This window comes from Pinus tabuliformis, chromosome 3_1 (assembly GCF_031772625.1).
Source record: "Pinus tabuliformis cultivar Carrire ecotype Pingquan chromosome 3_1, CPIR1, whole genome shotgun sequence".
Lineage (NCBI taxonomy): Eukaryota > Viridiplantae > Streptophyta > Pinopsida > Pinales > Pinaceae > Pinus > Pinus tabuliformis.
The window spans coordinates 666,057,229-666,129,317 of record NC_142301.1 but is presented as its reverse complement, the minus strand read 5'-3'; the positions used below and the strand labels follow the sequence as shown (position 1 = coordinate 666,129,317).

At 34.4% G+C, this 72,089-nt stretch overlaps 1 protein-coding gene across 1 annotated transcript; it reads left to right on the top strand.

Annotated features, from left to right (window-relative positions):
• Nucleotides 1-14,936: 14,936 nt before the first annotated feature.
• LOC149188861 (uncharacterized) lies at nucleotides 14,937-18,118 on the top strand. Its single transcript, XM_089413106.1, has 3 exons — nucleotides 14,937-15,322; nucleotides 15,866-15,954; nucleotides 17,582-18,118. The coding sequence occupies exons 1-3, from the start codon at nucleotides 15,220-15,222 to the stop codon at nucleotides 17,804-17,806; spliced, it is 417 nt and encodes a 138-aa protein (XP_089269232.1). The 5' UTR covers nucleotides 14,937-15,219; the 3' UTR covers nucleotides 17,807-18,118.
• Nucleotides 18,119-72,089: the final 53,971 nt, after the last annotated feature.

Sequence of the window (72,089 nt, the reverse complement as noted above, 5' to 3'; positions counted from 1 at the left end):
GTAGGGTTGCTTTGTCTTGTGTTTTCAATGTAGAATTTGCCTCTTCGATTTTTCTTTCCATTCACTAAATCCTCTGGTCAATTCACTTCTGAATCTTGTCGATGGGAGTGGGGTAGGTTGTTCAGCTATTCACTGAGTTTATGTTCCACCCACAAAATGGAAATGACATGAAGAGAACGCTTCAACTGAACTACTAGTAGTAGCGATCTTCCTACCATATTCTCGTATAGAATGACCAGGGTAGATCAGTATCACCCTACCTACATACCTATTTATTTGTTGTAGCAATATTACTTATGTAACGTGTAAGGCTGGCCTATTTTTTGCAGTTGCGGAAGGGCTCGTGGTAACTTGATGCCCTTAGGGATGCTTGTGAGAGCCAGCCTATGGATAATTGTTGATGGATGTAACATCCCTGTGTAGGTCAGTCTGCACGCTGATGGAGGTGGGAGATGTATTCTATGGAGGGAGGCAAGGAGATTCATAAGCTTCAACCAGAGGGAGGTAAATTCATAGAGACAACTACTCCTCATCCCCCTTTTCGTTGTTGATTCACCAACTAGCCCGAGGTTGTATTACTATCAATGTACTTATGTCTATGTATATAGTTGTTTATGAAGGGAACTTGAAACTGGTAACAAACATAGAATGAACTCACCTTCTAACCACCCTCTTGGGATGGGGTCCCTCATGCTAGCTTTGAGTTGGTTACTTGCCTCTTTTGTTACTTGTTGGATAGTTCGATAAACTGGCTGCCTGCTTGAATCACCTCAGCTTGCCACTTGCTACCTCCTTCTTCGCCACACCAACAACGTGAACAACATAGGCCCTCCTCATTTGTGCAAAAAATGGCTCACATCCATTCACAGGTCGCAGCAACTCTAGCAGCATCTGAGGCACCTTATAAATCACTTCAGGGTTTCCATCGCATCCTAGAGCTTCAAAGGCCAGCAAGATCATAAGCTCAAGCCAATTCATGAGAATCCTAACTAGTAAAGTCTATGCGGTAGCTTCTTTCTTGGGAAATGATCATTCCTGGGGAAATTAGGAGCATTCAATAAGAAAAAAGAAGACATCAAAACTGGAATGGATGCACACTCATAAAACTAGATTTCGATTACCACATGAGCTTCTAAGAGCTGCTGGCTATGAAAGAATATTCGAGAGAGATAAGGGATTGCCCCGTTAGGTAGGTTTTTTGTTTCTGGGGTTTATTGTAATAAGGTAGGTTGGAATTTATCATAATAAGGCATTTGGCATGCATGTAGGTTGGCATTCAACATGAGAGATATGTGTCTATGTTTCTCATGAAAAAACAATCATGTGGGTGCCACTACGCTTCTCGGCATATTCCTTCTTACTTTTACACTATTTCTTGCTTTCATACTAGCACAAGATGTTGGGACACTCATTTGTGACTTGCAGTCTCCGGCCTTGCATGATGGGGTAGGATTCAGGAAGTGACATGAACTTTGCACAAATTTCTATATCTCATGTGCAATGCTACTTAACAATTTGGGCCATATCAGTGCTTGTTTAGTTCTGAATTTTGGTTTTTAACTTAATGTCCTATATCTAAAACCTTAGTAGTTGAATTATAATTTTTTCCTGTTTTGATGAATGTGGGTTAAACATGGGGGCCAATGAAAAAAGATGTCTACTCCAGTGTCGGAAGAGGATGGTGATGACTGGTAAGAGCTAGGGTTTACAAAAATTATTCAAGCGTTGAATGCCATGAAGGGGTGCAATGGTGGGAGCTCCACTCCATCCTACAGTTAGGCAGTCTCCAGCAGAGGCAAGAAACTGTTGGAGGTTGCAAGAGGTTTTTTAGGAGGAAAAGGGAACATTGATGATGAAAAGGAGGAGACCAATAAAAGGGAGGAAGAGAGATTAAAAGAAAAAGAGGAAGAGGACAAGAAACTGGAAGCAGAAAAAAAAAAACAAAAGGGTCCATGTAAGCCTAAGACCACGATCACACCGAGAGTGGTTTTATGTGATCCAGCATTGCAGGCGCATAGAGATCACATGAGGACTTATGCTATCATTTGTAAATTCATGGGGTTATGGCCCACAGAGAAGGCGCTAAAGGCGTGGATTAACTATCACTGGAAACCTAAAGGGGATACAGACTTACATCTTGGGTCAAAGGGTTCCTTCATTGTAGTCTTTACTAATATCGACGATAAAGACAGGGTGTTTGAAGGAGGGCCCTACTTCTATTTAGTTGCAGGCCTCTACATGCGGCCTTGGATGATGAATTTTGTCCTGGAGCATGAGACTTTCAATTCGGTCCCGGTTTGGGTATGACTTTACTCCTCACCTATAGATTACTGGCAACAAGAATATTTATCAGCAATAGGAAATAAATTAGGGCGTTTTGTTAAAATATCTAAGGCAACCAAAAGGGGAAAGTACACCTCCTTTGGCCCTATATGTGTGGAGATGGATCTCTCTGGAGCTCTACTAGATGATTTAATCCGGGATGTTTTTGATGAAGAATGGGTGGAAACAGTGGATTATGAACATATTCCGTTTAGATGTTATAAATTCCATGAACATGGGCATCTCTTTAGAGAATGCCCTCTAAAAAAAACAGAGAGTAGAAGTAAAGTTACAGCAGTGAAAGACATTGAGAGCTTTCATAAAGTGGGAAATAGAGGAAAGGGGGGTAAAAGGTTGCAAAAGAAAAACCACACAGAGGGACAATAGGCAAGTCCGAATAGGTACCAAGTACTAGAAGAAGAGGAAGAGGTAACAAAGTTAGATCAGGTCACGAAGTTCAACCCAGAGGAGAAGGAAAAGGAAGTAAATAGTTAGAAAACGCACGACATTAAATAGAAAAATGGGACTAGGTTGAGCAACATGGAAATGGAAATGGACCAAGAAATTACCCCGAGTGAGGTGGAAATGGAAGATCATGAACTATAAGATATTCTCAAAAGACAACACCTAGATCTGGAAAGATTCTTGAAACAGGGGACCATGGGAGGGGTGGATTCACTACGTGAAGAGGAGTTTAATAGAGTGCAGCAGCTGTTTCTATGGAGAACTCAAGCTAAAGGGCTCGGAGGTAAAAGAAACCTCAAAAGATAGGACAATGAAGGAGTGAAAGCATGAAAGCCACATCATAACTTGCTCCCAGAAACCTAGGAAGGAAAAGGGGTAGGAAAAAACAAAATGAGCTATTGATGGAATGTGGAAAACCGATGATAGATTCAAGTAGGATGAAAGATCTAACCAGCTACTGCTTTACAAATATTTCATAATGAATTTCACATCTTGGAATATTAGAGGTTTAGGAAGTAAAAGGAAACAAAGGATTCTTAACAACAGAATGAAACAAGAAACTCCCGATATGATTTTTATCCAGGAAACTAAATGTTCCATTCAAAACATAAGAGAAATACATAGTAAATGGCTCAATAGATATGATTTTCTAGAAGTCATGGTAGACAAAACAATAGGAGGCATTCTTACACTTTGGAACCCCAAAAAGATTACCATAGTGGATGCAGAGGCATCTAGGAATAATTTATCACTGGTTATTTAGCCTGTGGGAGATAGGGAGATTTATTTAATCACAAACGTTTATGGCCCTCAGAGACTTGATGATAAAATCATGCTTCTTACTTCTCTTGAGGATCTAAGAGATAGACATTTAGGAATACCATGGATTCTGGGTGGGGACTTAGTATGATCAAATCCCTATCATAAAAAAAAGGATGGACCAGAACCATAAGTAGAGACTCTATAGCATTTCAGAATTTTATATACAACATGAAGCTAGTTGACATAGATACAACTAATGGCCTCTTTACCTTGAACAAAAAAAGAGGAGGAGAGTCTCAAGTAGCCTCAAAGTTAGACAGGTTCATAATCTCATAGGACCTTATGCTCATAGGCCTTGATATGACAGTGAGAATTCACCCCTTCGGTGGCTTGGACCATTAGCTTGTTCAATTTGAGGTTAAAGGCATTGGAACCCAAAAGAATAGACGTTTTAGATTTGAAAATATCTGGCTCACCCATCCATAATTTATTAGCAACATTGAAAAATGGTGGAAAGAAGATCTGTAGATCCAGGGAACGAGAATGTTTCTATTACACAAAATATTGAAATACTTCAAGCTTAGCCTCAAATATTTGAATAAGAATGAGTTTGGAAATATTTTTGAAGTGAAAAAAGATGTTGAAAAAAAATGCAGGAACTTAATCAAACCCTTATCATAGATGGATTTGATGGGAAAAGAAATGAACAAGCCAAGAAGCATCAACAGGATTGGGAGGACTTATGTAAACCAGAGGAAATATTTTAGAGACAAAATCAAGAGTTCAATGGCTAAAAGAAGTGGAGAGAAACACAGGTTTTTTCCACATATCTACAATGGAGAAGAGGTCTTAGAATAGGATCTCAACGATCAAGGGCTATAGAGGCCAACTTCTCAACACCCATAAAGATAGATAAGTTGTGTTGTTTGAACATTTTCAAAGCATAGCAGAGGAACCCATCTTAGATAGAACACAATTTATGAGGGATTTCACAAAGCACATTCCTGAGCTGGTAACAAGAGAAGATAATTACAATCTTAATAGGCCGGTGAATGAAGAGGAGGTTAGTGATGTCATCGAAGAAATGCAGAATGGAAAATTGCGAGGCCCATATGGTTTCAATATAAATTTCTTTAAAGCATGCTAGAATATTGTCAAGCAAGATATTTTGAATGTAGGGGAGGACCCCAAGAATAATATAACCATATTGAAGGTGCTCAATACATCCTTCATTTCTTTGATTCCCAAATAGCACAATATTATGACTCAAGACAGATTCAGAACTATAGCTTTGTGCAATGTGGTGTATAAGATAATATCCAAAATAATTGCTAACAGACTTAAACCCCTTCTTCCTACTCTAGTTTCTGTGGAGCAAACAAGATATTTGGAGGGTAGACAAATTCTCAATAATGTCATTCAAGCACATGAGGTGGTTCATTCATTGATGAGTAATAGGAATGTGGGAATGATTATGAAATTGGACCTAGCAAAATCTTATGATAAGTTAAACTGGACATATATTAGGAAGGTCCTCCTAGCCTTTGGATTTGACCACAATTGGGTAAGGTGGGTAATGGCCCTGGTGACTTCCTCTAGTTTTTCAATTCTGGTTAATGGTTATCTATCTAAGACTTTTAAAACTTCAAGAGGCCTCAAGAAGGTAGATCCTCTCTCCCCCTTTCTCTTTATTCTCATGATGGAAGGACTTGGACAAACCATCAAGTCCGATAAAGAAGCAGGTAAGATCGAGGGCCTCAAACATTCCAAGAATGGGTAGGCTTTGAAGCATCAACACATTGTAGATGTTACCATGCTATAGGGCATTCCCACGGTCAAATAAGAACTAGCTTATAAACAAATCCTGAGTGACTTTGCTATGGAGGCAGGTACATAGGTAAGCCTCTCCAAACCAAAGATTTTCTTTTTTAATACTAACATTGCTATTCAGTGGAATATTTCCAGAATTCTGGGCTTTCAAAGAGATATACTACCTTCCAAATATTTGGGAGTACCGCTTACAGACAAACTTTTGAACAAGATTGTTTAGGAGCCAATGATTAATAAGTTGCAGGACAAAACTCAAAAATGGACAATCAGATCTGTGAACTTGGTGGGTCGACTCGTGCTAAAAGAAGTTGTCCTTCAAACAATCCCCATATTCATGTTTTCATCCCTTCCAGCTCCTAAAGGAGTTATGGAACAATGTAGAAATATTCAAAGAGACTTTCGTGAGGGGAAAAGGGGAGGAGAGGAAGAAATGGGCCTTGGTAGCCTAGGAAACTATTTGTAAACCTAAAAACCACAGAGGTCTTAGAATGGATGATCCTGAAGTTCTGAACAAAGCTTTAGGGGCAAGATTATGGTGGAGATGGATAAAAGATTTTGATGCTTCATGGGCTCGAAATTGGAAAGAGAAATACACTAGTAATTGGCAAAACAAGGACCACATAAGGGTGTCTGGTACCATAAAAGGCTCCCACATCTGGAATAAAGCTTCAGAGAATAGAGGCATAGTTCAAAAGAATAGCTTCTAGGAAATTATGACGAGAGATATGGCATGGTTTTCGGAGGATAAATGGCAACAGGAACCTAAACTGTTAAGAGAAGACTTTGTGGATCTCAAGAATGATACTGACACCAAAGGGTTACTAAGAGTAAAAGATTTTTGGGATCAGAAAAACTGTGAAGAAAAATGGAGAACCTGGAAGAAAATGGAATACATGGATGACAGGCCCTTGAAAGCAAAGGCTGACGCTCTTATAGTAATGTTGGACCAAAGGAAAATACTGATATCAGCTGATCATGACCAACTTAGATGGGGTGATAATAGTGAAGGCACCTTTAACCTTAAAGAGGCAAAGCGCTTAGCTGTGGATCTTGATTCTACAGAACCAAATTGGGTTTGGAAGAATATTTAGAAGAACCAAGGATGGATTAAAACCAAACTATTCATGTGCTTGGTACATCATAAGAAAATTCTAACTTGGGAGAACATCTGGAAGAGGGGCGTTTTAGGCCCATCCAGATGCCAACTTTGTCAGTCACAAGAGGAGACAATGGAGCACCTCCTCAACACCTTCATATTCACATCCACGTTGTGGGATGGCATTGCTTTAATTTTCAGACAAACAGAGAGGGATAGAGGAAGTATTACCAATACCCTTAGCAACTAGAGAAGAAATTTCTCTGATTATGAAATGATAAATAGAGCTTGGGCTTTAACTCCAAGCTTCCTAATATGGAATGTCTCGAAAGAGTGCAACAATAGAAACAATAGAATCTTCAAAGATAAAAATAGTTCCTCCCAAAGCATCATGGAACAGATCTTAGCATAGCTTAAGGAGACGGTTGGGACTTTATTGCAAAGATTCCCTAAAAATCCCCCTTCAAATGTTGATATGTAGATACTTCTTCAGTTGGGTATGCAGGGGCTTCTTCCTCAGGGTAAGATTAGGATGGTAAAGCAACCAGTCACTGAGAAAGACTTTTGGCATCCTCCCCCTCAGAGATTCATGAAATGTAACATAGATGGGGCCTATAAAGGAAATCCAGGTATAGCTAGTTATGGTGGGGTGTTAAGGGATGAAAAGGGCTGCATATATTACATTTTTCATTTCAATTTGGGAAGGGCCACAAACAATATGGCGGAGCTTATGGCACTTGAGCAATGTTTAGAAATCTTGAAGCACGAAAATCTTTAGAATATCATAATTGAAGTTGATTTTGAGCTAATCATCAATTCGGTCAAGACAGTCTGTTATGGTTTGGCTTCGAAAAAGGTCTCGAGACATTGGAGGCTACTTCAGGTATATCAAAGAATTCATCTCCACCTTTAGAACATGAGAACCTTAAGTTTCACACATGTGTGAAGGACGACCAATAAATTGGCGGAAATACTTGCTACTAAAGGTGAAATCTACACTAAAAGCAGCAATAAGTATAGATGGCAAGAGGTTCCAAACGGTAGAATGAGGGATGATTGTCTCAATCAAGTGAATGAGAACCGAGAAATATATCATAACAGAGACTATCAACAGTTGCAGAGATTGGGTTTAGCAGATTCACATTTAATATGAAGTGGTTTTCTAGAGGTAATTTTTCAAATGGTACAGAGGCCTTAGCTAGCATTTTTAGCCCGGAACAGCTGAGACACAGAGTTCTTGGGGCGAAGTTGTTCAATAGCCTCGGGTTTTTTGCTAAATCTTCTCCATATACAGAACATCTCAGTTTTTCTTGGTGGAAAGAGGGGATGAAGAGCATTCAGTTAGAAGGTACAACAAAATCACACCTCAGGTACATAATTGGTGGCATTGGTTATAGTGAACCGACATGGTTGGTCTATAGGTTTTCCGGTGCTCAGACAATGGGAATCCCTCTTGGTTTTCTTCATAAGAAGACTCCTCTCTTCTATTGGATCAAGTGACTGAGGACCAAGGGTGGAGAGTCAAATTGCAGTTCGATGGGTTTAGGCCAGAGTCTTTACTTCCTCAGCAGACTCGAAATTTTCGTCATAACAACCTACTGTGTTAATACCTCCCTCAAGGTGGTTTATGAATTATCGGAAGCTCTCAACACAGGGAGTGGTTTCACTGATTTGAGCCCGATGCCACTCAACATGCAACACATGGATATACTAGGAGAGAGAATACCACCCTGATCAGGCAGGGATTCTCTGGTCTTCTTTTCCATCCGATATGTTCCTCAACCGTTGGATCTGGTGAGGTAGATCAACGACCCAGATGCATCATGCAGGTTGGTGGGTTTGGGTCTGAGGCATGTCTCTCGTTTATCGTCCGTGTGTGTCTAGCCTTGTGGTAGGCTCCAAGGAATTTTGGGTGAGCCACATATGCATGGTTTATTCCCCTTTTGCGGATCGAAAATCTGAATAGCTGGGGGTTTTATTCCTCTTCGAGTCCACTTACAGTTCCATCTTGGGTGGTTTTCTTTCGCTCTATTGTAACATATTAAAATGCATATGTTTCGTGAATGACCTTTTGTTAGGGAAGTGTACCCTTCGCTCAATGGTTTAGCCTTTGGTTGGTTGCCCGAGACCTTGGGGGGGAAGTTTTTTTCTATGTCCCCAGTTTCCTCTGGGTTAATTTTAACTTATGTAATTAATTATTTTGGTTATTTTGAATAAAAGGCATGACTCTTGAATTAGCAAAAAAGAAAGAATGTGGGTTAAACACACATTTGCAAAATTTATGTACATATTTATCTCTTGGCAGCATCTCTGTGAAGGAATATTTGCAAAGTTTATGTACATATTTATCTCTTGGCAGCATTTATGTGAAGGAACATTTGCAAAGTTTAATTTATGTACATATTTATCTCTTGGCAGCATCTCTGTGAAGGAATATTTGCAAAGTTTATGTACATATTTATCTCTTGGCAGCATTTCTGTGAAGGAACATTTGCAAATTTTATGTACGTATTTATCTCTTGGCAGCATTTCTGTGAAGGAATTTGTTTGGATTGCCCCCATTCAAGTCATGGTTGCTAACTGGTAGTTGAGTCACAATGGTCCGGATATTCAGAGTTTGCCATTCGTCGTGAGGTATAGCAACAGAGAAGCAGGTAGGTTCTCCTGGTTCGACGCTTGCTTGGGTAGGATAGGAACCGAGGAGGGCTAGTCTAAACATGATAGTTGGGAGGGGCACTCCCACAGACTATTGGAAACATCTATCGAGAGGGGTGCACATCGCACAATAAACTGAAATGCATTTTACTTGTTTTAGCACCCTACCTTTCTCTTTAACCCCATTATGCCTAGTTTCAACAATTAAACCATGTGAAGATAGCGAGTCACCTCTTGGCTACCCAATAGAAGCAACAGAGCAAGCAGCATGAACATCTATACCAGCTATAAATTCGTTCAGCATACGATAGGGACTAATTTTCGTGCAGCCCCTCTTGTTGAATATAATTTTATTTATATATTTAGCATAGCATACATCTACGTAGTTTTTTCTATATATAATGAACATCATACTTTTGTGCTTCATAATTATTTTGTATATGATCCATCACTATAGAACATCATCATAACATACAAATTTATATTGCAAAGGCCCTTTTTCCTCTTATATGTAAAGATCCACTACTAAGGGATCACAAAAATCAAATGCATGTGAGACATGTATGAGTAGAATGTAATCTTCTTTTTGTTTGAAATAATATTACATTTTTTTTTGGAAAAATAAATATATATTTATTAATTAATATATTTAAAATATGTTATAATAGTTATGAGTAAAAGTAAATTAATATTTATATATGGTATATTTTTATATTTAAATTTATATATATATGTAAAATTAATATATAAGTAAAATAGAAATTATTATTAGAAAATATTATTAATTTTTTATAAAAATATTTAATTTTTATTTTAAATACTAAAAAATATGAGTTCATATTAGCTATGCTACATTTATACATTTATTTAGAAAAATTATCCAAATTAGAACATACCATCTCTTAGGCTTAGTTGTGCATGCATCTAACCATGAAAATAATGTGCATTTTTAAAGCCAAATCATAAGCTAAGAGATATTGGCAACCAACATTTGTCAAAGGACGTTCCTAGTGTTGGGTCTTATGCACTTGAGCATTTTGGAGGCTTTTGACCACATTGGAGATGACCCTAAATATGTGCCATGCGGGCATCGAGGCTGACCAAATAAGAGCAATGGTGGCGTTAGACACTTTGGATTTCATTGAGCCATGCAATGATCTCATTGTGATCCTCATATTTCTTTTCGAACACCTATCCCAAGAGCATCTTCATTTGCTAATGAAGGATGATCGAATTAATGTATTACTGTGTCATCACTTGGTGTGGACAAGTCAAGGACCCAACCAACAACGTTAGTTTGAATTTCAAAGCTAGAATAGGCCTCGTGGTAATTGGTGATTAAAGTTTCCAATTGTTGATTTTTTGTTTGAATCTCGCATGGGACGACAAAATGAATAATAATAGCATTAGACTGCACTTACTTCTAGGCTCTAGGTGTGCCTAAAGGGCCATGTCCTCGAAACCCTTGACGAGAGTGCATATTTTTATGAGGCATGGAATTCAAGTGCATACAAGACTCATGATTGGTGGGCCCCTAAAGGAGGAAACGATCAATGAACTAGGTGGATCTAAACTAGAATAGGGTTGTGAGGAGGTTTGAATTTGTGGTGAGCATGGAACACTCGAAATAGAGGGGTGTTCTAGGAGAGATGTGTAAGAGAAAATTAAAGACCAAATAAACCAAAACACCCCAAGAGTTCTCAACCCCACTATGACACCCTGTACACCAAACGCATAATTCCACCATGTAGAGAAAACCACACTAAAGAACTTGTAGAGACTTGACATAAGATAATTTACCATATTTTTGAGTGTCCATCAAGCTCTATGTCATTGTGTTCCAATCTCACCCCTTAAGTGGACGACACAAATTGTAGAACTAACATTCCTTATAACCCCTCCCATGAACCATGTTCCAAGCTCTCTTGAAATATGGATGTTGGAGGTGTCCAAGCAAGGAGGGCCTTGTCCTTCACTTACAAAGGAACCATAAAAGCCAATACTATAGTGGAAATATCCCACCTATCGCTAGGAATAACCTCCTAAATAGCAAAATAAGTCACGATGGAAACAAAGAAGGTAAAATGCCGAGTGTAAGCAAAGTATTCCATCTTAATTCCATTTATTTTGGAATTTATTGGCACGTGTGAGTTCATGGGATGAGATGGCCATGCTAACCCCACCTCTTTAGTCCTAAGAGGAAACGAGGTATTAATCCATTTTTGACACCCCATAAAGGAAAATTATTTATATTAAACATTAAAAATAATTTTATTTTTTTAATTAATGTGAAGTATTCAATAAATAATCAAGTATCTTTAATAAAAATTTCTTCCATAATTTAATCTTATTTTTAAATGATTTATATCAAACATTAAAAACAAAGTTTTAACAATTCTTTTTATTTATTGTTTGAAAAAATGATGAAAACCTTTAATTTTTATTTTAAAAATAAATTATTCCAGCATTGGACAAAGAAACTTTAATGGAGTTTTTTTTAATAGCTAGAGTTATATTAAACATTAAAAACAAAGCTTATATCTACTATTTTTTCTTATTTCTTATAAATGAGCTTAGATCTATGGTAACTCCATAATTTACTAAGCATCAAAAGGAATCAATTTTTTTTCACTCTAAAGATGTTTGTACTTCAAGAGCTTTGATTAGACTCAACACTTGGTAAATCAAGACTTAAGATGGATCTAGGTTGATTTAATTTTTTTTATGAATGAAAATATTTGCATTAATAAAAGAAATAGAGATTTACATAGAAAATATCACAATCTTAGCCCAATAAACCCAGAAAATATAGAAAAACTTAAATCACTAATAGCCCCATTCTAGAAACACAACAAAAAATGCTCAGGTTACAAGATTAACCAAATATACAACCCATACAAAGATTGTATTCTAGACGATAAAGATTGTCTTCTAATAATATTGAAAACAAACCATAGAGCCAAAATAATCTAGATTAATAACTTTCATAATACCCCATGCAAAAGATACAGACCAAAACTTTTCTCCATAAAGCCACCAAATTATGTACAACGATGTCCAAGAACCATCAACGGCCCGAGCGATATCAAAAAGAAATAATATATATCAATAAGGTTAACAACTAAAAATCTGTAAAAAACTCAAACTCTCGGTTAGATATAACCCTGAATAGTGCGTCCATTCATGCACATCAATATATCATGTAACACATATAGTAGAATAAGTCGTCCCTAAACCATAAACCATATTTCAAGAGAGCGAGAGGCAAGATAAAACGATGTTGCAAAGTGTACCATGCTGCAAAGTGTGCCAACACGAAAAACGAAGAATGCAACGAGGCACAGAATTGGCCATAAAAATAGGAGCAAAGACGAAGAATGCAACGAGGCACACAATTGGCCATAAAACTAGGAGCAAAGACAACGCTCCACATGAAAACATATAAACCATATCAAACAGAGTCCCTCAATCATGCACGATACGAACTTCAGCATGGAGAAATCCATAAGAAAAGTAACAATGGACTAGACAATGTGCATGATGACAACAAACAGGCAATGTACATTTCATTTCAGAACCAAAACAATAGAGACTGCCATTGAAAATTCATAGCTATAAAATACATAACCCAAAAAATTGTATAACAAAAATCTATGAAGCTCAACATCATTATTTACTAATTTTATTTATTTATGTAATTTAACTAATTTAAAACATTTTAATTCATAATTATAATAAATAATTATTTTATTTTATTTTTATTTTATATAAGTCAAACAAAATATTTGCCTAACCTAAAACATTATATATCTTTTCTATACTATGTTCAAAAACAAATCTCAAAGTAATAAATAATTTTGAAATGATCAGCACACTTCAATAAAACGATACAATTTAAACTTAAACTCATCAAGAACACACTATCACGGCGAGGATGGTCAAGTCAATCTAGAGATTTCAAGTGTTCCAACGATTCAAAATATCCATGTGGCTATATCATTATCCAATGTGAGAAACCTTTAATACTTTATACCTATTTTCAACGACAATCTATTAAAAAAACCATGAATTTCAATATTTTTTTAACGCCGTTGTCTGAATCTGGTACATTTTGGGTTTTTTTAATTGAAGATAGTTTTGGTCAAATTTTTATCCATGTGGCTATATGATTATCCACTCATTAATGTCCGAAAACCTCTAATACTTTTCATCGATAATGTATTAAAAAACCATGTATTTCAATAAATATTTTGAACGCCATAGGTCGAATATGGTACATTTTAGGTTTTTAATTGAAAATAGATTTGGTCAAATTTGTCTGGTAAAGATGTGTCAAAATTATAAATTATAAATTTCAGTTGTCGGAGATTTGTTAAAATGGCTAGAGAATATAATTATAAATTCAAAAATATATTTTAGGAAACGAAAATCAAAATTTATCAAAAAAAAATTTATTAAACTTACACCGGTTCATTTTTTTTAAACTGTTTGCTCCGAGGGAAGAAAATGCCTGCCATTCTATAGTAATTAATGAAGTGCAGTTCAACGCATACTGTAATGCGGGAAAAACACGTGAGGACAAAACCACAATCTAAACGCGTCTGGTTTGTATCACGTCCACGTGTAAATTTTTCATTGGGTACTGCACATTCATCTCCATTAGGTACCTTAATTACAATGTTCTTTTTCTAACATTTTGCAGGTGGGTCAATCAGGTCATAGATTCCTTTCATATTCTGTATATGTAAGAATGATGTCGGTGGTTTAATGCTTTCGCACGCTTGTATCATATTTAATAGGAAAGAGATGTATGGTACAGCTACTGACATAGGCAAAATAATTCTTCATCTTTTATAATATTAATTTTGGAAGTTTAGTTTTAAGGGTCAGTTTAGTTGGTCCAGTCTTATTAGTTTAGTTAGTCAAGTCTAGGTAGTTAAAGCACCTCTGGAGCTTTTTATTAGCTTAGTTAGTCAAGTCTAGGTAGTTAAAGCACCTCTGGAGCTTTTTATTAGCTTAGTTGGTCAAGTCTTAAACAAGTCTTAATAGTTAAAGCAGCTATGGAGCTTCTGGGTTAAGCCTCTTCTGGTAGATCTGCCTGATACTATTATTCAGTGAGATCCCCAGAGACTGAGTAAACCATATAGGACACTTTAGCATTAGAAGTTTAGTCTCAAGGGTTAGTATAGATGGTCTCGTCTTTTTAGCTTAGTTGATCAAGTCTTGGTAATTAAAGCACCTCTAGAGCTTCCTGGTTAAGTCAGTAGAAAGTAATTTCTTCTAATAAATCTGTCTCGTATTATTATTCAGCGGGATCTCCACTTCTTATATATCTACCTGGTACTATTATTCAGTGGGATCTCCAGAAAGAGATAAACTACATAGGGAAAAAAAATATTGAAAGTTTATTCTCCAGAGTTAATTTAGTTGGTGGAATCTTCTTAACTTAATTTATCTAGTCCTAATAATTAAAGCATCTCTACAGCTTCTTGTTAATTTCGTAGAAAGTAATCTCTTCCGGTACATCTGCCTAATACTATTATTCAGTCATATTTCCATAGCCTTGGTAAACCTAATAGTAAAAAAAATTACTTTAACGTTGGATGCCATTTTACATTTCTGTTGAATAAATGATTTTTACATCCTTAGAGATTAACCGACTGGTGATTGGTAATTGCAATACTGCCCTCCAGTGGCCACCCATCCCATTCATATCAGTAGTTCTACTGTCAAGATTTGACAACAAAGCAGCTATTCAATTCTTGACCACTGTCATCAAATTGAAAAAAGAGTCTGAGCTGCAGATAGCTGGCAGAGTCTTTTTTGTATAGAAGCAAGAAAGCTGCAGCCAACCACGCTCCCATATCCGTTCTGAAACGTCATCTTCACCTTGCTGTCTTTGCGCGGGTGAGTGGTTTTTCAAGACCCACGTCGTCAATAATGTTGGATCTGCTTGCTTCTCCCTTTAAATACCCACCCGCCCACCAGGGTTTTGGAAAGCACAGGAGATTGTCTAACGTTTGACAAAGGGCTGATCATCTTCTTCTAAGTATATTATCTGGCTCAGTGTTTGGCATCTCATTTCTAAGATGAAGATTCAGATTCTGTATTGCTCGCTGGTATATTTCTTGATTCTGTTGTCCAAGGATACCTGTGCAACAGCTCGGCTTGTTCCTTTCAGGGATGAAAAAGGTTTGCTCTGATCCCATATGTTTAAGTCAATACTCTCTCTGTCAGACTCGATGTCTACTAATGCTGATCAGATCTAGAACCTTCCAGTCCTGATCAGATCCAATCTGCTTCATTAAGTCACACAAACAGTCCAGGTTCAAATCCCTGCAATAGCCTTGTAGAGTCAGTTTCCTCCATCATCAAAAGGACTTGGAACTTAGTACATTTCTACCATGTTAGATTGGTTCCAGCCTATATACTGGTTAAAACTCTCCATGTCCACAAATGCTGATCAGATTGAGTCTGTAAGCTGCTGCAGTTGTTCCTCATTAAGCCATCCAAATACCCCAAAGTTCAAATCTAAGAAGGTGCTTAACCTTTCCAGTTAGTTTCCTCAATATCAAAGAGGATTTGTATATCTTAACCAAGCTAAATTAGTGCAAGTAGACCTCAATAACATTTTTGATCTTCTATGCTTGTAGACTTTAAAAATGAAATTTTATTCATCTATGATTAGCTCATGATCGTTTTTGGATCTCATGCTCTTCTGTGTTTGCCTTACAGATTTGGCTGTGTTTGATAGTCAAATTTCACAGCAACCGCAGACTTCCCAGGTTGACTTGACAGCACCATTGCAGAATGCTCATTCCAAGGTACTTCAAGCTATAGATCATTTGATACATCTCGGTAGGCTGGTTAACATTGGTACCATCCTTTTTTACAGGGAAGGTTTAAGGAATGTAGTAATAGGTTCACTTTATGAAGCAATTATAAGTTTTCACTTTCTGAAGCAATTATAAGTTTCTCGTTGAACTCCACCAGAGATGCCTGTGTACACTACTTATTTTCTTCAGCGAGTACACAATAATGACTTTGTATTAATTACAGAAACAATCATGGTACAGAAACTTCTTTAGTTACCTACTTATTTCATTAGACTGTCTTCCATCGGTAGCTTTTTTAAATTCAGTATGAGAGCAGAACTTGACTCGTACTTGTTTCGATCAAAATATTAAGTCTTCTCATGATCCTGGTAAGTTTTTTACAGTGATCTGAATAAGTCAGATGAATAGAATATTTTTTTCTTTAACAGTCATCTGAGATCTTTAGGATCTACGAAATCATAAGAAAATTTTCAAAGACAAATTTCATTCACACATTTGGTTTCATGTATCTCAAAAATGTTTCAGTCTGTCATAGTCATTCTTCTGGTTGTCTTAAAATGTCCTTTATAGAAGATCTATTCATTCGGTTGGAAAATTCGACAAACTAGGTAAATTACTGAAATATTAATGTGTAAACCATGCAAATTATTGAAATCTTCATGTGAAAATAAGTACTTTTGTCTTACTGTGTCAGTTGTTTATATAGAAAATGTAACATCACTTAGATTTCATTATTAGTTTTTCCCTTATTTGCAAAATGCCAATAATATTTGTGAAAGGTAACATCTCTGAGAGTCTTTCCTTATTTACAAAACAGAGATAATACTGGTAAGAAAACCAAAAATTCTTTCACAATTTTGCTTTAATTTCTAGCTAAGTATATAATATGATCATTTTAGTTGTGTTTCCAATTATCTAGTATACCAGGTAAGCTATTCACACTTTCACACTTTTGCTTTAATTTGTAGCTAAAGTTTCTCAACATATAATATGATCATTTTAGTTGTGTTTCAAAATATCCTTGCTCTGAGGGTCTATGTGCTTTGCTGAATATCTATTATAACAGGTAAGATATCACATTTTCATATTGAAAATTGAAATTAGTATTTCTGTAAAGTTACTCAAATCGTCATATTTGAAATGATATTTGAGTTACATGGGAAATCATCCTTTCTCTTAATTGAGCAAGAGTGAGTTGATACAATCCTATTTATAGGCCGTAAGTCATTATAACAACATTTCAGTGTGAGAGATCAAAACCATGGGTCAGAATCACCATAGATAACTCCAATTGACAAGCACATATATTTTTTTGGATTTGCAAATATAAGAGTTTTTTCTTATTTCAGTATTTCTAATGATTTCAGATACAGTAGAAAGATAGCTACTACACCAATACTTGAATGAGAGAGATCACAACCATTCTGCCTAACCATCCTAGATAACCTTAGTTGACACATATATTTCATCCTAGATAACCTTAGTTGACACATATATTTCTTTTGATTTGCAAATAATGATAGATATTTTTCTTATTTCAGCATTTCTGATGATCTCAGATACATTGAAGTGAAAATAATGGGAATAAAGCAGTCTCTTGTTTGCACTTTTGCAGAAGCAAATTGAGAACGAAAGCATAGCAAAAAATACCAAATCCATTAATGGTGAAAAAATGGATCAAGATGAGATCTTGGAGGGGGAGGAGATGGGAACGGAAGGCAGAGAACTTATAACCCACATTGACTACGCGGGAGCAACTACTCATCCGCCCCATGAACCTCCTAAGAAAAAGAGCCCTTCCTCTCCGAAAGGCCTGCCATATGAACCACGCGGGTATTAAATTAAACACAGCAGTCATCGCCTCCCCCACCATTCCACATCACAGATGATCGATTTCTACAAGATCAGACAATGTCGGAGTCGTAGTGCCTATATTTCTGAAATTAAAAGTGTATTATAGTCGAATCCCTCCAAGGTTCGAGGATTATTTAATACGGGAATATGGTATTCTACTCGCAGAATTAATGTTTGGTGACAGTGACAGAGCCAACGCTATCATTCTGTACGCAGAGACCCGTATGCATGCATGTGCAGCGCTATTATTAGTAGCCTGTGACAGTATTTACTTATTATTATTGAATGTTTTCCCAAAGTACAGTGCATGCAAGTATGCCTTTGATGATTTTCTTTTTATATTTATATATACATATATCCAGTTGAAAAGAAAATTTTCATACCATCTCACTTTTTAAATTAGAGTAATTCATCATACCTCTATGGATTACACAACAAACATCAACCCAACATTTTTTACATACAGTGTCTTCGGATTTGCAACTTCCGATACCAAGTTAAAGAAAAATGATCTAAAGATATCTTAACTGTAAGCTGTCTTAGGAAAATAATAGATTTGTATCAAAGATGAAGATGGATTTTGACGACTAAACATGATATTGTTTCTTCCAGTTTTTAAACAATGATCTGTAGCACATTAAAACAATTAGCTTAACCATGGAAGAAATACCAGTTGTTGCACAGAGACTTGTCGACTCACTAGGAATATTTTACTAAATATATCTGGTAAATAGTCTATTCAAAAAAATCAATTCAGTAACTTCATGATCGATAGGATTGCATAGATTTGTGAAATATTTAGTTTAACCCTTAAGAATTTCTTGTTATTAAGAATAAGGAAACACATTTAAATGAAATTTATATTTTAACAAAATTAAGTAAAAATTAAATTATTTACTATCATATATATAAATTACCAAGGTAATATTATATTTATGTCTTATTAAGTTAAGTAAAAAATAAATTATTTACTATCCTATACAAATTTGTAATACAAATTTGGTGAGGAATAAATGGCTTATTTTTTGTTTTTTCATCAGAATTTGGATGTATAATTTTTAATAAGATATTCATGCTTAAGTTTTTAAATTATATTTTAAGATGTAAAAGTAAATCTATGTTTTAAAAGACAATAAGTGCAATGGGATAGTATAAATTCAACAATTCAAATATGTAATTTTAGAAAAAAAAATTGGTATTATATTTTTACTTGCAAATGTACAAAGCTAGTGATTTGACTAGACCTTGGCAAGCCACATGATGTCCTCACAAAACCACCAATCATAAGGCTCAGGGAATTGAAGGTGAATTGAAGTTACTCTCAGATTTTCAAGTTTACATGTCCATTATTCACCCCGCTACCACTAGAGGGTAGCACAAGATTAGAACGGAAGATTTGGGGTTGGGTGAGACTTCATTCTTGAGGTACTAGTGGCATACTACTCCTTATATTAAATTTAATTATTTTATAATTTACAAATTAAAAAAATAAAAATAAAAATAATATTGATAAATTGAATTAAAATAAAATTTATATTTCTAATATCGAATAATTATTCTTAAAGGTGTAGTCTAACTTATAGACTACATTATCATTTTCAAAGCTTTTTTCTTCTTAATTTTAACAAAAATCTCTTAAATCTAGTAAAGATTTGTAAAATCTTTAGTTTAAGTTGTTTAATCTATATAATTCCATTGCTATGAGGTTTTCATTATGTTGAATAGAGTTATGCATTTAAGTATGTATCTTTCCTTGAATTTGATAAAAAATATTATTTTTCTATAATTTAAACTATGTCATTTTTAAATATATATTTTAAATCGATGAATTTAACTTTTTCTTTAAATAATAATTATTTTTATCAATTCCCTATTTATTTATTGGAAAATAATATTGATAAATTGAATTAAAATAAAATTTATATTTCTAATATCGCATAATTATTCTTAAAGGTGTAGTCTAACTTATAGACTACATTATCATTTTCAAAGCTTTTTTCTTCTTAATTTTAACAAAAATCTCTTAAATCTAGTAAAGATTTGTAAAATCTTTAGTTTAAGTTGTTTAATCTATATAATTCCATTGCTATGAGGTTTTCATTATGTTGAATAGAGTTATGCATTTAAGTATGTATCTTTCCTTGAATTTGATAAAAAATATTATTTTTCTATAATTTAAACTATGTCATTTTTAAATATATATTTTAAATCGATGAATTTAACTTTTTCTTTAAATAATAATTATTTTTATCAATTACCTATTTATTTATTGGATTTATTTTGTTAACAATTTTATGGAGTATTTTAGGAAACGTGAATATATACAGATATGGAATGTAGAATAATGAGTTAAATGGATAGTCATTTAAAATTCAAAATTAGTTATCATCTTTTTCTTTGTTTAAAATAGTACTGAATAAATGTAGTATAATTATTTTTAAAGAATTATTTTGGCTGTTTTTTTTCCTTAGGTGAAAATGTCATATATTATATCAATTTCAATTATCATATAAAATATGACATAATTATTAAAAAAAATAAAATTACATTGATAGATATATTTCTTTTGGAATAGGACTTCCAAAATTTTAATTTAACTATTAATAATGATTAAGTGGATGGGAGGTGTAATATTAAATGTAACAAAGCTAGTTATAAACTAAGAATCTCAGCATTGTTGTGGGGATGACCCTCCATCATTTAAAATCTTATTACATATATTTTTTCATCTATACATATGCTTAACTTATATATCAATTCTTTTTGTCATAAATAATAATAATAATAATAATAATAATAATAATAATAATAGTAATAATAATAAAATTACAATTGAGCTAATTCTTATGAATTTTTTAATATTAACAACTTGAGTTGTACTATGAAACAAGTATTACATAGTAGCTAGTAATGGTGTTGTCTTATTGTTGTGATAATGCTTTTATTGAGAAAGTTGTTTAAGACATTTTACATTTTCTTTGTAAAGTATAGAAATATATATTTTAAGTTGTTCTTCCAAGATATATTTGTGAAATATAGATTAAATATATTTCTTAAAAAACAAATATTAAAAATGGATTTGCTATATTTACTTAGTTATTTGTTATTTGAATTGATAATTATTTTAATTTATTATTAATAATTTTTTACCCATTTACATTATATAATTTCTTTACTATAATTTAATTTATTTGTTAAAATTGATATTGTTAGAGATTTCCAGAATAGAACTCTGTAATATATGTGATCCATCAAATGGGATCTTCAGCCATCATGAGGAACCAAAGAAAGTCTTGCAAGTAATATGAAGAAATTTTGAATTATGTATTGGTTGAATAATATATTTGACTATCCATTATATGAAAAATAATAAAATAATGATTAAAATTTATTAGTTCCTAATTTTTTTTTAACAAAGCTAATGGATAAATGAAATAAGAAATAGATTTTTTTATTTTTGAAAAAATAATTAGTTGGAAAAAATTAAGATTAGTTGAAACGTAATATTATTAATAATGAATAAATATTTAAAAATTAATTAAATAATTAAAAATTACTTGAATTTTTTTTGTTTAAATTATTAATAACAAACATAGATAAAATAATAACAAATACATTAATCTATATTTGTTATTAGTATCATGAAATTAAATATGACAAATTAGTTGAATTTGATCCAACTTTTAATTGAACTAGGGATTATTAAGATGAAGGGGGCTAATAGATCAACAAGGGGGCTAATAGATCAACAAGATTTTTCTTATTTTATAATTAATTGTGAAAAATAAAGCTCCAAGAACAAAGAGGTTAAGAATTAAAACAAAAATTATAATAAATAATAAATTTTTGTATTAAAAGATTAAACTGAGTTAAGAATTAATATAAATTTCGATGATGAAGAATAAGTATAGTTATTAGTTAGATAAAGTTAAGAAATAATAATTCTTTAAGATGACTAAAATTAAATAAAAGAGATGAAATGATAAAAAAAAAAGGAAAAAGGACAAGATCATGAATCATTGGGTGAGGTCCACATGGGGTAGCTCAAGCGGCAAGGGCCGTGGAAATGAAGTCTCACCGAAGCGGAAGTCTTGGGTTCAAATCTTGGGCTACCCTTCCCCGTACAGGGGTACATAATGGATATGTAAATCGGAGAGTCCCACCCCAGTTTACAAAAAAAAAATGAATCATTGGGTGAGATGGTAGATGTCAGGGTTTAACTATCCTCCCTTAAAATTCATTTCATTTTCATTCGCTTTAAACAAATTTCATAATAAAGAATAAATACATAAATAATATAAATAAATGGTTTTTATTTTTAAAATAGTTAACTAAAACTATGCTACTTTTTGAGTGTTTATATATATATTCACTTAATTATAAGTGAGTTTATCCAATTAAATTCTTTTATGAAAAAAACTTTTGTAAATTTCTTAATGAAATTCTAAACCTGCAAGCTAATAATGCTTTAAACTCTTCAGCTAATAATATTTATTAATTTTGAAGATGATAATTAATAATACTTATTATAAAAGTAATTTAAAAATTAGAAAATAATAACATTTCATTCTAATTATATATATATTTTTAAATGCATTTAATTATTTGGGTAAAAGACTTTAAGTCTACATATTTACATTTTTACTCCTATTAATTAAAAAGTGTTAAAGAAAATTTAAATAATTGTGGGAAGTAACAACTATTTGTAAGTGTTCATCTATATCTTGTTTCTATCCATATTTTATGCAAATGCTTGTTTAAACTATGGTGGGTAATAATTGATGGTAAATATGTTATTTACTATGCTTGCTTAATTTATGGTGGGTAGTAATTGATGGTAAATATGTTATTTACTATACTTGCTTAAATTATGGTGGGTAGTAATTGATGGTAAATATGTTATAAATTATGGTGGGTGGTAATTAATTGTAAATATGTTATTTACTATTTTTAAAGATTTTTTAACAATGAAAAATATAAAAAAATCATGGCATAAATATTGCAAGTGTATCCAAAAATTATGGTAGAACATGGAGCTATATTGAGGGGAAAATGACATAATATATAGGGGTAAAGATTTTTTATATTAGCTGGTATAAAAAATGGAGCTAAAAGTAAAAAAAAAATATAGAGGGGTATAAAAAATGTTAATGAAAAAATGGATACCTATAATATCTAGTGATAGTAGGGATTTTTAAATTGGAAGATGTATTGGATTAGTATTGGTAGGGGATTAAATAATGTGATTTGTAGAGTTATTTTTTAATATGTAGTCAAATTAAAGCTATTGTTTAGTAGTCCATAAAATCAAGTGATATGGCTGAGACTCATTGAGTGAAATCCCAGTGTGACCCATATCATATTGTAGTGGGGAAAGGCTCCAAGGTTTTAAAGATATCCTTTTAATAATGAAAAATATAAAAGTATTTGAGAATCATGGCAAGTGTGACCCATATCATATTGTAGTGCGGAAAGGCTCCAAGGTTTTAAAGATATCCTTTTAATAATGAAAAATATAAAAGTATTTGAAAATCATGGCATAAATATTGCAACTGTATATGTGGGAGGTTCTTTGAGTGAAGCCCCTTGTTTGAGGAAAATGATATTGTGGTGAGCAAAGACTACAAGGTTTTTAACCATTTCTTTTTAACAATGAAAAATATAGTATAAATATTACAACTTTATCCAAAAATTATGGTAGAAAAATCTTAGAGGAGAAACATTGTGGTGTGAAATATATATATATAGAATGAAAATTTTTATAAAAAAAAATATTAACTAAAATTTAATTTTATATATATTAAGATGAATGATTAACTCAAAATAACTAATAAATAAATAAATCAAAAGCAATGGAAATCAAAGAAATTTGTTAATTCCATCACTAGACCGCCTTATCATTTATGGCGCAGAAATAACCAAACCATAAGATAAATGCTCTTAAAAACACAACAACACGCTCTTAAAAACACAACAACACAACTTCGCAGAAAATGACTAATAAATATTTAAAACTAATAAAAGAAATCTCTTGATTCCATCATTAGACTGCATAACCCAACCATAAGATAAATGCTCTAAAAAAACACAACACAATTTCAGAAAATAGGCACAAGATGTCGGATATCATAAAACCTTGAATATCTCATACCTTTATTTTTAAGTATATTTAATTATTTATATTAGCATAGATTTATTTTAGTAATCATTTATATCAATATAGATTTATTTTAAATATGGATTGAATATGATATGAGAAAGATATAATTTATTCATCTATAATTTTTTTTAAAGAGGCTACATTATTTAAATGTTTTGTATAGTTATTTAATTTTTTTATTTCAGATTGTTTATAATTTTTATTTTGAATGATATGAGCACGTCATACTGGTCTATAAAATGAACCTCTAAACTCAATAACTCAATAGATTAAAGAAGAAAAATAATTCAACAAAAATTTATATATATATATATATATATATATATAGATATGACTTCTTCTCAAAAAAAATTATTAGAATATAATTTAATTATATATATAATATTAAAACTAAACATAGATTTGAATATTACCAAAGATAAAACTAACTTTTTGAAAGTATTATTTAAGATGGAACAATTACCCGTAATCCTTTAATTACCTCTCAACAACTAAGCTATGATGGATGTTGTTCTATTACACAAATTTAAAAAGTTATAAAAGATTGTTGCTTGTTGTTCATGAAACTGCGGTTGCCAAGATGTTTGGATAGGAAGGTCAAGATGATCCATACATTATTTGGTCGATAACAGTGAGACCCGATGTAACATACCTTGATAACCTCACATGAAAATGAAAGAAGTTAAAACTTTTTTACACAAATAACCAAAGGTAATTATCCAAATCACTATTCCATATTCCTCATTAACCGTTAGACAAAATGATCATTAGTACATAAAGTAACTTTAGTAGAGGAATAGTAAGTTGCATAACCATTAACAACCACTCTTGTATTATATTAACATGAACTATATGATGTAACCTTGCATCCATTTCATGATTACTTTAACCTCATTAATCAATCACATCATTGAACATCGAACATTGATATACGCTGAAAATGGAGTAGGGTGAAAACCAACAAATGTTTAATCTTATTAAAAGCTCGTGAGAGTGTTCACCCCTCACTCAATGGATTATAATGGAGTCCATCCCTTATCCATTGTTATAAAAGATTACAATGAAATATCATTAAAATACCACATACCTAGCTAAAATTTATTACAATTGTCATGAAACCATTTACCCACATATCACCACACTCTACATCCGTGTAGCATGATTGTTCCACCAGTGGACCATCCTGCAACTCGTACTCATCAGCATGGACCATTAGTTCTTTATGTACGAGAATGTTAAACATAATGTCTTTTGCACAAATCATCATCATTTCCTATCATTCTTGTCACGAACAAGCCTTGGTAACATGATTAGATAAAGTATTAATCAATCAATGATCAATATTTAAGAGCGATATTTTAACATCTACTCATGTGCCTACATGAGATGTAATTATAATATCAAAACATGCTTCTCCTAACAACATTGTGCAAAGGAAACCACTGTAACCATCCATTTATGATGCAGGAGCATCTAGACTTGGGCTAGCAATGTGACGGGGTGGTCACATGTTGTGGCTAAATGCAAGACTTGAGGAAGACTTGGTTGTAAATTTGTGTTAATTTCAATAAGGGTAGGTAATTAAAAGTGGTCTAGTTTAGTTTAATGTTGAGTTATAACTGAATAACTAATTCTTTCTTGTGTGGAAAGAAGTAGTTAGGTGTGACTGAGGTAGAATTTAGGGAAAAAAAGAATAGGATGGACAGGGGAGGAGACAGGGGTTTTTTTTTCCTGTAAACCTATGAACAGTTGAAAGGGCCATGGATTTTGAGTATCTGGCCATGAACAAGAAGCTATTTGTAATTGTTGTTTTTTTTGTCTCTGTAGAATTTGACTTTTGAGCCATATGCACATTATTGAATTCGATTTTGTATGAATTGTTTGGTTTTAATAACCTTTGTCTTGTGATTCTGCACATGGAGTTAGTTCTGGAATGTATGCAGGAGTAACCTCTGAGTGAATCGGTTCTTGACCGTATATGTTTCATCTGTAAACTGTAAGTGTTTTGTTTTTCCTGCGTAGAATCGCTGATGGGTGTGAGTATAATCAGTGGTTATACATTAGAAATCGATGGTGTTTCGGAGAATAGCACTGGTTAAAAAAAACCCTGTGACTGATTTTGTTATAAGCTTAACAGAGTCGTTTCGGCAAAAGAAATCGATGTGTATGTGAAAGCCATCGCTTGTTTGCTGTTTTGATGGATAAGGGGTTTGGTTCTTTGCTGGAATAAACGAGTGTGGATAGCCATCGACCGATCGTTGGACTGATCGTTATGGAGGTTGACCATCAGTTCCCTCCATTCAAAAGATTGTAGATGCAGTTGCCCAAGCGCTGGAATAAACCAATGCGTAGAGCACAGAACTCTGTTTCGGTGCTGAGCTAGAGAGTGTCCAACGGAGATGACGAGAAGCCAAAGGCCTATGAGTGGATATGATCGAGAAGAATGGTAAGTTTAAAGAATTCCGGAAGGAGATGTAATGCTTTGGAAGGTTTGAACCGTAGGTAGGTTAATTGACATTTGGATTGTCAAGGTAGCGGCATTCGTTGATATTAGTATACATGAAATCGATGTGTGTGGTATGACTTTGCCGGTTGAGTTTTTGAAGCATGGGCACAGTTTTTTTTATTGAATTTTGATTTTAAGTTCCAGCCATATGTGTTTAGTTGAATGATAATACAAAGGAGCTTCCGCATATGATGTTTTGTAAGATTGCTCGGACTTTGAAAGAATTACTCGGGCGATTATTCGAGAAGGGTTTTGTATATGCCTGAAAACGGAGAGATTCTGGGTTTTGCAGGGTAGACCTGCATCAAGTGGTATCAGAGCAGGAATAGCTCTGTGTGGAGATTTAAGTTTTCAGTTAAATTAATTGCATGTGTTAAGATCAGATTTTGGAACTGATGAAGATTGCAGCGCAGATATGCAAGTGCAGTTGAGGAAGTGAAGCAAGATCAACAGGATCTTGAAGGTGAGTTGTCAGATGATATTTAACTCTGGTTTGAAAGTTGTTTGCAGAGTTCAGGTTGCAAGCAGATTGAAGAAAGTCTCAGCGGGAGGAAGCAGATCACAGCTGAAGTGTAGTGATGAAGGAGTCCAGCAAGGGATTCTAGGTGAATGTGGCAGAACCTAAAGATTCAACAGAGGTTGAATGGAAAGGGACAAGTGTGTTCTTGGAAGTTGCAGATGAGTGAAGCCTGAAGGAGCAGTGGAGAAATGCTCAAAAGGTTCCAGTAGAGGACCGGGTGTTTACCAAAAGACCAGATCCAGAGGGAAGGATTGGTGAGGTAAGTGGCAATAGGAGAGTTTGCTGTTGTAGAGGCTTGGTGCAACTCATGCGTGAGAAACTCATGACAAGGAAGATGACTACTGAAAGTCGTAAAGGAGAGAGAAGAGGTTCAGAAAGAGGCCACAATAGAAAGAGGGAGAAGGAAGATGCCAAGGCAAATGGCATATTGAAGCAGTTGACTAATGAAGAGCATGAGAAAGAGAAAGCTGAGATAGCAGTGCAACTTGGGTTATTGGTGGAGTTGTTACATGAGAATATGAAATACCAGAGACATGGTTGGACCATGAGGAAAAGAGTGAAGTGGCAGAGGCTACAACAAAAAAAAGATCAACAGATAAACATGCAGTTAAGAGAAGAGCTGAGGAAGCTCGAGCAGATGATGAGTATACAATTGAGACATGAAAAACTCAGAGCAGCTGAGTTGAAGGTGGAGGTTTCCATTGGAGAAACAGAAGAGGAGATCATTGATGATTTCTTGAACTATTGGGTAAATCCGGAACGACTGGATAATGTAAAACCTTGTATTTTTGTAGCTGACAATTGTGATGTGACTACAGGATTTACTGAGGAGGATGCGCAATCTTGTGAAGTTGTCACAAGTATGGGGAAGAATCTTTTAGGAGATAAATACTCGGAAGAAGGAAGCAGCGATGCGTTTGTACTTGAAGCTGTTGCAGTAGAGAGAGGAGCTCAAGAAGAAAGGATGAAGACAAAGATAATGGCAGATGCCGCAGGCAAATTTGTTCAGAGGAAAATGCTTGAAGAAGTAGGGGAAGCAGATGAAACAGATGAAGTTATCTGCAAGCCAGAGGAAGGAATATCTCTGGATGATGATGAGGAAGTGGTGAGATCGTATGGGGGTCTCAAAAGTTCAGAAGAGAACTTGCGTCAGCGTACTGAAATGTTGACACGAAGACTAGATTCAGAGAAACAGGTGACAGAAGATAAAACTAGTGGGAAAGACGCAAATAAGATAATTGATGCTCGACAACAGCTTGATGACTGCTTGTTTCATATGCCCTTGGATACGATGTTGCCGCTTGAAGGAATTTCAGAGGAGGTGCAACTTTCCAAGAGCAGCTTGAGGGAGACGAAAGAGGAGAGAGAGTTGAGGATCCGGAGTCTGTTTAATTTCTTTGATGCAATGAACAGTGGGCACCCTAACAATTCGCAAATTGAGCGGGGTCTACAGGCATTGCTGATACCGACCAAATATAAGTATGCCAAGGATCTGCTTCAAGTTAGCGATTCTAATCAAGATGGTCGTGTCCAGTACCAGGAGTTTCGGCGGTATATGGATGACAAGGAACTCGAGTTTTACCGCATTTTTCAGGCGATAGATGTGGAACACAATGGCTGCATTTTACCTGAAGAGCTATGGGAAGCACTCGTTAGAGCAGGCATTGAAATGAGTGATGAAGAACTTGCGCGTTTCGTGGAGCACATAGATAAAGATAATAATGGAATCATAACATTTGAAGAGTGGCGGGATTTTCTCCTTTTATAACCACATGAGGCAACCATAGAAAACATATACAGGTATTGGGAAAGGGTTTGCCCCATAGATATTGGGGAACAAGCAGTTATTCCTGAAGGTATTGACAGGCACACACATGTATCCAATTATCTTATTGCTGGAGGGGTTGCTGGTGCTTTGTCTCGAACCGCCACAGCTCCTCTTGACAGTTTGAAGGTGATATTGCAGGTGCAAACATCAAGAGCTCATGTTATTCCAGCTATTAGTAATATTTTTAGAGAAGGTGGTCTTAAAGGATTTTTCAGAGGGAATGGAATTAATGTTCTGAAAGTAGCTCCTAAATCTGCAATCAAGTTTTTTACTTATGAAATGATGAAAGATTTTGTTGTTCACATAACTGGAGAAGAAAAGGAAGAAGCGCTGACAATGACAAGAAGTCAACAACAGGATCAAGGAGGGAATAAAACATTGGAATTTATAAAGAAGGTGATGGACGACTTCAAGGATCTGGAAAACATACGTAGAAGGTATGCATTTCAAATGGTATTACAAGCAAAGGATTTACTGGAGGTGATTTCTCCGAATGGAAAGAAATTCACTGTTTGTGATGACATCCATGGTCAGTTTTATGACCTTCTTAACATCTTTGAGGAGGTTATAGAAACTGCAGATATTCTCATTAAAGAGGCAGAAGACACTGCTGCCAACGAAATGGAAAAGTGGCAACTAGAGAAAGAAGCTTTGGAGCTGAAGAAATTGGAAACTGATATTGAATTGAAGATAATTGAAGATGCAGATGCAAAACTCAGAGAATCAATTAATGATTCTGTTAGGGAGGACATGGAAGAGGAAAAAATCCTTTTTAATACTCGAGAAACATTGATGCAAGAGCTGCAACATCTACTCGCCTTGGTTACAGCTGAGGAAGAAGCGATATCAGAAAGTGATATGCGAATTCAAAATGTTGGAAAAAGGATTTCTGATAGAGTGTCCAAGTTTGAAGAAAATCTTATAGGAACAAAAGAAAAGTCTGAAGAACTACAGTGTGTACTAGACCAACTGCAGACTAACTCTGAAATTCTTTCCATAAAGAAAATGGAAGTCGATCAGTTGATTACCTCCGTGGACCAAAAGAGGGTAAACCTCGTTCGGTTGGCTGACAATGCTGGGGATGAGGCAAGGGTACTTCAGGAGTTGGTGGATTTGAGGAAATTGATAGTTTCATCCTTTTTGCAAACCAGAGAAAATAAGGTGAAACTGGCCGAGAAGGAGGAACAAATTTCACAAGAAGTCCAAGGGTTGAGACAGCAGGTTGCAGCTGCAAGGTCATCTCTTCAGGAGCTTTCATCTGCCAAAGCTAACCTCAATCAAGAGATCACTTCCATGAAACAAAAACTGTTGTTCATTGATAAAAGGGGTCCAGAACTAGGAGCCGAAAAGAAAGTGGCAGCTGCAGCAAGAAATTTCATGGAAGCTGGCCGGGTTGCTGTTGAGGCAAAGGCATTGAGCTTGGAGAATGAAGATGTCAGCCATAAAATGGAGAGGGTTTTGTCAGATTTGCAGAAGCTGGAGGAAGAAATAAAAGGCCAAGTTACTGCGTTGCAGGAGGCTGAAAATCTCATTATTTCAAAGGAAAGAGATGCAGCAATGGCAAGATGTGAGAGACTTAGATTAGTTGCTGCCTCTGCCAGGGAGGAATGGTCTGCAACACTTGAGGTTGAAGATATCGAGGAAGCAGGAAATTTGCTTGCAGAGGCAGAAGCTGCAGATTCTAAAGCTGACAAGCTTCAAGAGGTTTGCAACTTTGATGGTGACCAGAGAAGGAAGATGAAGCAGGAAGCAGCTGACATGCCGCCTAAACGGAGGAGCAGAGCATATGGACAACTCCAGGACAAAGTCTGGGATCCAGGAGGAATTTTTCTTCATTCCTTCTTGAAAGCACATGATGAGGAGATCATGAATGTTTTCAAGCATGAGAGTCTGATGCAGGAGCATCTAGACTTGGGCCAACAATGTGACGGGGTGGTCACATGTTGTGGCTAAATGTAAGACTTGAGGAAGACTTGGTTGTAAATTTGTGTTAATTTCAATAAGGGTAGGTAATTAAAAGTGGTCTAGTTTAGTTTAATGTTGAATTATAACTGAATAACTAATTCTTTCTTGTGTGGAAAGAAGTAGTTACGTGTGACTGAGGTAGAATTTAGGGGAAAAAAAGAATAGGACGGACAGGGGAGGAGACAGGGGTTTTTTTTTCCTGTAAACCTATGAACAATTGAAAGGGCCATGGATTTTGAGTATCTGGCCATGAACAAGAAGCTATTTGTAATTGTTGTTTTTTTTGTCTCTGTAGAATTTGACTTTTGAGCCATATGCACATTATTGAATTCGATTTTGTATGAATTGTTTGGTTTTAATAACCCTTGTCTTATGATTCTGCACATGGAGTTAGTTCTGGAATGTATGCAGGAGTAACCTCTGAGTGAATCAGTTCTTGACCGTATATGTTTCATCTGTAAACTGTAAGTGTTTTGTTTTTCCTGCGTAGAATCGCTGATGGGTGTGAGTATAGTCAGTGGTTATACATTCGAAGTCGGTGGTGTGTCGGAGAATAGCACTGGTTAAAAAAAAACCTGTGACCGATTTTGTTATAAGCTGAACAGAGTCGTTTTGGCAAAAGAAATCGATGTGTATGTGAAAGCCATCGCTTGTTTGCTGTGTTGAAGGATATGGGGTTTGGTTCTTTGCTGGAATAAACGAGTGTGTATAGCCATCGACCGATTGTTGGAATGATCGTTATGGAGGTTGACCATCAATTCCCTCCATTCAAAAGATTGTAGATGCAGTTGCCCAAGCGCTGGAATAAACCAATGCGTAGAGCACAGAACTCTGTTTCGGTGCTGAGCCAGAGAGCATCCAACAGAGATGACGAGAAGCCAAAGGCCTATGAGTGGATATGATCGAGCAGAACGGTAAGTTTAAAGAATTCCGGAAGGAGATGTAATGCTTTGGAAGGTTTGAACCGTAGGTAGGTTAATTGACATTTGGATTGTCAAGGTAGCGGCATTCGTTTTTCTTGGTATACATGAAATCGATGCGTATGGTATGACTTTGCCGGTTGAGTTTTTGAAGCAGGGGCACAATTTTTTTTTATTGAATTTTGATTTTAAGTTCCAGCCATATGTGTTTAGTTGAATGATAATACAAAGGAGCTTCCGCATATGATGTTTTGTAAGATTGCTCGGACTTTGAAAGAATTACTCGGGCGATTATTCGAGAAGGGTTTTGTATATGCCTGAAAACGGAGAGATTCTGGGTTTTGCAGGGTAGACCTGCATCAATTTAACTTAAAGGATACTACCAACTTATCCTCCTTTTTTGCGCATGTAATTAGATAAAATTTATTCAAAGAGAGCTATCCCCTTAGCTTCTTCTTTGTGCATGTAACTAAGTAATGTTTCCAATACAATAGATATTACTATAATAGATAAAAATGCATGCCCCCTTCTAAGGCAAAAATAACATGATAGAGATCATTATCATGCATAAAATTGCAAGTCCCTTTTCGAAAAGTGTCTTTCCCAAGATAGAGTTATTTATAAAATCTATTGTATGCAGAAACATGTGTGTTGCTCTAAACAAAGCTAATGTGTTAGTGATTATTTATTGCATGCCGATATGTGTATTTTAAAAAGTAAAGCGAGTGCATTTATTGCAATTCACTTTCCATAATACTTATTCTTTGTTGCACACAAATACATGTTTCTCTATAAAAGATCTAACACAATAGTTCTATTTTTATGTAACCAACTATTGTTTCTATGCTTCTTCATATGTGTTCATTTCAAATAAATGATATTTTCTATGGGAATATTTTATCACGACTCAGCACAAAACCAACCATTGTGTTCTTTTCAAGAGTACCACAAGGTTTATTTATTCTAATTAACCAAAAGGTCATAGTTACTTATCTTTTCTTCAACAGATAATTATGTCTTATAAACACATAAGGTAGTTTTCTAATTAACCAAAAGGTCATAATTACTTATCTTTTCTTCAACATATAATTATGTCTTATAGAGACATCATGTAGTTATTAAAACTACACGTTTCAAAAAGAAATCCCACTTTTCAAGAAAAATAATCTAATTAACTTTTCTCTTTTATTTTTCACCACTCATGAAATTATTTCACAAATTACCCTCTTTAATCTATATTCACTTCCAAGAAAATAACTTAGATTTTTATCATTTCATACACTAGTATGAAATCCCCTTTTTAAGAAAAGATCATACATGCATCCTATCTTTTCTTAATAAAATGCATATGAAATGTTATATAAAGACAAGAAAGTTTACTTATCTTTTAATGTTGCAAATAACAATCTTTCTCTACATGTAATAATATATTTTCTTTACTAAGGAAAATATATAATAACAATTTTTATCTACATGTAGTAATATATTTTCCTTACTAAGAAAAATAGTGTGAGTTTTGTGTAAGGACAAATTCCAAAGCATCTTCACTTATCTTCCATTCCAAGAAAATGACAAATCTACTTAGTTTTTATTCACATGTAATCTTTGTAATAAAACCTACACATTTAATTATATTTTGTGTACACAAATATTCATATTGCATCATTTCTTTTCAAGAAATAGAGTCTAATTAAAATGTATACTTAGCTTTCTTTGGAATTGTCACATAAAAATTGCTCAAAAGAATAACAAAAGGAGGTAATAAAATTTACACATTTACTTCGATTTGATGTGCAATAATATTCATATTTCTTCTTTTCTTTTCAAGGAATAAAATTTAAATAATATGTATACCTATAGTTTCAAAAAAGACAAGTAAATAAACACATATTTGCAAGTTACTTATCTGTATTTGTATTTGCCTCATTCCAACGGGCAGATTTTAATTAGCACTTACAAATCGACTTGTGCCCATTTTGACTGTGTAACCTAATGGAACATTTGACCATGTAAACTAATGGAACATGCTTCAAAATGGCATGCTTCCCCTTCCTCTAAAACCGAAGGGAGTCCAATTCTATGCCTTCCTACAAAACCGAAGACACTCCAATTACCAGAGTCCAATTCTACCGGATACCGTCTCCTTTTCATAGCCCCGCTCTCCACTCATTTTCCTCGGAACCTATAGTACGGTTACAAAATGGAAATGGTAGTTATCAGTTGTTCCATACGTGGCTCATAATTACTCGGAAGTTTTTTGATCTTCACCCCTCCTATTGTTCACCCCCAAATCTTGTTTTTTTAGTCTTTTTGAATAATCAATGCAATGCGGTTATGAAGGACTGGTTACACTTCCCACCGGTTTCTTGATATAAACTATTAATAATACTTACTTTTTCACTCATATATATATATATATGGAATATTCTACGGGAGGGGTGTTACACTCGACCATCAGTATCCCTACTAGAATATTTTCAGTACACAAAATTTTCAGTATTCAAAGTTTTTAGTGTAGAGATTTATTGCAGTGAAAAAGGAAAGGTGAAAGGTGTTGAATTGCAGAACTTTAACTCGATTGTGGATATGGAAAATATTTAGAAATGGGATGGAAGTCTATAAATAAATTCATGTATGCATACGATACCAAAATTAAGAATTGAAATAAAAATGATTGCTCACAGAAAGGCAATGACGACATACGTGTATACCCATATGCTAAGGCGTCCTGCAATGAGGTTTTCATATTTGGGCAACATAGAGAGTGGCGTTTCATTCCAATTCCAGTTGCTACGGATGGTATGGCTGCAGAATTCAAGTTTGTGATCAAATATGTTCATTATCCAATCGTACATATGAATATTTGAGCCTAATTATTCAATAATATATATAAATATTTGAGTTTGAGTTGACATAATTCTTATTTGCAGTGAACCCATTGTATGATATCTCAACTCATATTTGATTGAATAGATATCCAAACATGAAAGAGATAGGCTTTCAATTACAGTAGTGAAATATCTCAACACATCTGGTCTACTATAATATTCGATTGAATAGCTATCCAAACATGAAAGAGATAGGCTTTCAATTACAGTAGTGAAATAAGAACCTCGAGTATGATTTTATTTGGTTCAAAACTCACGAATAATGTAATTGTCAATTTATATATGTATTAAATTTTAGTAATTTGTTTTATTAGATTACAAGATCCACTAAAAATTAGTGAGGTGTGATTTGGTTCGAAACTCATTAATAATGTAATTGTCAAGTTAATAATACATGCCTATATATGTATTAAATTTTAGTAATTTGTTGTATTAGATTATAAGATTTAGTGAAAATTGGTGATCAAAACTGGTGGGGCGACTAAATTAATTAGTAGTTTGTTTTATTAGATTACAAGATCCAGTGATCCAAATTTGTGAGTACTGGGGGTGAGGAAATTTCATGAATCTTCAAAGTGACATTAAAAAAAAAAAGTTTAGGCTAATGAAATGCTAATAAGTTATGATTTAAAACTAAAATAAAAATACTTTAAATATTTATAAACTTAAATACTAAAACCTGTAAAGGTCAATGGTAAAATAAGTTATAATTTAAAATTAAAATAAAAACACTTTAAATATTTATAAACTTAAATACTAAAACCTGTAATGGTCAATGGTAAACGCACAAATCATTGCTAGTCTTCCTTAGAAAGGGACTAATAATACGTGAACCATTCATATCATAGATAAACTAGCACAGATGTCTTCCTTGGAAGGGGACTAATAAGTGAACCATTCATATTATAGATAATCAAGTATAGATTTTTCTTAAGTACATATATAATATGGGACTAATAATACCTGAAGCAATCATATTATAGATAAACCATCATAGATGTACAAATTTCTTTAGAGTATAAAATACAATGTGTTCTTTTTCATTGTTTAAATTCTATTTTTGACTGCTATATAAAGTGTATATAGGACCAAATATACATTTTAACCATAAAACACTTTTTTTTTTCATGTTATATACATAATTTTTTTTAAATGATATATAATATATACATATTTGACATTAAAATATTTTATAAATACTGAAAATTAAAATGTTCTTTATTATTAATATATTTTTAAGTATATGTCAATATTAATTAGTATTGAAATATTCTATCGATAAACCACTCTAAGTATTTTTCTATATACAACATTAAAATATTTTATTTTAACTAATTTTTTCTATATATAGATATATATGAACTTGATATAATATAGATTATCAAATACTTTATTTAAATCTGTTGTTGAAATATTTTTCAAAAGTATAAGATTTAAACATTTTAATCAAACATTTTTTATTTCTACTTACTTTAAAACACATTCATTTTTGTTTATTATAGCGATATTATTTTTATGCATAATTTTTATTTTTATTTTAAAGGGGTATTGATGGACGAGCAAACTTACACATCCCTTCATACCGGGTTGTAGAATGAACCTCTTGTTCTAATAAGTTTAAAAATTATTAAAAAATAATAAGATTCAATTCATAATGTGAAACTATGCAGAAGATGTAAATTTTTTTGCTTAAAAACAAAGTAATACCTAGTCAAAGGAAAAGTTGAATGTGTTATACCATGCCTACCGTAGGTATAATAAGTGTTTTGATACTTATCATGAATAGATATCTATTAGCATTTAATAACCATTTAATTTATATGGTTTTGCTAATATTTTTATATATCTTAAAAAATATAGATTAGAAATATTTTTGTTATTTTGAATATATTTTTTCAAATTTATTATAAATTCTTGTATTATCTTGCCCTTCGTAGCATTTTGTATGATTTTAATTACACTCACCTATGGTTTTATCCTCATTCGGGCTGCTCCCTTCTTAAGGTAAGTAGATAAGGTATGGATGTACACCTACGGTCTTGTGCCCACTTATTTAAATGATAGACATCAGGAATCAATCAGTCAACTGCTGTGACAAGTGAGATGGGGACTTCCTTCTACTACTTCCTTCTACTAATATAATAAATAGGCCCTTCCACTCGGCACCGTCGGATCACTAAGGCCGACTTTCGTCCCTGCTCGACGGGTGTGTCTATTTTGGAATAGAACCTCCATTTTTCCATTATAATTATCAATATTTATTAGGTGGACCATAGGGATTTAATCTTTATGGCATATTCTAGAATCTTCAAACCACTATACACGAACTAAAGGTTATGGTTTATGTCCAAAGTAGTTATTCCATTTTTACTCTTTTAATTAAATTGATTAATTAAAAAAAATTGTTTTATGAAATAATATCATTTGAAGTGAGTTATGATTTTTTGAGCAAGTCATCTCCTTATTGACCCATAATATTGCAACAAAGTCTATTACAGATTAAAAATATTAATGGTAAATGTTGGATAAATCTCCATAGTTAAGTATCTTGTTATGCACTTTTTCTTAAATGTACATAACTTTAACTTATATATTAATTATTTTTATAATTAATAGGACTACAACAATTTAAAATAAAGGTACAATTTAGTTAATTTTTCTGTTTTCTTAAAGTTTAGCAATGTGATATCTATAATGAAGTGTTTTGATTCTTACTATGCTATTATGGATAGACTTTATTGACCATTTACATTATATGGTTGCACTAATTATAAAAATAAGTAATATTATAAATTTAATTTATAACTTTTTTCTTAAGTTATTGTTATTATTATTAATTAGAAAAAGAATTAATATATAAGTTCAACATACACGCATTTAAAAAATACTTCAACGTGATTCTTAACCATGGATATTTATGCCCACTTCATAATGGGGATTCATAATATGTAAACAAGTTTTCTTACAACACAATGAACCAATATCATGGATTATCAATAGCCAAAAAAATATAACTCACTTGTGCATATGGCATCTTTTTAATTATACAATATAATTTAGAAGAGTAGAAGGGCATGCAACCATATAGATTAAATATTTGATAAATTTCAATGTAAAGCAAGCCATAATAGATATCAAAACAATTCCATCATCATACTTCTAGAATTGCTAAAATTTAAAAAATCATAATAATTAGTTAAATTATATATTTATTTAAGAAAAATATTCTTAATAATAATGATAAAATGAAATATATGGAATGAGCTCTACAATCCATTTTGATGGATAGGGTTTTTCCTTAGCCATCCATTCTATGCTTCATTTGCACGAATATTTTGTATATATCTTCTGTAATGGCAAATTCCAATGATTTGAGGAAAAGGCAATTTCTTTTACGCGTATGGATGTGATTCTAACAAGATCTTCCTTTCTATCATATAGTTTCATTTTAAAGTTTGGTTCTGGCCTTCCATTAGTTCAATAAATCCCTTCCCTTAATGTTTTTGTGGATGGGGAAGCTATGAGTTGTGAAAGTTTTTTTAGAGCAAGTTTTGGTTTGTAGGATTAATGGATTTAGGTTGTGGCTCGTTGATCTGCACAAATGGATTTTTGAAAAATGAAAGCCCCTTTTGACAGGTAAATTAAATATTTATGTTTTGGCTTAGGGTTTTTTATTTATGGTTTTATTATAACATACAAGACAAGAAGGCCATTGGCGAAGATGGGTCATGGTTTTGGGGTAATGTCGAGCTCTTCATGTAGCCTTGGACTCCCACTTTTGTTCTCGTAATGGAATCAATCTCTATGGATCCAGTTTGGGAAAGGATTTTCAACCTTCCTTTGCAATTTTTGAATTTCCCATTACTTTACTCTATTGGGAATGCGTTGGGAAAGTTTTATCATCGTTGTCCTAAAACTAAAAATAATTTCAAGACTAGTTATGCTTAAATATGTGGGGATATGGAGATCAACAAGGGTTTTGTTGCGAAGATTAAATTGATGTCTCCTAACTATGTTTCGCTTCAAAAGATCGACTATGAGAATAGTTATTTCTATTGTAGAACATTCTACAAAACAAGGCATGTAATTAAAAAATGCCCCAAGCTTTACAAAACAACAAAGACTGGAAAAAAAACCTAAAGGTCCAAATGGTGGGCAGGAGATTAGGGTATTCACTATACGATATGTAAAGAGGATGTATTTCGGGATAAGAAAGAACAAGAAGATAAGAAGGAAGCATATATGGCTAGTGAAATTGCATCAACAATAATCGAAACAAAGTAGGAAATATTAAATGCCAATGAGAAGTCGGAAGCATATATGGCTAATGAAATTGCATCAACAACAATAGAAACCAAACAAGAAATATTAAATGCCAATGATAATCCTTGGGAATCAATGAAAGTAGAAAAAAAGTAAACCATTATGGAAAATGGATCGCCTCCTAAATCCATAAGTATTCTTGCTCGCAAAGAATCTTCTTGTGCATATTAGGAAAATGAGGAAGAATCTAGATTTCACTTGTCGAAGAATGATATGGAGGAAATAGAAGAAAAAATAGGTTGGACTCAAGTTGGGAAGAAAGGAAAAAGTATTTCACCAAGGAAAATAAGGATTCAAACTAAGTCAAAACAAAAGTAGTGAACAATGGAATCTAAATGTATCTAGATATTAGGAGTTTTTTTGGAGAACTTTTAGTTAGAAAGGGTCTTAAATTTTTATACCATGGGGAACTCATTTGAGGCTTTGTATTGAGCCCCTATGCACAATTTCAAACTTTCAAGGAAAATTGTAATGTGTAAAGGTTTTTGCCTAGTAACCATATTTTTTAATAATACAAATTCCTACCCATTTGTTTGAAAAAAATTGATAAAATGAATTAATATATAGGTTAAATATATTTAGATTTGAAAAAAATATGTAGCAAAATTATTAACCACATAGATTTAGTCTTACTTCATCATGGAGATTCTTAATCTCTAAATATAATATTTTAAAATACTATGGACCAATACTGTGTGTTATCAATACAACATTCTCGGAAAACCATATTTAAATGATATGATACTTGTTTATATGACATTTATTTTAAGTAATTAATTTAATTAAAAAGGTAAAAAAGGCATGACTATATTGGAAATAAATATTAGTCTTTGATTTCTGTATATTACTAAGAATGTTTTAGAATATTATATGGAAGTTAAATCCCCACTATCCAATTGAAAATTATTGATAAATAAATTAAAATTCTATAAGTGTTATTCCAAAATAAACATGAATAACTAATTTACATATAAACCTTAACCTTTGATTTTGTGTATACTACTATGAATATTCTAGAATATTCAATGGAGGTTTAATTCCTACTGTCGATGTAATAATTAATGATAATTAAATTAAAATTATAAAAGCATTATTCCAAAATAGATTATAATTTTTGTTTCCCCAATAGGTGCTTTACAACTAGTAATTGAATATATATATATATATAGATATATATATATATATATATATATATATATATATATATATATATATATATATATATATATATATATATATAGTATCACGGAGATACTAATTCCTTATCTATCTAATATGGAGTTGATAGATGACATGTAAAAATAATATTATAGATATTATATCATGTGTAATTCATCATATAGTCTAAAAAAACAACATTTTAGCCCTAAAAATGTTGGTTTTTACAACAGATTTTTTGTTAAATCCAACAAGAATTTTAAAAAAATCAGGTTAGGCTATAATTGTCAAGTTATGGAAATTAGGGCGTCCAAGGAGTTTTATATGATTTTAAATTCATTTCCAAAGTTAAAATCGTGACTAACATAATAAAGATTTAAGATTTTTCAATCCAAAAAATATATTTGGTGTGAATTTTTTGCCTTAGTAAACAATGTCTTAATTCATGCTATGTGTAGTTGACATAAAATATTTAAAATAATAATATTTTAATAATAAAAAAAATCGGTGTCATCCATAAATAAAAAATTTCAATATCCATATTAAATAACATAACTTTGCACCAAATTTATATAGAGAGAAATAAAGTAATTTAGATCAAAAAATTTCTTACATTTTCACTTTGCATTGTGAAGAAAATGTATAATTTATTCCATTGGAGTTGATACATGAAATTTAAAAATATTAGTGGTAGAGAATATGGTGGGATGGTGTTATATAAATACACTCCCTTGTCTAAATGCCATCCATTAGAAACCTAGGTCATTTATCATCCAACCATGTCAAGGGTTGTTGCTGCTTATGCTAGGTGTGATCCCAGTGTTATTTTGATGGTTAAGATGTCCATGGGTTATAGCTACTCAATCCACAAGTTAGGTGTTCCAGTCATGTCAAGACTCACATAATCTAGAAAATAATATAAACATTTTAAAGATATTAATTAGAAAGAAAGTTTTTTTTTTCCAAGGGAAAAAATTGTAATTTCCTTTATCAAAAATCTTGAAAATTACATGTTGTATCAATTTCTTAAAGTATTATGCGTGTATCAGAGATGGACTAAACCATCTATCCAATATATCATTTTATAGTTCACACAAAAAGTGTCCATAAATATATACATGAAAAAGTGCTAGAATATATAAACATGAGATGCATAGAACGAGTCATATGATGCTAACAAAATCTACGGAAGCATCATGTAGACTGATCATTCACATCATATTCTCTTGTATTCTTTATAAAGGGTATGTGAAGTACTCATATTAATCCTGGTCTTGATGTTCCTGTATTATTGATTGACCCTTGGGCTACTACATGACTTCCTTGGAAAGGAAGTTAGAAATCTCATTCCTTTCCCTATAAATGTGCGAGCAAATAATAAAATAAAAAAAGTAATTTTAGAATTGTAACATCATCCATTAAACCTCTGAGTGTGTTCACGTGAAATTGAGATATATATTTGATCTAATTGATGACAATTTTTGAGTCTCCAAAAATCTAAATCCTAGTGAAATTTCTCTCAAGTGCAAATATGAGAAGGAATATGAGGCTATTTAATTTTACATAGTTGTTTGTACCCCGACCTAAACCCATTTTGAGATTATAATAATTTTTGTATGAGGTGTATAGGATTTCACCTCCACCACATCGATCTTTTTTGGAAAATCCATCAAAATAAGCCCATGGGTAAGATTTGTCTATTGCTTTTGATGTTATGATATGGGACTGAGTCTTTGGCTCCTCCTCAGGGATCAACTAATAAAGGGCTCCAACGTTGTTGCAGATGGAGGTCCACTGAATGAGGGAGTCATGGAATATGATTTTGCTCCTTTCTAGCGAGATGCCCCAATAGACTAGAAGGGGGAGATTACGGATTTTATGTGATGGTGTAGAGTTCCACCAAGATTGCCAAGCAGTGTTGAGTTGATCCTGTTGCCATCTGATAGTGATGTAAAGGGAAATATATATCTGATGCCATACATGTTTAGTTGAAGGGAATAATAAGAAAAGGTGGTCTATGTCTTCAATTTGTTCGTTATAGAGACTGCATCAAGATGGGCCATGTATATATCGGTTATTGAGGTTATCGTCAATAATTAGAAAAAAAAATTATATGAGTTATAAATGAAATATTTAAATATGTAGCCTGAGTAAAATATGTTAACATCAAATAGATATATATATATATATATATATATATATATATATATATATATATAGAGAGAGAGAGAGAGAGAGAGAGAGAGAGAGAGAGAGAGAGAGAGAGAGAGATGTTTTCTACTTCTAAATATGAGGAGACATGTATTAACATTTGAATGTGGAGAATGTAAATCATAAATAAAATATTTCAATGTTAACTATCTATAGATTTATATAAAACAAGTGAAAATAAAAAATTCTTTGTAGTCAAAATATTTTATTAATATGTTTCTCAAAACGAGCAATGATCCATCTTAAATCCTGATCTAGTTAGAGATTAGAGAAGTTAAATCTCTCCAGGTGAAATATTTCCTATGTTTTCACTCAAAAGTCACTCGAAAGTAGGTTTTCATCTTGAGAGATTTAATCCCTAGGACCTTCTTAGATCTAGGATTAAAATGTATCTATCTTATTTTAAAATAAAATTATAATTTAGTTAGTTTAAATATTTTTTGAAATTTTAGCATTGTGAGATGTAACATAAAGTAAATATTTTGATGTTTATTATGTGTAACCATTTCATTTATATGGTTGTAGTAGTTGAATTTATTCATTAAAACAATGGTTTTGCAAAGATTGTACTATCAATTACGACTTTGTATTGTTATGTGCCATTCTAATTCTATTTATTAGGAAAAACAAGTTATAAAATCTCTGCCTTGAATATAACGACCATATGGGGTGACTATTAACAGTGATGAGGGGGGAAGGTTTCCACTTCCCCACTTCACTAATGGGCCTAGAGGCATAGAAACACAGTCATATGGAGTTTAAAGTTATATGTGCAATTGAATGCCCATTTATCTACCATGATGGATAAGTAATGTTAGGTTGTCAAAAGTTAGATTGGAATGGTACATGGGGAGTGCGAGCAAAGAATGTTTAAGGCCATGCAAGTACTGTAGTAGGATATTGCAGAGGTGTTGGACATGAAGGAGGGAAGTTAAACCTTGTCTAAATAGGGGAATGGTGGAGTGAAATTGTGTAAGGAAGGTTTGAAGGTGGGGAATAACCTAGAATACTTGGATAGAGCTATGGGGTGTAAGTTCCAAATAATATTTTGACACAATATTCCTCAGGCAAGATTCAGTCTACATGTTTTATTTCTTGAAAAGGTAAAATTGCTTGCTACTCCAATTTTGGAATCTTTCAGTTAGTCTAGTTTTGTTGTGGTTGCACCAAAGTGTAATTTGGTAAGAATTGGATATATATTTTTTCATTTTGTCTCTAGTTCTCCCACCTAGATTATTCTTATTTTGGTCTAGCTGAATCAGAGGAGAAGGCTTGAGCTCTCTATACAATCAATAATGGTAATACTGACAAATAATTGGAGCAGGATGGGTGGTTTATGTTGCTTCCACTAGAAAATTGAGTCATCCAAACACACTTAGAAGTGCTATTAACTTAATTAGGTGGTTGAATCAGGATAAAAATTCATCTATTGTGTAGTCGAGTTTGGGTCTCTAGGCGTAGTGGACACTTGGTTCTGTTTGCTCGTGTGTCTCCTCCATGATGTCTTTGACATTGGGACAATCCCATTTCAAGAATATTGTTTGAATGATTCACTAAGAGTAGGTCTATCAAGTTGTTATATGAAGCAGCATTGTAGCTCGAAAGCAAGAGAAATATAGCCTTGTCATGGGTAAGGTATCCCTTTGTCTCTATATTGTTCTGGTTATTAGATTCCATTTCAGACTATATAATTGATATCTTAGAGTGTGGTTGCTTCATCTGTAGGGTTGGTTGGTGGGAGAAAATTGGTAGGTAGTTGGACATAACTAAGTCCCCCTTGTCACAATGGGTGGCTATTATATTCCTATAAATGGTTGGTCTCCACGCTAGGGATCTGGCAACATGGTTATCCATTGGATTTTGTTATCCCTATGTTTGTACTCCCCTAACCTATCAATCCAGGTGGATTTTTCATATTTAAGTTCTAGTGGTTGGGCTAGTCATGCTACACGAGTGGAATTACATGAGGTGGTTTGTCGCATATTATCAAGAGTAAGCCCAATGCAGACATACTCATATGCACCATCAAATTGAGGATTTTTCCTCTTAGAACCATGAACGCACACCTAGGCACATATAGGAAGATTTTTCTGAAGCTGATGGGGGAGCCTCTACCGATATTAAGCACCTTTCAAATACCAAGGTCTTGAAAGAGTGGGGAAATTGGATTTCAGATACTTGACATACGAGGGGTAGGTTCAATCAATACATGTAGAAGGTATATTTATAGTGAAAGATGAAGTTTCTATTGGGGAGGATTATTCTCAATATGTATCAGCCATAAAGGGATTTTCTACCTTCCCTCAAGCACTCGAATAAGCACCCGCAGGACCTATATGGTAGAATTAGAGAGGATTGAAAAGCATCTCGAAGTTGCACCAAATATAGATGGAGCACCAAAGGATCCAAATTTTCCCATTCTAGTAATTGTCTGAGATTCTAAGCCATCAGCTTGACTATGTCTAGGTCATGGGTTATGTTATATGATTTCCAATTTTCTTTGTATTGGGCCATCATGGTAAGCATGACAGTTATAGCATGGTTATAGTTGTGTTCTTGAGTTTATAGTTGTGACTCTCCTCCTTAAAGAGAGTTTCCTTTTAGATGTGGTCTCGATCTCCCTAGTAAGAGACCAATTTCCTTAATTTACTTCTTGAGTAAAATTACGGCTAACATCTCACACATCTCTATTTATTTAAAAATGAGATTAGTCTTTCAACAATTTTTCACATCCTGATGATGAACCATCATTTCTGGTTCGAAAAGTCGACTATAAACAAACTGAATGTGATGTATCTGGAAGATATGCTACAGAATCAAGAAACTCGCAGAAACCTCAAAGATAAAATACTCACCCAATACGGAAGGGAGATTTTGAGAGAAGTTCGCAGATTTGAATGACACAGATTGCTCTTAATGAAGAAGAATACTAACCTCACATTATTGAAGAGATGCAAAGAAAACAAGTAAAATTACGACTAACATCTCACACATCTCTATTTATTTAAAAATGAGATTAGTCTTTCAACAATTTTTCACATCCTGATGATTAACCATTGTTGCTGGCTCGAAACGTCGACTATGAACAAACTGAATGCGATGTATCCGGAAGATATGCTACAGAATCAAGAAACTCGCAGAAACCTCAGAGACAAAATACTCAGCCAATACAGAAGGGAGATTTTGAAATAATTTCACAGATTTGAACGACACAGATTGCCCTTAATGAAGAAGAAGAATGACCTCACATTCTTGAAGAGATACAGAGAAAACAAGTAAAATTACAGCTAACATCTCACACATCTCTATTTATTTAAAAATGAGATTAGGCTTTCAATAATTTTTCACATCCTGATGATGAACCATCATTGCTGGTTCGAAACGTCGACTATAAACAAACTGAATGCGATGTATCCGGAAGATATGCTACAGAATCAAGAAACTCGCAGAAACCTCAAAGACAAAATACTCACCCAATACGGAAGGGAGATTTTGAAAGAAGTTCGCAGATTTGAACGACACAGATTGCTCTTAACGAAGAAGAAGACTGACCTCACATTCTTGAAGAGATGTAGAGATTCAACTCGGCTAACATCTCACACATCTCTATTTATTTAAAAATGAGATTAGTCTTTCAACAATTTTTCACATCCTGATGATGAACCATCGTTGCTGGTTCGAAACGTCAACTATAAACAAACTGAATATGATGTATCCGGAAGATATGCTATAGGATATAGATCCTATTTTTTTAAGTAATAGAATTTAATAAAAAAAACATATATGCCTCAAATACAAAATGGTTTAAGAGTAATTTTTGTATATAATATTTTTGTATACTTATATCAATTAGATATATTATTAAACTATACTTTTTACAAATTAATTTTTTAATTAAAATATAGATTTCTAGTGTTAAATCTATATTTCATAATTAAAAAAAAAAAAAAATTAACCAAATTCTTTTCATATATATATATATATATGAATCCATTCACATTTTATTTGTTTTATTATTATAAATATGGTCTTGTAATTGTAAAAGATGTTTAGAGAATAAATAAATATTTCAAAAAATAATAAGTATGTTGATATATGAATATGAGAAGGATATTGGCCGGAATGCATTAATAAGTAAGTCCACTTTCATCGCAAAATTCTATTTCTAAACATTTTTTATATTATATTATATTTTATATATATATATATATATATATATATATATATAACTCGACTTTTTTTTATATATTTATAACAATATATTTTCCCATGTCAAAAAAAAACATTGTACATGTTTTCCTAACTTTTTGAAACCCTTTTTAAATCAAAATAAATCATTTTCCATGCCTACTTATTTCTTCTTAATAGAGAAACTTAAAATTGAAACATTCGCTCCAATTTTCAAATTGATTTTTATATGAGTTTAGTTCAGTGAAAATTGTTGCATGATAAAATTAAGTTTAGCTTTATTTCTGGTCTGGTTTTGAAGTTGTCATTAATTTTATTGGAAGTAATAATGCGATAAAGAAATAATTTCGAAATGATATAAGTGAAATCACGTTCAATAAGAAGAACAAAGAAATGGAAATTGGAAGGCTTTAGTATTGAAATTATCGAATACTTATAAACCTTTATCATAGTGTAGAAATATTTTGAAGAAGTTGAGTCTAGTGGTTAACAAACAAAGAAGTACGGTTGAAAAGTTTAACCTAAATTAGGTATTGTTTTGTATTTTTTTAATAGTAACCATAAAAATGGGTAGCCCATGCCTTTATACCATGATTCCAATTTTGTTTTGGGAGTTGATATGAGGAAAGGGAGCTATATTATAAGATAAAGGAAAAAATTATATTGTGCAAGCAAACACATCATAATATAAATATAATGAGTTAGTTAGAATATTTTTTTTTATAGATTTTATGAACTTAAAAATATGCCTAATTAAATATAACATAGAGATGAGAAACATTAAGTACTAAATATAATTTTTAAAGTGTAAAGAACAATCTAATAACCATAAATAGTATACCATGAAATTGTTGTAATCCAAACATGTAGCACACAATTAGTTAATAGTGTTGTGTAGGAAAGTGTGTGAGAAAGGACAAATGAAGGAAATAAATTGTATGAAGTAGTATATGTGTTGAATGATTATTTAGAAAAATGGAGGTGTACATAAGAAGTGTGTGAAGACGAGAATGTGTTCAGATGTGTGGAAGTGGAGATGTGTGCAGCATGAAAAGTGTTTTGCACTAGAAAGATGTGTGAACTTAAAAACTGCACAGAAGTAAAGCATGTGTCAAAATAAATTCCAAGTAAGCTACGTGCAAAGGCAAAGGATGTGTGGAGGTAAAAGGGTAATTATCACTTGACTCTTTCCACATGTCAAAATATTTTTTGTTTTATTTTACTTGATTTGGTATTATACCTAATATAATTGAAGAAGTTAACATATATTATGACTTCCATTCATGAAACACAAATATAGAGTCGAAAGTAATAAGATTTGTATATATTCACATTAATTATTTAATTGGAAAAGTTTATTAAATTTGATATATTACACTCACTATGATTCTCAATGGTATTTATATAGAAAATAAGCGTAAAGTAAGCAATGATAGTGTCCCTCATTTGGTAATTTCTATAGGTATGTGTTATAAGTCTCCCCTCTTAAAAAAATCTTACTAGTTGTAAAACTGGTGAAACTAAGCAATGTTTGCAATAAGGCATCTAAAGAGGTAAGGCATAAACACAGTTAAATATTGTGAAAGCAAGGTATGTGTTGAGCTAAAGCCTATGCACAAGTAGCACATGTGCAGACGTATAGTACGTGAAAAAGTAAAAGCGTAACTTTCACTACTTTGCACTTAAGCTAGGAGTAAAATGGAAATCTTTAAGTTATAATCGTTTTGGCAAAAAGACCCAACTATTTAGAGTTCGGTGTAAATGTTAAATAATAAAACTTCAATTAATAAATTAAGAAGAGGTAATAAATTTTATTTACCTTATTTTTAATTTTACCTAATTATTTATAGAGGATATGAATTAATAAGATAATGCAGTTATGGAAATAAAGTAGAGAATTAAAAGAACTCTATGTTACAAATTATGTAAATCCTACAATTTATAGAAGGAGCCCATATTTCAGCAACCCTTCCACCATTAGACATAAAATACCTCTAACAGGAAATAACATAATCTCTGTAAATTCTTTATACATTAATATAATCATACAAAACAACCAACATAGCCACAATAGCAAGAACTCAATCCAAATTTAAATTCGAGTCATGATAATCATAATTAAAATCAATGTTGCACATGGAACGCAAATATAATACAAAACTCATGTCAAACCTTTATATTCCTATTGATCAATGACAAAACATTAGATATAATATACGAGGTAATAGTAAAGCCTTGAAAACTGATGGTCAACTTATACTTCTAGCCAATGAAACAATAGTATATTTCATACAAAGAATTACCTTAGAATTCTTCACAACATTGCTCAGCAGACACAATAAATAAAAAATAGGATAGATTATATTTGAATAGAGTAATTAGACAACAAAACAAAAGCCTAGGATTCCCACCAAAGCAATAGAACTAGAGTTGACGATAGACTTCGAAACCCTAACACTAACAATAGATTTAACACTAACAATATTTTACTAGATTAGCTTACTAGCTCCCCCACTATGCCTTTCTCACACAATCCCTCTTCAATTGTTTGATGCTCCACTCGACAGAATATCTACAAAGTGAAAATCATAAAACCGAGTTTCAAATATTCCATGACGCCAAAGATCGATGTAAATGATAAACTTGGATGTAAATGGTAAATAATAAAGTTGTGGTCAATAAATTAAGGATATGCAATAAATAATTACTTATCTACAGAACGAAGGCATGTGCGGAGGTAAGGCATGTGTGGATACTTAATAAAAAAAATAGATGCATCCACACCACAAGGGACTAGGATTGGGCTCCCATGAACCATAATGTAAATAAGGTACTTGGAACAAAAAGGAGTTCACAAAAGTAGTTTTTCATAAAATGAAAGAGAAAATATGTACAAATGGAAGCAAAAAAGATTATTAATTAAGAGTAAACTATGAAAAGGGAAAGAATGGAAAAAAAAAATTCATGTTTATTTTTTACTTTTAAGTGCATAATATAAATGACTATACATTTAGATATTAAATAATTTCCAAATATTTTGATGTCAAAAATAATGTTTGGTGCCTAAAGAATTGACCAAAATATTGATACTTAATTGAAAAAGTAAATACATTCGTCCTAATGGGGACTGGGACTAGGCTCCTATGAACCATAATGTAAATAAGGTACTTGCTAGAAAAACAAGAAACTGGAGGGTGAAATTGTGAATCTGGGTAACAACTTTCCTTATTTTTTTATGTTTTTAGCTTTTCAATATCCATCAATATTTTCATATTTAGCAATCATTTTTCTCTATTTTTTTTAGATAGAAAAGTATACTATTGCACATAATGGATATATATTTTCCTAAAATTTTCTAATAGTATTAGTTCTCCCAACATTTATTAACCATAAAAACCTAATTACAAAAAATATTTCCCATTTTTCACATTTTCACTTTGCAACCGATGATCAACTTTAGTGTTATGAAACCAGCTCACAAAAGATAGAAAGGATAGATCAATGCCTTATAATTCAGCCTCTTCGAGGGGCAACCTCCTTTACATTACATAAATGAACAATTCTTGGATGATTCAAATGACAAAACCTCCTTTCTATATATAGGAGTCTAAGGAGTCACAATATAACCTATCTTACCTAACAATAATAATATAAAGCCACAAAAATAATAATAGAAGGATTCTATGGGGCATAGTAATAACAATATGGGGACAATAGGGGCACAAAAATATTAATAAGGGATACAACAACAATAGTAATGGGGTAATCACTAGCATTATAGGGACCTAACATGCCCCTCTCCTTCAAAATAGTGTTGTCCTCAATGCTTGACTAGTCCTGGATGCTTCTGTATAAAATTCTCATCATCCCATGTGGAATCTTTAACGGATAAGTTCTTCCACTTGATGAGATACTCCGAAATTGATTGATTTAATTGTTGTTGAGTTCTTGTTTCTGTGACTACTTCTAGTTCCAATATATTTTTTCCTTCCTTGTCAAGTTCTCGCAATATTGTTTGAAGTAGGAGCTTGTCACCTACAACCTTCTTTAAACATGAAACATGGAAAACTGGGTGCACTCGAGAAGCTTCAGGAAGCTCCAATTGTATGCCATAGTACCAATCTTTTGCAACACCTTGTACAGACCATAATACTTTGGTGATAATTTATTATCCTTCTTAGCTTGCTTGAGGGACATTTCTTTATATTTTTGTAGCATAGGAATACCCAATCACTTACATCAAAACTTCTTTTGTTGCGATGTTGATCTTCCTATTGTTTCATTATATTCTGTGCCAATAGGAGGTTATCCTTTAAGAGTTGGAGGACTTGTTGTCGATGTTCGATGTGATGTTCCACTACTTGAACCTTAGAATTTTCTCTTAAATATGATGTGATGGATGGTGGTTGATATCCATAAAGTGCCATAAATGGGGTAATTTTTGTTGTTGTATGTAAGGAAGTGTTATACTACCATTCAGCTAGAGGCAACCATTTGACCCATTGTGTCTGTTTATTAGATACAAAGCAACAAAGATATCCTTCCAAACATTTGTTTACTATCTCAGTTTGCCCATCAGATTGAGGATGATAAGATGAGCTATGAGCCAACTGAGTACCAAGACAAGAAAATAATTCTGTCGAAAAATTTCCAGTGAAAATGGGATCTTTGTCACTTACAATAATCTTTGGGTTTCCATGTAGCTTTTGAATTGTTTCCATAAATGTAGTAGAAACTGTACTGGCTTTAAATGGATGTGATAATGCACAAATGTGTGCATACTTGGTAAATCTATCAACTACCACCACGATGTCACTCTTTCCCTCAGACTTGGGTAAACCTGTGATAAAATCCATTGAAACCTCCTCCCAACGTTGGCTTGGAATGGATAAAGATTGTAATAGACCCAGGGTCTTAGTTATTTCAACTTTATTTTGTTGGCAAACCAAACATTCAGCCACAAACTTTTGAATATCCGATTTAAGGCCATCCCAAGAAAATTCCTTCTTAACCCTGTGGTGAGTTTTTAAAAATCCTAAGTACCCTCCTAAGGGAGAAGTGTGCAATTCCATAAAAATCTTTTGTTTGAGTTGCGAATTTTTACAGTGGTATAAGCAATCTCTGTACCATAATGAATCATTTTGCCAACTAAATGTATCATATGTACTGGAATCTTGTTGTAATTTTCGAATAAGTGCCCACACTTCTTCATCATTCTTCCATTCCTCCCTTGCTTCATTTATCCAATCTGGTTGGATAATAGAAATGGTGCACAACAATGCTTCCACATCCTCATCCTTTCTTGAGAGTGCATCTGCCACCACATTTTTCTTACCCTTTTTGTAGATGATTTCAAAGTCACAACCCAACATCTTTGTGACCCACTTTTGTTTCTCTTCAGAGGATAATATTTGTTCTAAAATGTATTTAAGGCTATCATGATCCCTTTTTACCTTGAAGTGTCTTCCCATTAGGTAGGGTCGCCATTTCTTAAGTGCAAGTAGTATTGCCAACATTTCCTTCTCATAAATAGCTTTGTGTAAAAGCTTTCCCTTGATTGGACGACTTTCAAAAGAATTGAGTCTTTCATCTTGCATTAAAACAACACCAATTCCATTTCCTGAAGCATCACATTCCACAATAAAGGTTTTTGTGAAATCCAGAGTAGCTAATACTGGTGCTTGGCACATTACCTCTTTATGATGTTCGAAGGCCTTTGTTGCTTCTGGAGTCCATCAAAATGCATCTTTCTTCAATAATGTTGTTAGAGGTTCTGCTATTCTCCCATAATTCTTAACAAACTTGAAATAATACGATGTCAACCGAAGAAATCCTCATAGATGCTTTATGGATGTGGGGATTTTCCATTCCGTAATGGCTTTAATTTTGCTAGGGTCTACCTTAGCTGCTTCATGAGATATAATATGACCAAGATATTCCACCTCTTGTACTCCAAAGAAACATTTGGATCTTTTTCCATTGTTTCTCCTCCAATAGTTGTAACACCCTATCAACATGTTCAACATGATCCTTCCAAGACTTGCTGTAGATTAGTATATCATCAAAAAATACTAACACAAATTTTCTAAGGAAGGGTTCCAAATGGAATTCATCAAACTTTGAAATGTAGAAGGTGCATTGGTAAGGCCAAAAGGCATGACCAAAAATTCATAATGACCCTCATGAGTTCTAAATGTTTTTTTGGAATGTCTTCGGTCTTCATTTTGATTTGACAATATCCAGAATGAAGATCCAACTTGGTGAAGTAATTTATCCATGCAATTCCTCCAGTAATTCATCAATGACAGGAATGCGAAACTTAACTTTAATAGTGATCTTGTTGAGCTCCCTATAATCCGGACACATGCGCCATGATCCATCCTTCTTATGCACCAATACTACTGGAGTAGAGAAAGAAATTTGACTAGGTTGAATTATACCAACCTCTAGCATTTCTGCAGCCATATGTTCAATTTCACTCTTTTGTGCATAGGGATATCTGTACGACCTGATGTTTGGAGGAACAATTCCTTGAATTAGATGAATAGCATGATCATGATCACGAATAGGTGGGAGACCTTTGGGAGTCTCAAATGCCTTGGAATTATTGTCCAAGACTTTTTGGAGATCTGGAGAAATAGATGATTCTGATGTGGAAACATCTAGCAAACATAATTGTGCAATTACACCTCTTTGTTCCTTTTTTAGAAGCTTTGTCATACCGGTAGAGCTAATTATCTTTCCCGGTTTCCCTGCAATACCCCTTAATTCAACTTCCTTTCCTTTCGTAGAAAATTTCATGAAAATTTATTTAAAATTAAAAGCTACTATACCAAAGGATTTTAGCCATTGGACTCCTAGTACAACATCAGCACCTCCCATTGGAATGGAAAGCATTGGGCTAGTCAATACATATTTTCCCATTGATAACTTGATATTATGGCACTTTCCAGAAAAATTTATCATTCCTCCATTTGCAACCATCACTTGACACTTTGGTGCTAGATATAGGAATCAATTCAATTCTTTTGCTATCTTACAGTGAGTAAAATTGTGGGTAGTTCCTGAATCAATCAACACTATTGCCTTTTTCTTCTTGATTTGTCCTTCAATCTTGATGGTTTGAGGAGTGGTAATTCCAGCCAATGCATTACAAGATATGGTCAGATTCATTTCTTCTTTATCTAGGCTTTGTTCCTGGAGTATATCCTCTTCCTTTGACCTTTCTTGCTCCTTTTCTACTTCCTCTTCGCAATCTATGTAGAATAATTTCTTCTCAGCACACTTATGACCTTTAGTGTATTTCCTATCACAACTGTAACAATGCCCTTTTAATCTTTTTTCTTCCAATTGTTGTGGTGTCAACCTTATAGGTTGTGGAAGACTAGGGGCAACAACACTTCCATCTTTATAGTTGTGAGTGGTATGCTTCCTGGTTGCCATAATTTTGCTTTCCCTTTTTTCTTGCTATCCCGAATGCCTTCTCTAATGAATCCAGTTCCCAAAGGCGAACATCATGTTGGATATTATCCTTTAAAGTCCCTATGAACACATCAATCCTATGTTCCTCTGGAATATTTTTTACCCTTATGTTCTATTTTTGGAACTCCTCAATGTGCTCCATTATTGAACCCTTTTGTTTGAGACTTATCAATTGGCTAAAAAAAGTGTTTCTTTTTGTATCCTCATAATGTGCTGTCAATTCTTCCGTAAAAATTTCCCAAGTGATAATTTGTTTACGAGAGCAAAGCCATTGATACCATACAAACTTATTTTGTTCCAAATATAAAGTTGTAATACGTACCTTTTGTGTGTTTTTCACATTATTGAGATCGAAAAATTGCTCCATTTGTAATATCCATGTTGCGGGATCCTTGCCATCAAACTTCCTCATATCAATTGTTGGAATATGGTGGGTCTTTTGATCCAACATTAGAGTCTATGAAATCATGATTTACATTTCTTTTATTCTCATCATGAGTTTCCATTGCTACCCTTTCACCATTAGTAAGCATTTCTTGTAGAAACTTTCTCAAATCTGTCTTCAAATTTTCCATGCCTATCTTCAAATCTGTCTTCAAATATATCTTGAAATCATCCATCTTAGCTTCCACGTCATTCATCTTAGCTTCTACACCTTTCTTTAGACAATCCATCTTAGCTTCTATGCCTTTCTTTAAACTATCCATCTTAGCTTCTAGAACTTTCTTTAAACCATCCATTTTAGATTTTATTACTTTTTGTGCAAGTGACACTTGTTGCACGTGGTCTCGTAATTTTGATATATCATGTTGCATTTCTTCGCCTTCTTCGTGAGTCATGCTAGAGCTTTCAGGTTGCTTACTATGTGTTTTCATTTTCTTTCCTTGGAGATTCAACTACCGATAATAATGCTTTACTGTGCCTTTGAATTCCTTCAAACTAATTTTTCAAACCAAGCTTATGCAAAATTTTTTAAAAAACTACACACCTTTTTTCACTTTGTAGGAGCTTGATATTGAATCTGATGTATCTCTGTAATTTTAGATCATCCGGTTTCGAAATTGCAACCTGTGGTATCCCTCTACGTGTTGTAGGGAAAAGTATCCAATACGGAATGCCCCTATCCCACTCTAAGGGTGATAGTACCTCAGCAACAAAGAAGACAAAACTATCTAAGTGTTCTTCCTTATGAAATGTAAATAGAGGAGAAAGATGCAACTAACCGTTGTCTTCCGCTAGTTTGCTGATCCAATCTCACTCCTTCTGCTTGCTCCCCAGCTACTTGCTCCTTCACTGGCCCAGCTACACCAAGTTCCTGCAAAATGGCAAGAGAGGGAAACTACAAGAAGCATACATTCATAACTAGTTTAAGGATTAGAATAAACTAAATATGCAAGTAAAGCAAAACATCATTGAGATACATGCATATAGAAGAAACTCAAATGGCTTTATTGATGAAGAAGTAAAGTTCAGGAAGTGATACAACCATATGAGGCCCAATCCAGCATCACCTTCCCAGCAGAAAGGAATCTCCTCTTCACCTCCTTGAAAGCAAATCACCCAATAGCTCTAATCTCAAACCAACAGCAATTCTTTGCAAATACCAAATTCCAGCCTCCCTGATCTCATGGAGGAGAGATCTATATATAGGAGTTTTGGAGAGAGGATGAGTCAGCTTGTGGCTGGTATGAAGCTGACTAGTGTCCTCTCCCACTTTCAGTTCTTGAATCCACTTGGAGGTTCTTACTTCCACTTGGAGATTTGGAACCTCTTACTCATCACCAGTCGAATTCCTTGATGCAAGTGTCATTTTGGAAGCTTCGTGGGCATTGACACCTTGAAGAATGAACTTGCCACTTGTCCAAACTCACCCAGTGCAGGTAGCCTTTGTTGGAGTTGACATTCAACGCAGGTAGACAATGGAGCAGTTGACATTCAGCGCAGATGCTCAGTGGAGAAATTGACATGATCCAGAATTAGCTTGTTTTTTATTGTTTTCAGGTGGAGAACTTTTGTGAACTGCTGTGGTTAGTTGGCCTTGTTCCTCTAGGGGTAGGAACAACATGTTTAGGGACTTTGGATCCCTTGATTATGGACATTTCATGCTCAGTGATGCAAGGCACAAAAATGTCTATAACAGTTGCCCCCTAAAGTATGAGGCCGTTTATCGGGTGAAATGCTTTACCAGGAGGATCCGAAGTTCATCCAATCGCTGGGAGGAGACCTGTAATAAGATACAATACAATACATTGTGATTCATACTGCTTTCATGATCTAGCTGAGGCGGGCATTCCCATGCTCAGCTTTATAAATTCATTTTTGTACATAGAAAAGACGATCGTTTGATGGTAGACTGATAATTTTGGCGAAATTATCATCCTTTGAGTAGGATGATCATCTGCTGCAATGATGTACATGTCAAAATGTCTTTACTTTTCCTGAATATATATCGCAGCTCGGATGGATGAAACTAGATCCTGGGTCTTCAAACTCGTTCGATCTTCACTCTAAGTACAAGTCGATCCATGTGAGAATTGTTCTGAAGTCGAACATGGAAAGACATCGCTTGATTACCGGTCAATGATGAAAACCGTTAACAAGCGCGAGAGGAGTCACCAATAATGACAATGACCCTCAAGGTACTGCAGTACAATTCACGTGGTGTGAATAAAGGACTTGGCGTCGAACACCACGCAAAATCTCCTGGTCGAAGGTCATTGATGTATACCTATTGCCGGAAGTGAGAAACTTGCCATTGAGGCATGCAAGCTTCAAAGTACTGAGGGGGGTGTTCCTAGATCAACTTCTTGGATAATGAGCTGATGTCGACAAGAAGCGATCCATCAAAGGAGGGCCTTAGTGAATCCCACATCAGTGACACGGAACTGAGCTAATGATTTTGATGGAGGTGAAAACGATCTGTGATGTATGATTCAGGGTGGCGGTCATGAAAGAATGAAGGATAAATGTATGGTAGTGGATGGGACACGGTTGACTCTTTCTGAACGACTTCTCTTGAACATATGGCGACACTGATGCGATGGATCGGTAGCATTACCCCAATTATGGATGGTATGGCGAGACCATGGTGATGTGACCGGTGAATGAAACAACCCAACCCGATTGTGGTATGGAGGAAAAGTGTCATGTTCAAGAGCGACTTGCTACCATCAAAGCTTTCTTTGAGTTTCTCCCAATTTTTCCCCAGTCATTGCTGACCAGTACCTCTTTATTTTTGTCAAGCTTGAGGAGGATAACATATGCTTGTTCTATAACCTGCCCTTCGGGCAAGCCCATCGCTATGTTTTAACGAGCTTAGCGATAGGGAAACTCGTTCTCGCCTAAAGACAAGTTTGTCGCTATTTAGTGATTTTAACGAGTCTAACGACAAGGATAACTCGGTCCTTTTCATTTTTAGAGAGTCTGAAAAGGTACGTAAAGTCGACTCCAAGGTTCATTTTTCGTCATCTAATCCCTTAAGTCCGAAAAAGTATAAAACAATACAGAAGGGATGAATTTTCGATAGTTTTAACAAGCCGAACTAAACAAGCGCTCGATCTTTTTGTGCAATAATCCCTCAGGTCCAAAAAGATTAAAATCTAGAGGAGGGATAGCTCTTCCGATTGCTTTAATGAGCTGGAAGGCCAAAACTCTGCAAACTTTTCATATTTTACGAGTCAGATGAAAAGAGCTCAAAAAAAACTCGTATTTTGAGGAACGAGTGATAAACAGGGATAGCAACAGATTCCAGGTACAGGTTGGAATTTTCCAATCACGGCAGTGTCACAAGGATGGCTAGGTGAAATCACTCTTCGCAGCTGTTCCTAAAAATAGGTAAACAATCAAATGGAGGTGAACGATCGGCCAAATGAAAAGTGGAGGTGACAGTGCAAACACAACCAAGGATTTTATGGCTGATGAATTTACGATCAAAATGGTTATTTACCGGTTCATTTTTTCTGGATGAGCTTGAACTCTAGGGGAAAGCTTGCTCACAGTTGCGTTTATTTTTTAATGATCATGAACTTGTGCTAAAACTGCTCAACTCTCGCTTTTCTATTTTTTAATGAGCATAAATTCCGCGGTAAAACTGCTCGATTATACCAGTCATAAGATAAGAATGTCTCCTATAAAATGGCAACTTTTAGATTTTTGCCCCACATCCTTTCTTTATGCAAGTTGGGTTACGACTAATCCAAAAAGCAGATAAATAACCGCTCCTTGCTTGAACTCCAAAAGGTTTGCATGCCCCCAGGTATAAAGTACGATTTCAAGGTTACCTCTACTTCACTTCCGTCAAAACATTTTTTTTAACGAGAGAGGCTTACCTCTTTCAGGTTACCCAAAGATTGTCTCATTAATTTCCCAAACAAAACATTTCTTCGGCAATTCCTACCGAAATAGACAGAGGTGAGTGACCATTTGTATCAAACACATAACTTTGACAAAAGAATCTTGTTCCAGAACAACCCCTCTTCCTTCTTTTGGACGGGGTACGGACTAGTCATATTCTGCCGCGGAAACCTACCTTATACCCAAGGTTTTCTCTGCCCGAAGCAGACCAGGATGCATGCCCCCTGGGTTCCAGTCATATCTTTCCGAATCACTCGCACTCATCGGGAAGAAGGACCGGGGGTGGAGACATTTCTTGAGTGAATAGACCATTTAGGGTTGGTATATGACTATTTGTGATGCGTGATCCCGGAAATGAAAGTTGGTCTACGAGCTTGACCATTCTTCCTTTGTGTGGAAAACACATTACTCTAAAGAGTGAGGAGACTATTGCTCTCATGCAATATATATAGTCTCGTCCAAGGAGTAGGTTATAATCCAAGGGTCCTTGAACGACCATCACGTTCATTTGAACGGCCTTCCCTTTCAATGTAATGGGCACATTGGGGAGGATCCCTAATGGTTGACTGGTTCCTTTATCAAATCCTGAGAGATTTCTTATCTCAGGTAAAAGCGCTGGGGAACCCAGTGCTTTCCAAGCAATAGAGGAAAGGATACTCACAGATGCCCCTTCATCAATGATAGTGCCAGCCATCACCATTCTATATATTTGGACTATAATTCTGAATGGTATACTGGCTGGCAACCGGGGTCTGCCTAGTTGGTTCCAGTCAAAGGACACAACCAGGTTGCTTGGTGGTGGGACCGAATATACAGCCGGATATGACCCCGACGAAGTTCCTTCCTGCGATAAAGGAATGGGCGCATTTCCCTGATGCTCATCAGAGTCTATGTTGATGAAAAGAATTTGGATGGTGTCATCCTTATTCTCTTCATTGAGGGTGTCATTTGAAGATGAATCCTCAATGACGGTGTCATTTGAAGATGAAACCTCTGAAGGCAAAACCAGGTCAACTGCCGTTTCGACCTTTGGACTTTCGTCCGGTCTGGATTCAGTAGGTTCATTTTCAATGACTAACGCTTCAGCTGACCACTTGAGCGGGCCAGCTGTATTCTCAACCAACGAAGGACTTGGCACGAGTTTTTTGTATCCAGGAGGAAGTCGTAATGGTGAAACCAGACGATCTTCCAAAACTCTCTTCGCCTCGTCTAAGAAGGGACAATGGTGGATGGCGTGATCACCTTCACACAGTCTGTAGGGGGATCTTGCTTCTCCTCTTTGTCTTGAACCTTCACTTTCGCTGGTTGACGGTAAGCATTCAACATGGCTATCAGAGGTTGATGCTCCCGAACTGTGCAAACGAGGGGACCAGTCCCTTAGTATCCGAGGAATACAGGGACAATCTCTATGGAAGTGGTCTCCTCTACATATGACACATGGCGATTTAGGCCCGGTCAGTGTTGTGTGTGGATTTTTGTCAGATGTCTTTTGCTTGCCCCCAGTCGCCTTTGGCTCCTTCTTCTTCTTCTCTCTCTTCTTCTTCTCCTTCTTCTCTTTGGGAGCTTGGCTTTTGCCGGCTCTACGTTGCGAAGAGGAAGGATTGGAGGAAGAGTTATAGGAAGTAGAAGGCTGGTGGGCAGCTCTAGACTGATCTAACTGTTGACTCGACTGTTCAGGAACCGTGGTGTTCTGAACTACATTGGTTGAGAAGAGCCAGACTGGCAGGCCAATCGTCAGTCCTGGAAGCGACAATGTGGCCATGTGGGGCGCACCAACATCTCCCCAAGAGGAGAAAGGACTAGGATTTCCAGCATGGGGAATTCCTTGGTTGGTGTGTTCCATTTTCTCAACCGAAAGATCAACGCAGGAATAGGAGGTGATTATGTTGCGTTTAAAATAAATTTTTAACGACGCTTTAGACACAACTTGCTTTTTCACTTTTAAAGAGTCGAGAAAAAGCTAAAGATGACTCTAGTCTCCTTCAATGTTTTAACGAGCCCGAAGTGACAAATGCTCGGATGGACTTTTTCTGTTATAGAGTATGAAAAAGGCCAAAAGAAACTGCTCTGGAGAGCTAGGCAGAGGGTGTGCCAAACTTTTTGCAAAACCACATAATACGTTTTACGGTACGGGTGGTCGATCTTCGTGAATGCTGTGTTCATTGCATTGCAATCAGTAGGGCGACCGACACAGCTTCCTATGGATAAAGGCTTTATTCCTATAGGGGTCTCCCAATATATACATGACGGTACGTGGGAGCACAAGTCTGTATTGATACTTATCGCTTCACCGTGGAGGAATCACCCAACCACTCAACGGTAAGATATCACGTTTAACGACGCCGGAACACGTCTCTAGCTTAGACCTCTATGTGTTTGCGTTATGTTTCAAAGCGTTGTTATGTTCATTCAATTTATTTTAGGTTGATCTTGTTTAGAAGTTTACCTTTATGGATCACCATGAGATGTATGGTACAACTCCTACATGCAGTCTAAAGATGATAAGCAAGCTTTTTCTATCTTTTCAACTTATGAAAATCCTAACTACTGAGGGAAAAGAAAGACATCATCTTTTCACACAGAGCATAGAGCACACACTAATGCACTTTTTCCTAAATCAACATGCAAGCTGTCAAAATGAAAATGCACAATGTAGGTATTTCTTTTCTCTTTCTTAATGTTGATGTTTTACATAAAGAAAGTTGTTGTATAACTTTGAATTCGATTTCAAGTGAACACAAACAAGCTTTTAGTCCAAAATCAAAAGACACCTTATGATTTACTTGTTTCGACACTAGAAATGCAGAAATTCGAACCATATGACGAAAACAAAAGCTCAATCACCTATGAACAGCAAACAAACTAACTCTTAAGATCAAAACGACACTTATGACAGGTCTAGATCTAAGAGGCCACAACAAGACTAGTTCACTTTCGTAATGGGAAACTGCAAATGATGTAAGAAATACACAAAGAACAAATACAGTTTCTTTATACAACCGAGGCGGAATAGAGGCAAAGAAAGGTGGTTTCAGATAAGAACACTGACTGATAACAGGCTGCAAAAACAGGGATCAAAACAGGGCAACAGAAAACAGAGAACCCCAGCTGCACAAGGCTAAACTGGTTCAGCGCAACCCCAACACTGTCAGTTTGACATTCAGCACAGGTAGCCTTCACGGGACCTGCGTTGAAATGCAGACTGCCTTCACAGCAGTTGCGCTGAAGGAGAAACTCTCGTCCCTCCTGGGTTCCGGGTTACAGATTGCTCAAAAATCAACAGTTTTTGGCCAAATCAAAGCTATCAATCAGGTATAAACTAAAAGATGATTCAAAGGAGGATGAAGATCTATCACTAAGAGCTGTTAGAGACCTTGTGGATCAGCTTTTCAAATCATAAACAAGCCCAGTGCATGGACAAGAGTAGCTGTTCTCTACTTTGCATTCGATAGAGACAAATGCAGTTCGATTCAGCACTCTATAAGTTTATGGAATGAATAGCAAAAACACAACTAAACCAACAAGATACGATCCCCAGCTTAGTCGCCAGTTTGTTGTAGGGAAAAGTATCCAATACGGAATGACCCTATCCCACTCTAAGGGTGATAGTACCTCAGCAACAAAGAAGACAAAACTATCTAAGTATTCTTCCTTATGAAATGTAAATAGAGGAGAAAGATGCAACTAACTGATGTCTTCCGCTAGTTTGCTGATCCAATCTCACTCCTTCTGCTTGCTCCCCAGCTACTTGCTCCTTCACTAGCCCAGCTACACCAAGTTCCTGCAAAATGGCAAGAGAGGGAAAATACAAGAAGCATACATTCATAACTAGTTTAAGGATTAGAATAAACTAAATATGCAAGTAAAGCAAAACATCATTGAGATACATGCATATAGAAGAAACTCAAATGGCTTTATTGATGAAGAAGTAAAGTTCAGGAAGTGATACAACCATATGAGGCCCAATCCAGCATCCCCTTCCCAGCAGAAAGGAATCTCCTCTTCACCTCCTTGAAAGCAAATCACCCAATAGCTCTAATCTCAAACTAACAGCAATTCTTTGCAAATACCAAATTCCAGCCTCCCTGATCTCATGGAGGAGAGATCTATATATAGGAGTTTTGGAGAGAGGATGAGTCATCTTGTGGCTGGTATGAAGCTGACTAGTGTCCTCTCCCACTTTCAGTTCTTGAATCCACTTGGAGGTTCTTACTTCCACTTGGAGATTTGGAACCTCTTACTCATCACCAGTCGAATTCCTTGATGCAAGTGTCATTTTGGAAGCTTCCTGGGCATTGACACCTTGAAGAATGAACTTGCCACTTGTCCAAACTCGCCCAGCGCAGGTAGCCTTTGTTGGAGTTGACATTCAACGCAGGTAGACAGTGGAGCAGTTGACATTCAACGCAGATGCTCAGTGGAGCAGTTGACATGATCCAGAATTAGCTTGTTTTTGAGTGTTTTCAGGTGGAGAACTTTTGTGAACTGCTGTGGTTAGTTGGCCTTGTTCCTCTAGGGGTATGAACAACATGTTTAGGGACTTTGGATCCCTTGATTATGGACATTTCATGCTCAGTGATGCAAGGCACAAAAATGTCTATAACACTACGTCCTCTTTCCAATGCCACTAATCAGATCTGAATTAGATTCTCCAGGGAAGAGTTATGCCAAATCTCCCATAGTGACCTAATTATAGACTAGTTCAGTAGATTGAACTTGTACAACCTACCATGCGTCACTATTTCTACCTTTGGCTCTGAAAGATATATACAAGAAACTACAATCTGTCCCCTTTCTATACTTTCTAACAAAATTTCAATCCGATGCTTAGAGAGAAAGTTATGACGATTTTCCCTAGGTCACCTATTTGGAATGTAATTCAGGAGTCTGCAAAAAGACTAACTTCCTAAGATCATATCTCCGCAAATATAATGCGAAAAGCTTTGAAATTTGGACCCGATGTTTAGTGCGATTTTGTCTCAAATGTTTTTTTTAGCTTCTGAAACGTCACAAAAAAAAGTTATAGAAAACATGCCACGATGACCTATTTGGAGTAGCGAAACCCTAGAATCCAAAGCTCTAATACCAAATGTTATGAAACTAACTCACAAAAGATGAAAAAGATAGATCAACACCTTAGAATTCAGCCTCTTCGAGGGGGAAACCTCCTTTACATTACATAAATGAACAATTCTTGGATGATTCAAATGACAAAACCTCATTTCTATATATAGGAGTCTAAGGAGTCACAATATAACCCAACCGACCTAACAATAATAATATAAAGCCACAAATATAACAATAGAGGGATTCTATGGGGCATAGTAATAACAATATGGGGACAATAGGGGCACAAAAATATTAATAAGAGATACAACTACAATAGTAATGGGGTAATCACTAGTATTATAGGGACCTAACATTTAGTAATGGTGAACACAATCAAGAAAGTTGAATGATCAAAGTTGGAAAAGAGAAAAAGAAAATTATTCAACATTTTAGAATAATCACATGATGTGAAAGGAGAAACCATGACTTTGAAGCATAAATTGCCTTTTAGCACCATTGCTGAAGTCCTTAAGATAACTGATTGATACTCAACCTATATTGATGACTTCTTGGAGGGATTTCTTTAGTCAATTTCGAATGTAATCTTTCATTGGGGGGGTTGGAATTTCCATTTTGCCATGTTGGTTGAGTACCTCCTCTTCAACTCCCCGATTCTCCTCCTAAAATTGTGTAATCAAGACAAATTGATGATCATTACATTAACAAAAGAAACTAACCATTTCCTAATTTCCTCCACATTTAAATCAATTATATTATCAAACTCTACTCCCAATAACTCTTTTAAACTATCTAATTCGGCTATTAACACATCATTTGAAATTAACATAGATTTTTTTGTCATGTGCAGACTATGAAAATCATCAGAAATTTTAAATGCCTTGAAAAAGGCATTACTTCTTATATCATTCATCTTGTTACATTCAAAATTGATCTTCTCCAGTATCCTGATTTTTACACACCATCCATATTTGATCTACCTCATTTGTTTAGGCCCTGAGAGGTTTTGTTTTTCTCTCTATACTTGATTGAGTGAATAAAACTTCTAAATAAAATTAGATAATTCATTATCTACAAATTTCTTGTTATACTCAAGGTCATTTTTAATCGACTCAGGAAAGGATGTAATTCTCTAAGCTAAATTCCTCAAATGGGAAGCTGCTTCTAATGCATCTTCAATAATTTTCAACATTTTTTTTATACTATTGATAATATATGATTTTACTCCATTTAGGAGGCAGTCCACTTTATTAAATCTATGGGTTGTGCTCAGAGAAGAAATTGTTGATGTTTGTGTGTGTATTGTGAGTGGAATAAAAAACAAAGGAGCTGAATTTAGAGCTTCTTCCAACTCTTTTATTCTTCTTTTGAGCATCATGTGTTCAACATCTTGTTCAATAATAGTGTCACAATGCCTCTCCAGTAGTTTGATTCAACTTTATGACCTTATTGGCTCCAACATCAGACACATCAATATCCATTTGTATTTGATTAGTAACATTTTTAATCCGAACCCTTACTCTTTCAATTTTCAACTTTTTACTACCTATATCATAACATGTGTTTTGCAATGTGATAAGGTAGTCATTGAAAGTGATGAAATCCTTAGTAATTTGTTCCATTATTCTTTGTTTTTCAGCTAAATTAGCATTAACACAATCATGTGTTCTACTGCTATAAAAATCCATGTCCATAGCTTCTTCTACACATTTGTTCTTTGAGACATCTAATTATAGATGATTAATCCATGTGTAACCTATAACCAGAAAGACCACTGAAAACAAAACATACTTCATATGGAGCTTTATAACTTATCTTGATGCAACATTTATAATTAACATCTTGTTGAAAAGAAAAACCATCATGAAAAATAGAACAATATGACAAGCATATCGCTTATTGGAACTTTATAACACAGTTCATTGTGGTATTTAAAATAACGACCATAAATAGATATATACATATACAAGAGCTCCTTTACCTCAAACAACAAACAATGAAGGATAAATAGCCCACATCTGATCAATCATTGCTCATATAGCTTCATTGGGCCCAAAGTGCTTCCACTATAGTTTAACTTTTTTGATTGCTCGGTTATGGAGCATGATTTGTTTCCACTACAATACGCATTGAGGTTCCGATTGGAATTCTCCTTTGTCTCCACCTATAATACAGGGCAATGAATAGCATGATAAAAATACTTCACATATATTTTGAGCATTGAAACATGGAAAACATCATGGGCTTTCACTATGAGAGACAGTGCAAGTCTATAGGCCACTAATCTAATCATCTCAAAGATATTGTAAGGCCCACAATACCGAGGTGCCAACATGGCGCATGACCCAATCCTCAAGGAGATCTTCTTGAGCTTGATGAGTAGGTACACATGCTCCCCAACTTCAACTCTATAAATTCCCTGTGTTGATCTACATATATTTTCTATCTATCTTATGTTATCTTTAGATTCTTCTTGATACACTACATTTTTTGTTCCATATCTACCAACATGTATGGTCTGATTATTACCCTATTCACTAGATCACTACAGCTAATGGGAGTGTTACAAATCCACCCAGAAACTACGAATGGACTCATTGTCAATGACTTTCGGTACCAATTATTGTAAGAAAAGTCAACCAATGGAAGATAGTCCTCCAACCTCCTCTACGAGTGCATAACATACATTCTCAACGTTTCCTCCATAATCAATTTGACCCTATCTATCTATCCAGCTATTTGAGGATGATAAGTTTTCTTGAAGGTAAACTTTGTACAGAAACCTATAACCAACTCCTTCTAAAACCTGTAATTTCACTCAACATCTTTTTCGAATACAATCTTCTCAGGAATACCATGAAAGCTCACTATCTCCCTCATGAATATTTGAGCTACCTCACTAGCTGAATAAGTAGACTTCACTAGAATGAAGTGAGGTACCTTGGTCAACCTTTCAACCACAACAATTATGGAATCATGTTGTCTATATGTTCTAAAAAAAATTATAATGAAATCCATGGAAATGACCTCCCATTTCCATTATGGAATCAAAATTGACTGCAATAGACCACATGGATGCTTGCACTCTGCTTTTATCTCTTGACAATCAAAACACTCGACGATGAACTCAACTACCTCTTTCTTCAGATTTAGTTAATAGTAGAACTTATTCACAGTTGTTAGAGTCTTCTGATATCTCGGATGACGTAAATATGACTTGACATCAAATTCCCTCAAGAATAAGATCCTTGAGTTCATTTTTTCTTGGCACATAGATCCTGTCCCTAAATCTCTCCAAACCATAATTTGTGACATGATAGTCAACATCATGTTCACTTGTACATTGCTAATGCAACGATACCTAAGATCCCTATACATGTCATCCTATTGTCCTGCCTATAATATTTTATCTTATAAATCTATCCCATATGAACTCATGGTTTCTAATTGATTTACCTACACCCTTCTTCTAAGAGCATTTGCAACCCAGTTCTCCTTAATCTTGATATACCTGATCTCAAAATCAAACTCACTCAGTGCTGAAAACCATATAGATTTCCTAACATTCTTATTAAGTTGATAAAATAAATATCTCAACCTAATTTGATCACTCATCAACACAAACCTCATGCCAAGAAGATAGTTCCTCCACATCTTTAATGCAAGAGTGATCATTGTCAACTCAAGAGCATGCTTCACATAATTCTACTTGTGCTCATTTGGTTTCCTTAACTCATAATATACCATCAATCCCTCCTGTAGTAAGACTCCACCAACTCATCTCTTGAAAGCATATCTACATACCATAAACTCTTTATTTGGATATGCAATATTTAGAACTGGACCATTTGTAAGTAAGTGCTTCAACTACTTAAAACTCACTGCATATTTCTCTCTCCATTCAAATTTCTTTCCCTTTCTCTGCAATGATTTAATGGGATAGGAAATCCATGAGGAGTTCCTGATGAACCTCTTGTATTAAGCTACCAACCCCATGAATGATCTAACTTCATCTAAATTCCTTGGAGCTGCCCATTCCAGATAGCTCTAATATTTTTCAGATCCACTACTATGCCTTCCTTATAAGCAACATGTCAAAATTAATGTACCTATGTTTGAAAGAAACTACATTTACTAAGCTTGGCATAAAACTGATGCTCTGTTTGCAATCTCAATATTGGTTCTAAGTTTTCAACATGGTCTTCCTTGTTCTTAGAATATACCAATATATCATCAATGAATACAATCAAAAACTCCTCCAAATAAGGACTCAACACACTATTCATAAAACACATGAAATTAAGGGGAGCATTAGTCAAACCAGAAGAAACCAGAACAAAATCATAATCCTCATACCTGGTCCAGAAAGTAGTCTTGTAGATGTCTTTTTCTTTGATGCATACCTGATGATATCTTGATCTCAAACCAATCCTTGAGAACACAACTAATCCCTTTAGCTTATCAAACAAGCCATCGATCCTCGACAATGAATACCTATTCTTTATGGTTACCTTGTTCAACTTCTTGTAGTCAATACACAACCTATGGTACCATCCTTATTCTTTACGAACAATATTGGCACACCCCAAGGTGAACCACTTAGTCTAGTGTATCTCGTATCAAGAATTTCCTTCAACCACAACTTCAATTCCACTAGCTTAGGACTGTTGACCCTGTAAGGTGCCTTTGTTGTTGTTTATTCTCCTGGTACCAACTCAATAGAAAATTTCACTTTCTTGTTAGGTGAAAACTCTGAAATATCTACTAGAAATACATCCTAAAACTACTACAAAATTGGGTACCTCTACAACACCTATGCATCCTCAACATCCTTACCTTTATCACTGATACATGCACAACAAATAACACACACCCTTTCTTGTAGCCGCACTTTGCCTACATAGTTGTAATGATTCTAACTAATGTCGGATTCTTCTTACCCTGCAAGATTCTTTCTTCTCCATCATCATCCAAACACCCATTAGCCGTCTCATAACAATCCATCTCAGTCCTAGGAAAATACAACCAATCCATACCCAGAAGAATATTGTATGAACCCAACATAAGAACATTAAAATAGGTTGATGTAGGCATACTATTCAGCTTAAATTCACAAGCACTTAACCGATGATGAACTCTTTACTTAATACTTGTGACCAATTTCAAAACTGAAGACTCTGCATGCACTTCTTTTCTCAAACCACACTTACCCCGTAGGTTAGGATTAACATAGCAATAATTAAATCCAATGTAAATCAAAATACAAACAACTCAATCATATATCTTACTTTCCATCTCAATATTTGATGCCTAGTGGTATGCCTCCTTGTTATCAAATGTTGCCTAGATCCAAGGAATTATTTGTCCAACATGCAAATTGTTTGCGCCTCTTGAACATCGTAGATCTAAGGCTAAACACCCCGATATGACAAACAATCATTCTTAATATGATCCTTGCCACATATCGAACACTACGATTATCTCCTACCATCACCTCAATTCTTCTTCTCTCTAGGTTGAGGTCTATGTCCGATCTCTACTGCATTCAACTTCTTCTAAGGAGAAACATTCGCTTTCTCACATATATCATGTGGTCTTGTTTTCTTTGATGGATATTTACCTTAATCTTAAGCTTTGATTTCTCATAAGCTTCAAACTTTCAATGACTTCTTCCAACAACTGAGCCCCATCATACTTAACATGATCCTTAAATGCTAATGACAGTCCACTGATAAATCTCTAAAAAAATTTCTTTTCATCCTTAAGATATGGCACATACCTCAAAAAATTAGGAACTTATCCATGTAATCCTCATCTATCCTTGATCACATCTTCATCACATAAAACCCCTTGGCCTTATCATCATAATACCCCTCTAACAAATACTTCTTCCTAAAGAGTCTCTTGAATTCATTCCAACTCATCTACTATGTCATGACGTCTCTAACGCACTTCACATCTTCCCACTAGATGTTGCCTTTCCCTTTGAGGCTGAAAACATATATCCTCGTCTTCATGTTCTCTGTGTAATCATGAAACTCAAAAAATTCTTCATCCCAGGAAACCATGCCATTGGATCCTCCATTTTCTTCAACTCTCCATGAAATGTAGGTGGCTTGGGTTTCTTGAACTCATCTGGAAAATATCCCTTGTCACTCCTCCTATAATGATGATAGTGGTGATGACCATGATACCCTTCTGACATAGAACAATAGTAGATCCCATATCCACTACCATCTCTAACTGTGTTATCCCTGTCCCACCTATGCCCACCATGAGACATACTACCATATGCTCCATTAGTATTTTCCTCTTGTCCGCAATTGATCTATGGTTGTCTATCTCTCTGTAAGTTTGAAAAACTCTTAAGAAAAGCTACATTGACCTCTCCTTATTTTTCCTATGCCTTGGAAACTCTCTTCTTTGACTGAATGATCCTGTCATTATTTTCTTTGCAACTTCTGATCTCTTGCTTTAAACCAAAGTGTCTACTATGTCCAAGTAGTACCCCTCTCTTGGCTTCTGATATGATTTGTAAGGGGAGACTCATGAATTTTAATCCACCATTTTCTACTCATATTTGATCCTCTTATTCCTACAAGCATACTATGCCAAATAACCAAATATAAATATAATCAACATAACTTAGTGAAGCTTAGGAGAGGCTATCTCATCTGTAAAATCAGTCCAGAGTAGCATGATAAATGTATATACATAATCATATCAATATATTGACATCATGCATGGTAGCACCAACTACATACCATGACCTCATGCATGACAATGATAACTATGACAATATGTGCATAACAACCATATAGACACTAACATGCATGCTCTGATAGTAATATGTAACACTACCCATCCCACATTTACCCACATTAACATGCATGTCTGGGTAAACATGAGCTAAGGGCTGCTATGACGTGAACCGACCTCCTAGGTCCCATTAAGGAATTGGGGACAACTACACAGGGCAAATTAACGTTTCATAACATTCTACATGGGGTACATGACACTCAGAGGCTGAGAATCCATCCTAGGTGGAAAAACCTTTAGGTCAACCCCTCCTTTTCTTCCTTGGGCCCTCAACCGCACGCATAGAAAAGCCTCCATGTGGTTGGAAGCCTTCAACCACATGTACAAGTTTGTATATTTGGGGTTGCAACTTAATATTTCTAGTTAGGAGCATGCGGTCCCTGATTCAGAGCCTAGATTCTAGTTCAAGCTCCTAACCACTACCCAAAACTTCTTATAACTGCTTAAAATCAATAATGAAATGAAAAAAATTCTAAACATACAAATTTGAAGGAAAAACTTGACCTAGACTGCCTAGAACGTGACATACATTTCGTTAAACATATTGAGAACATTTAATCTAGAAGTCACGAATGAATATTTGAACATAGGGGTTTGATACTTATCTTGGAATCATCAATAAGGTTTAATTCCCTCTTATAATAGCTGCAATAACATCTATTTTTCCATGCATTTATTAAACATTCATTATCTAATCAAAACATGTCAACAACCATAACTAGAATCTGTTATGAAACCATCATTATAACCAACATATAACCATAATAATAACCATGATAGAATAAACATCAAATCCAAATAATAACAAGTACAAGTGCTCATGAAATACAATAAGAAAAGATATCTTACTAACATATGAAAAATCCAACCAAGTTAGTGACTTCCCCATACCACCTGACCATAGATTGAGCTGAACCAATTAATTCTTTTAGCTAATCACCCCCATGCAATAATACTATCTTGAATGTGGGGATCAAGAAAAACAAAACTAGGGCTTCCCAGAGATTAAACCACCTCCACCCTCATGCTCCCACAATCTCACCAAAACCGATCAAGAGATCGCATGAGAAAATCAATACATAAACAACTAGGGCTTCTCTGAGATTAAACCACCTCCACCGTCAGGTATTACTGTAATCCTGCCGAAACCAATCAAGGGATTACTAGGCCCAAAAGAAGTTTGGACACCTAAGAATTTCTTCACCAATACCTTGAGGAATTTTCTTGCGTCCACCCTCAGGCTTTACCATAATCCCACTAAAACCGGTTAAGGGTTTCCTAGGCCCTATGGGAATTTTCTTAAGACCAACTCACTTGGTTCTAAAACCATCCAGCAATCCAAGGCTCAACAAAATAAAAGAATCCTATCACACCATGGATACCTAGAAATTGCAAGGAAAGGTTGAGACCACTTCTACACCTATCAAAACCAATGGCAATGACAACAAGAAAATCAAATATTCAATTTCCGCTATTTTCCCTTCAATTTTCCTCCCATGCAACATGTGACCTTTCATATCGCTTTTCTCCTATTTTCATTTATTTTCATAAATAAAACACCAATTAGTGCATCTTTTCCTTTGTCAATGCCTTTGGAAATTTGCTTAGCCATAATAAACAAAATGAACACCCACTAGAATGTTTTTCCCAACATTTAGCTTGGAATAAGTGTCCCATGACCCCGGTCTTATTTTTCCTTTATTAAATTTATTACATGAACTTTAAACCTGGGGTTATTATAGCTTTGGATGCATTACTGTAACTCTCTTCAATTTTCTCTACAACTCTTGTAAACAAATTTTCATATCTAGAAACAGTTAAGTGTCTAGAAAATATAAATTTTGAATCAAATCCTTGAAAGGCTTTAGCTTCACTTAAATT

What these genes read in the sequence shown, in the direction of transcription:
- LOC149188861 (XM_089413106.1), top strand. Translation starts at nt 15,220, where the DNA reads ATGAAGATTCAGATTCTGTATTGCTCGCTGGTATATTTCTTGATTCTG. An exon ending in TCCTTTCAGGGATGAAAAAG is followed by an intron (nt 15,323 to 15,865) that starts GTTTGCTCTGAT and finishes TTTGCCTTACAG; the next exon opens with ATTTGGCTGTGTTTGATAGT. An exon ending in TGCAGAATGCTCATTCCAAG is followed by an intron (nt 15,955 to 17,581) that starts GTACTTCAAGCT and finishes GCACTTTTGCAG; the next exon opens with AAGCAAATTGAGAACGAAAG.